Here is a 72,089-nt window from a genome sequence, read left to right on the forward strand (position 1 = left end):
TTAATAAGATATGAAAGAAATCCAAAAGGGGAATGGGGGAAGGAGGAACTCTAAAAGCCCATGTTCAGATAAATTTGCAAATGAAATCTATAAAACCTTTAAGGAACAATTAGTTCCAAAATTACCTAAATTATTCGCAAAAATGAGAAATGAAGAAATTTTGCCATACTCCTTTTATAAGACAAAGTTGATCAAATACAAAGGACAGAGAAATTAGAAAAAGAAAACCAAATCCAAAGGAGAGAGAAATTAGAAAAAGAAAACTATGGAACAATGTCTCTGATGATTGATGCAAATATATTAAAGTACTGATAAAAGACTACTATAACATATAAAAAGGTTATTTAGCATGATCAAATAAATCATATCAGAAATGCAGGTTTGATTTAGCAAAATTGTAAACATAATTCATATTAATGATAAAAATGATCAGATGATTATATCAAGAGGTACAAAAAAGTTTTTAACAAAATAAAGCTATCCATTATGTTAAAAACATTAAAACTCAAAGGAATAAATGAATAGTTTCTTAATGTGGTAAAGAGTATTTATACAAACCAAGAGCTACCACTTTATGTAATTGAGAAAAACTATAGAGGTTTTTCCAATAGGGTTACGTATAAAACAAAGATATTCATTATTACCATTATTAGTTAATACAGTATTATTCCAGAAATATTAGTTATGACAAGAAAAGAACAAACAAAAATGATGGTATAAAATAGGTAAAGAAGAAATAAAAGCATTCAGGGAGTTTTTAGAGAATTTTAAAGGTTCAAAATTAATTGAAAAAAATAATAATTAGTTGAAACAACAACAACATTGGAATAAAATAAATTCACAAAATACTTAGTTCCTTTAACAGGAAAACATAGAAAGATATTCATTAAATGGAATATATAAATGTCTGAATTTATGACATATCTGGAATTCCATCTACCAATAGACATAGATAAATTATATGAAAACAGGGATAAAATTTTGATAAAAAATAGACTGATCTATTTAATTGGCAGGATAATAAATCTTCATAGTTGAGTCATATCACCTTTATGACTAAAAAGTTAAAATGCTACCTAATTAGTTTACTGATTCAGTACTGTACAAATGAAATTTCAAGAGTTTACATTGCAGAACTACAGGAAATCAAAATATAATTCTTTTAGGGAAATAAAAGGTGAACAATTTCAAGGGAAATAATGAAAACAGTGAGAAGAAAAAAAAAGGGGGAGAAAGTAACAACAGAACAGAAATTATACTATAAAATGATAGCCATCCAAAGTCTTTTGTAGTAGTTGGAAATCAGAAATGATTAGTGAATTACATTAAGTATGCAAAATCCAAAAATAATCCAATAAAATATCTTAATGCTTGATATACCCAAGTGTTTGGACAGAGTGGTTTGACAAAAACTTTTGGGAAAGCCACAAAGGAATATGGCAAAAATTAATTTAGAATAACATTTGTACCATTTGACAACATTCACAAGTAATTTCCACTATGAAGTTAGGATTAGGATTAGCTATAAAACATAGGTTTAAAAAGTCATATTATACATAATTTATAGAACAGGGAATGAGATACCTTTCACCTTTATGACTAAAAATAGGTTAGAGTAAATCACAGGAAATAAAATAGGGAATTTTGGTAACATAAAATTGAAAAGATTTTACATAAACAAAATCAATGCTGTTAGAATTAGAAGCTGAACAGTTAACAGGAAAAAATATCTTTGCAGCAAATTTTTCTGATAAAGGTCTGATGGTAGGGTTTTACAAGCAATGAACACAAATAAGAAAAAGAACTTTTTCCTAATAGATCAAAGGATATGAAGTTAGTCTTCAAAAGAAAAAGGTTATAGATAGTCATATGAAAAAATACCTCAAATCACTAGAAACAAAATAAATGAAAATGAAAACAATTCTAAAGCTCTACCTCATATTCATCAGGTTAAAAAAGATGATAAATAAGGGAAACAACAGTTGTTGAAAAAGCTATGGAAGTCCTATGGGAGGACTGGCATACTAATATATTGCTGGTGAAGTTATGCATAATTGTCCAACTACTCTGGAAAATAATTTGGAATTGTATCTCAAAGTCACTAAACTCCATTTGCCTTTTGGTCAAGTTATACTCCTATTTGAAATATATCGCAAAGATAGCAACGAAACAGAGAAAGTTTCCATATGTGTAAAAATATTTATGATATATACTTTAACATATTTAACATGTATTGGTCAACCTGCCATCTGGGGGAAGGGGTGGAGGGAAGGAGGGGAAAATTGGAACAAAAGATTTTGCAGTTGTCAATGCTGAAAAATGCATATATCTTGTAAATAAAAAGCTATAAAAATAATAAAAAAAGAAAAGAACTAGCTTTGGAGAAGGAAGAGAATCATCTAGACCAGTACTGTTAAACTCAAGTAGAAAACTATTAATTTATTCATAAGGATTTACAAAAACCACATATTGACTTAGTTTGAAAATATAATGCTATCCATATTTTATTGTGTTTTTATTTTGTTCAATATTTCCCAATTACATTTTCATCTGGTTCTTAAAAAAAACTATTTATGATAACCTTTTTTATTGTTACAGCAAAAAACTGGACACAAAATCCATCCATTGGAGGAACAGTTGACTAATTTTTCATAGATAAATGTGATTGAATATTAGTATTTTTTAAGAAGTATGAAAAATTAGGCATGGTAATATATGATTACACTGCCAGCTAACAAGGAGGCTGTAACTGGTGGATATCTTAAGTTTGGGAGTTCTGAATCATAGGGGCTAAGCAGGTATCTGCCCTAAATCTGACATCAAATTTGTGATCCCCTGGAAATGGGAACCATTAAGTTGCTAGATGAGAGATGACCACATGTTGGTCAGAAATGGAGCATATCAAAGTATTTCTGATGATAAGTAATAGGATTGGGGCAGTGAATAGCACTAGCTCTTCAAATCTTGAAGACTCACTGTTTTAAAAAAAATGAAAGAAACTGGTTCAGAAAAACCTGAGAAGAATTGCATAAACTGATATAGAGTGAAGTGAGTAGGACTAATATAGCAATTTATACAATGATTTTAATACTGTAAAGAAAAAATAATTACAAAAGGCTTTCCCATGAGACTAAATGTAATGACAAATCATGACTGGTAATAAAACATGTTTTCCACCTTTTGGCTGAGAGGTTAATGAATAAGAATTGCATAAAGAGATTTATAATTTTGTACACAGCTAATGTGTGGATGTTTTGTGTGTGATTGGAATTTTTTTTTGTTACATGTGCTACCTTTTAATTGGGGAGTAGAATTGGGAGTTAATGATGCTAAAAAAAAAAAAAAGGAAAAAAAGGAAAAACGACATGGTCCCCCCCTTTTAAACTTCTTGCATGATGTTCAGTTTCCATCTCTTATGTCCATGCATTTGCATAGATTATTTCTTATATAAATCAGATAGTGTATATAACCACTTTGTAAGAATTAAAGTGCTGTGTAAATTTAGGTGATAATGATGTAGTTAACAATAATAACATCTGGAATGGATCCCTTCATCACTTCTGTCTCATAGAATCCCTAGATTTTTTAATGTACAGCTCAAGTGCCATCTGCTACATTAGACCTTTCCTCAGTCTCCAAGACTGTAGACACTCTATCCCTCTTGAAACTATTCATGTTTGTATTTACATATAGACAATGGTATGCTGGTAAATGTTTAACAATCAGCTCTCAAAAAGTTATAGCTGACACACTTAAAAATTTAATCTGCATTATCCCATCTTGTGGAATGTAAGGTCCTTGAGGGCAGGGACTATTTCCTTTTTATTTTTGATTATATTTTCAGCATGTAACATAATTCAAGATACCTAATACATATTTAATTGAATTTTTTGGTGAAAACATAGTTGTAATATGCATTTGAAGATACCTATTATCATTAAACAGCTCTTCTTTCAACTCTCCCTTCTGAAGTGACCCAATGTTGATCCCTTGCACTATAACTGAGTATAAAAAAATATCAGTAGGTAAAGTTTATTTTTAAAACACTGTGAAATTGAAGAGAGGCTAATATTTCAGAGCAGAGTTCTCCAATGTATCTGTTAGTTATTATTTTGGGAGGTTCCAAATTTATGTGGGAAGGAAAACAACAATTTTTTAAAAATGTTTGTAAGCTCCAAACAATACTTCCATCTTCACTGCCTGATGATTTCTTTTTCATGATTCATGGGTTTTGGAAGGTGGACATGGGCTATTACTCAAAAAAAGAAATGCTGGATTACTTTGGACATTCAAAAGGTTAGGGTTTGGTTTTTGTTTTGTTTTCATTTACAGAAGCTCAAGAAGGGGGGTGAACTAAATACTGTCCCTTCTGCAACCCTGCCTTTGTTTTTATGGTGAAGATTTATTACAAAGAAAAAAAATGTCAGCATTTCTTTCCCCTCTTCTCCCTGCATCATTTTAGAAACTGGTTAGACTGATGCTATTAGTGCAGTCTCTACAATATGAAAATGAATCCCATTGCTTAATGTGGTCTAAATACGTCACATTTCTGTCAGCAATTTTTAAAACGGTAGTTAAAAAATGAGGTGGCAAATCACTGCTGAACCCATCATTGAGTGCTGATCAGCAGATTCCTTAGCACTGTCCTTAAAAATGAAGCTGACTTTAGTGGAGCGAGGGACGGACTTAACAGTTACAAAGAGCTGAGTTCAATGATCATTTCTGATTCAATTATCTGTGTGATGGTGACCAATTACTTCATCTTCCTCAGCTTACTTTTCATATCTGTAAAGAAGGGAGCATAATAATAACCTGACTACTTCACAAGCTATTGGAAGGCTCAAATGAGATTATGTATGTGCAATAAAGCACTATGGATACTTTAAAGTACTATGTAAAAGCTAGTTATTTTTATTCAACTGAATTATAGGGCGCTGCACTGTTTCATGAATGCCTATAAATTTCTAGAGGGCAAGGGTGGGTGGTATGTCTCATTTTTCTATTGTCATTTGAGCATGTTTTCATTTATGTCTGAATGCGCCCTGACCCAAATTCTTGTCTGAGCTGAATTTTGTAGGAAAAAAAGGCTAGTAAGAAGGATTTGTGAGAAGGTCAAAAGGCTGAATATGATGTGTTTGTTACTCTGAACTGTTACTCTTATGTTGTCAACAAAAATGGTTTGATTTGCATACTAATCATTGTATTTTGCTTTTTAAAGCAAAAATGCTAACCAAAATGATAGGGAAGTATAATTATTAATATTTCTAAGTGACTATTTCTAGGTGATTTTTGGTGAATAATATGGTATGCCTGAAAGAATAACAGTAATTTCTGCAAGGATCTATAAGGTTGTCTTCAAAAGCAGAGAGTAGGTGTCATGACATTAGCTTTAAAGAATGAATGCTTGTAGTGAAAGCTCTGATCACCTTGTTCTGATGAAAGTGTTAAGGAGAAAGGGAGAGGATTTTTTTCTTCTAGTTGACTAGATTATTGTTAATTAATCAATCAATTAATTAATCATTATTATTATTATTATTATTTTTGGCTGAGGCAATTGGGGTTAAGTAACTTGTCCAGGATCACCCAGCTAGGAAGTAAGTGTCTGAGGTCACATTTGAACTCAGATCCTCTTGACTTCAGGGCTGGTGCTCTATCCACTGCACCACCTGGCTACCCCTATTATTAATAATTTAGAACATACAGAGTCACCTACTGCATTCTGGGCCATTGCCAGTCATCTTGACCTTTGTCTTGACATTAGACTCTGAAGGAATCTAGAGGAGAGAGTGAAGCTGATGACCTTGCATAGCCCTGAGTCATTTAAATACTATTTATTCACTTGCAAATAAAGACATCACCCTCATGATGTCATTGCTCTTCTTTGTGGATGAAGGCCACCTGTAATCTCGCTCTCCAGAATGTTGCCATGGAGACTTAATGGACCTTGGAAGGAGATTCTAGGAGAAACCATTCAACTAAGATGTAAAGAAGCCATGAAAGATGGAAAAAGATTGATTCCCCCATATTTCACCCGCTAAGGAGAAAGATAATGGAGGGGATGGAAGATTGGGTACTCTTCTTCTGACTGGAATCTAGAAAGACAAGGGGAATGGAAACCTCATGGCATGGCAGAATGCTAATAAAGTTGAAGTGTCAGTGGACTGGAGTATGATAAATATATGATAAATAACTTTACCAGAATTCAGTCCACAGGTCTTGTATTCCCCTTGCTTCCCTGGAGCAATGAAGTGGAAAAACCAGAGTTTTTCTTAAGGGTCCTACAATTTCACTCTCTGTTTTCCCTCTAATTGGTGGGAGAAGAGGTTGGATTGGGGTGGAGGAAGAGATTCAATACCTCTGATTGTAGTCATCATGGTCTCCAACAGGAAGCCTGTTGCTTTAAGTGTTTATATATGTTTCTAAGCTCTCTGAAATTGCTATTAAAGTATATGCCCATTTATAATGATTTTAGTTCAGGCCTGTAAGTAAATGGTTGGGAAAACGAGAGGGTAAATTAACTAAAAAGGGAAAGGAGATTTCCTACAATTCAGACAGAGGTGTGTGTGTGTATGGAAGAGAGGGAGGTGATGGAAATCTGATTAGAAAGAAAATTTCTATGATTTTAATAATATTCCACAGTATATATCCTTATCCTTTATAGTGTTTTGTGAACCTGCAGAGAGACTTAATGAGGAAACGAGTCATGGCTAGTGAGAAAAAAGAGAAATGAAGGGTCTGTTTAGGTAGTCACATAGTGGCTACTCAAAGTTCCACTGGATTATATGGTGATGTGGGTACTTCCTTTACCAGTGAAAATTCTTACCTTAGCTAAACATTAACCAGATGGCCTTTATGAGGTGCTATCACTGAAAAACATCATCCCCTGGTGGCCAACTTTCTGTTGATTAGTATATTCAGGCATAATGAGGCTGGCCCTCAAAGAACAGACAAAGTCTGCCAGACTAACAGACCTTGTATTCTCTAAAGATTCAGGGCCACCTCTCCCTTAAACGAGTCACTAGGGTCTGAGCTAAATTCCTATACTTGTTATTGGGTGGAGGTTTCTCTCTGTCCCTCCAGCTAATCATGTTTGTTAGAAGGTTCACCAGTTCCTTCAATGTTGCAATGTCTGTATGACATTATATTTCTCTAAGGTCAAGTACTTGAGTAGCCAGGGGGAAATGTAAGGAAGATCCAAGTTTAAATTCTGCCTAAGGTAATAACTATGTGATGTAGGTAACTCATTTAATCTCTATTAATCTCAGGTTCCTCATAAAACACTATATAAATGTTTACTATTATCACTCTTCTTCTTCCTCCTTCTGTTTCTCTTCCTCCTTCTCCAGCTAATAATGACTTCTACTAGTAATATATTACTGCTTAATATTAGTTACTACTGTCACTATTCCCATCACTAATAGCACTAATTATTACAATTTGCATTATTAATAGTGCTTATTAGCACTATTGCTGATGGTTCCAGCACTAGTAATATTATAACCAGTAATAGTAATAACTGTATTACTACTTAATATTACTACTGCTGTTACTAGTAATATATTACTATTTATTTAATATTATCATCACTGCCATAACAATTATGATTACTAGTAGTAATACTAATGCTGGCATAAATAATAATAATAGTACTAATTACTACTAATAATTACTAACAGTACTAATAGTAATAGTACTACTATTACAACTAGGAATCATAATAATCATGATAGTAATAAAATATTAAGTAGTATTAATATAAATCATTTAAATATTAATGATTGTTAATATAACTAAATAATAGTAATAGTAATAACAACCACTATTATTAACATTTATTATTTAGCATTAATAATTACATAGATTTTAATTTGATTCTTTTATATTTAGCATATTTTTAAGGGAATTGGTGTTTTGCTTCCATTTAGATTTGTATCTTATTTTGTCTTGAGGGACTTGCTATAAGTCAATGTGGAGAAATGGTAATGTTTCATATAATCAAATCTTAGGGGTATTTTTTAATCATAGTCCTATGAGGTATATAACATAAACATTACCTCTTGTAAAAAAAAAGAGGATAAGTAAAATGGAACTCAAAAGTTCCTAAATCTATGATTCTCTATTCTATATTTTATAGATGAGGAAATGGAGATGGGAGTTGCTAAATGACAGGCTATCAAACATGAGCAAGCACCTGATAGAGACAGAATTCAAATCTAGTCCTATTTGAACTCCAAGTCTGGTTTCTTTTTTTTTTTCCTCCCCCACTATATTGGGAGACTTCCTACTGCTTTGAAGATGAACTTACTGAAGAAGAATTTGATTTGGGTATAATTTCCTCATGAGTGACTGAGAGCTGGTTAATGAAAACAGTTTTCTCCCTCCCTTCCTTTCTTTTCCTCCTTCCCCTCCTTTTGCTCCCTCTCTCCATTCACTCCTTCCCTTTGTTCACTCCTTGTCTCCTTTCTTCTCTCCCTCCCTCTCTCTCCTTCCTTCCTTCCTTTCCTCTTCTCTTCCTTTCCTTCCTTCCTCCCTCTCTCTTTCTCTTTCTTTCTTCTTTCCTTCCTTCCTTCCTCCCTCTCTCTTTCTCTTTCTTTCTTCTTTCCTTCCTTCCTTCCTTCCTCCCTCTCTCTTTCTCTTTCTTTCTTTTTTCCTTCCTTCCTTCCCTCCCTCTTCTTCCTCCTTCTGTTTCTCTTCCTCCTTCTCCAGCTAATAATGACTTCTACTAGTAATATATTACTGCTTAATATTAGTTACTACTGTCACTATTCCCATCACTAATAGCACTAATTATTACAATTTGCATTATTAATAGTGCTTATTAGCACTATTGCTGATGGTTCCAGCACTAGTAATATTATAACCAGTAATAGTAATAACTGTATTACTACTTAATATTACTACTGCTGTTACTAGTAATATATTACTGCTTAATATTAGTTACTACTGTCACTATTCCCATCACTAATAGCACTAATTATTACAATTTGCATTATTAATAGTGCTTATTAGCACTATTGCTGATGGTTCCAGCACTAGTAATATTATAACCAGTAATAGTAATAACTGTATTACTACTTAATATTACTACTGCTGTTACTAGTAATATATTACTATTTATTTAATATTATCATCACTGCCATAACAATTATGATTACTAGTAGTAATAGTAATACTAATGCTGGCATAAATAATAATAATAGTACTAATTACTACTAATAATTACTAACAGCACTAATAGTAATAGTAATAACAACCACTATTATTAACATTTATTATTTAGCATTAATAATTACATAGATTTTAATTCGATTCTTTTATATTTAGCATATTTTTAAGGGAATTGGTGTTTTGCTTCCATTTAGATTTGTATCTTATTTTGTCTTGAGGGACTTGCTATAAGTCAATGTGGAGAAATGGTAATGTTTCACATAATCAAATCTTAGGGGTATTTTTTAATCATAGTCCTATGAGGTATATAACATAAACATTATCTCTTGTAAAAAAAAGAGGATAAGTAAAATGGAACTCAAAAGTTCCTAAATCTATGATTCTCTATTCTATATTTTATAGATGAGGAAATGGAGATGGGAGTTGCTAAATGACAGGCTATCAAACATGAGCAAGCACCTGATAGAGACAGAATTCAAATCTAGTCCTATTTGAACTCCAAGTCTGGTTTCTTTTTTTTTTCATCCCTTCCTTCAGCAAATTAGGTTAAGTTTCTTGCCATTCTTTCTCTAATGGCTTCCCTAGAAGGAACTGTGCTCATTTCACAAGATCTCTATATCTACTCCATCCTCTCCATGGAAGGGCACATATTCTCAACTTGAGTTGAATAACTTTTTGGTACTACTTAACTTAGAAGTGATATTATTCATGAGTAATGGGAATTTGGAGCTCTGCATTAAGTGCTTTGCTTTTTCCTGTATCAAACTTCATCTCAAGTACATGAATTTCCTCTCCTTATCCCTCAGTGTTGACAAGAGCATGGACATGAAGGAGAGCAGCTTTAAATCAGAAGACAATGAGGGCAGGTGATGAACCAAATCCATTGAAGACTAATAATGTGACAACATTAATTCATACAAGGAACCTAAAAGAATTGTTTCTCCTTTGAAAGATGCTAAATTGCTTGAGCCTATTAAAGAGGTATTTTGAGATGCAATTTTATGCAAAGATGAGAGCAAAGATTCAGAGCTAGAAAGACCTAGATTCAAGGCTTACCCATGACCCTCCTTAGGTGTATGAACCTGGGCAATCCAGTTAATCTCTCTAAGCCTCATTTTTTTTTTCACAAAATGGAGACAATAATAGCACCTCCTATTTTAGTATTCCAGTATTGTTGTATGGAGCACATAATAAAATGTGTTTCCAATGCTTTGCAAATCTTTAAGTACTATAGAAACACCAGCTATTATTATTGAAAGGTTTCTGAGATTGGCTCCACTTGTTCTTCTGAAAGGTTCATTCTTGCCTGTCATGCCTACATGCCAGCCTTAACCATCTGCTTTTCAGTGTAGACTTCCTTCCTGGTAACCCTGTCATCAAATGCACATTTTACCAAATTATTAGTTTTTCATGGCAGGTGGGGCTTCATACTGAGTCCTGGCAAAGTGCAGAGAGGCTTTTTTCTCTGCCCTGAGGATTTTTTCCTGCAGTGGCAAAGAAGAGTGATCCAATCTTGCTTCTCTCATGGCTTGTATTAAATCTTATTTTCCTCCTTCTCATTCAGTAAAGGGAGGCGAGGTAGGTAATTTTTGGCAAGACATGGAACAATGACCTAATAACCATCTCAATTCAATAAATGGCACCTGGAGACTCCCTGGGCAGAGGAAACTGATAAACTGCTCAGTATTAAAAAACTGTAAGCAGATATTATTTGTATGAGTCTTCTCAAAACTCTTAAAAAGTCAGGTTGGCTCCAAACTAGTTTGGAAGAAATAACGAAGTAATTGGGAGCAATAGAATTGGGGGCACCAGGATGGGATACAGGAGACTCCAGGGTCTAATGCTGGCTGCATTCTCCCTCATAGTGAGGGTTAGTACCAACACAAATGATCCAGTCTTGTTGAAGCTGATTGTCGGAAGCATGTGAAATGCCCTTCACTCCATCCCTTCCAGAATGTTCAATGTAAAACACTCCTCTTGTTCTTTCCTGCCTTCTTCACATGCTATTAGATTATTTATTCCCTTTCTGCTAACTGTTCCTACTTCATGCTTTCCACCAAGCTTTTGTTTTCCACTCCTCCCACCTAAGTGGTCTAGCCTTATGATTCCAATTCCCCAAATTCTGGGGGGAAAATCAATAGCTTTTTATATACTTCTTTGCTTGAGTGTTAACCACTGCTGTATTCCTTTACTGTCCCATCTTCTTTTTCTTTCCATTTGTGAATCTTTCTTTTGGATTACTTTCATACCTATAATGTTGATTTTCTCTTGAATGAAATTTTTTTTCAGTCTTTAAAACACAAATTCACTTCTTTTACCTATTCTGATCTTTTTTTTATAACTATATCTTTCACATCTAGATTTTTAAGTTCATTGGTGCTCTCTTTCTCTTTGTTTACTCACCATTACTGAAACTAGTGTAGTGTGTGTACGCATGTGTGCACATGTGCATGTGTGTGTGCACATGTGCATATGTTTAAAATAATTAAAGAACCAACAGGAGCAGCTAGATTGGTCAATGGTTCGAGTGCTGGGCTTGGCATCAAAAACACTTATTTTTTCTGAGTTCAGATCTAGCCTCAGATACTAGCTGTGTGACCCCAGGGAAGTCACTTAACCCCATTTGCCTCTTAATTCCTCCTGTATAAAATGAGCCAGAGAAGGAAATAATAAACCAGTCAAATATCTTTGTCAAGAAAACTCCAAATGGGTTTATGAAGAGTTGGATACAACTGAAATGAAGAACAAACCCCAAATCTCTGTTCTCATACGTTCATATCCTTGAGTAGCTTTAGTTACATAAAAATATAATTTTTTCCTCAGCTTTTCTTTACTGTATGAAACTAATTTTCTTTTGTTTGGTCATTTTATTAGTTAAATCTTCTTATTTCTGTTTTTTTTTTGCTGAGGCAATTGGGGTTAAGTGACTTGTCCAGAGTTACAAAGGTAGGAACTGTTAAGTGAGATTTGAACTCAGGTTCTCCTGATTTCAGGGCTGGCACTCTATTCATTGCACCACCTACTAGCTGCCCCTAAACATTGAATAATTCCTTTTGTTTGTAATTGATTTGCAATGGGAAAGGCTGTTTTCTTGCTACCAACAAAATTTGTCTAATGCAGATTTGGAGTCTGACTATTATGTTTTTGTGATTTAAACTAAAGGTTTATATCAGCTAGTAACCTGTGAATTCATTCTGCATGAGTGTGATGTTGGCCATTCATATAGGGCCTCTTTGCTTCAGGGATTTCTCTGAAGATCTTTCATGGACATGACCACTTTTAACTTCCCATCCTTGCTTATTGTGAGACAGGCCTCCTGGCCCTCAAGGACACAATATCAGTGGCTAATAGGTTAGACCTTGAGGGAATGAATGATCAAACCACTTGCCTTCCTCATTGGACCTCCCTCACCACTGATTCTTTGCCTAGACTCATTTTTTAACAGGGAATGTATTTCCAAACTCTACATACCACTAATTCTGAACCCCTGCCTACATAAATACAAACCTTGGTCTCTATTCCCAGCACCTGCTGCTTCTCTCCCAAACTTCTCAACTCTATCTTCTCCAGCAGATTGCTTTTTCTATCATCCATAATTTCTCCCTAATCTTCAGAGTCGTTACCTATTACTGGCTCCTTTTTTCCTATAAATATGTCATCCTCAACCTTAAAAAAGCAACTTTCATTTGATTCAACCATTTTTGCTATTGTCCTATATTTTGCTTCCCCCCCTCCCACCCCCCTTGGCTAAACTCCTTGAAAAATCTTTCTTTAATTGGTGCCTCCATTTACTCTTATTTTCATTCTAAATTTTCTACCACATGACTTATTACTCTTAATTTGACTAACACACAGTTCACTCCAAAGTTACCATAAATCTCTTAATCACAACAGCTAATGATCTTTTCTCAGTGTATCTAAATGCCTCTTTTTTACAGTCTTTGATACTGTTATTTATTTTCTACTTTTGATTATTCTTTGCTCACTAAATTTTGGTGACTTTTAAAAATCTCTTCCTACACATCTGACTCTGCTTTCTCATTTTCTGTTTCTGATTCTTTATCCATATGTCCTCTAACAATGAATATCCCCCAAATCTCTGTCATGGTCTCTATTCTCCTTACCTTCTATACTATTTCACTTTGTTGTCTCAGCAGCTTTCATGGGTTCAATTTTCATCTCTATGCAGATGATTCCCAGATCTATCTATCTAGTCTTAATATTTTTTGAGATCTGGTCTCTCATTATAGACTGCCTTTTGTATAACTTGAATTTCTTTCAAATGCATCTCAGACTCAACATGTCCAAAACCGAAATAATTCGTTCCCTCAAATCCTCCCCACTTCCACAGCCCTCTTAATTACAGAGACTCAATATACATGTCATACTCAACTCTTCTCTTGCACTAACTTTATATATCCAAACTATTGCCAAGGTGTTTCTGTTTTCACATTATTTCTTCTGTAGTTCCTTTATCTTTGCCCACACAGTAGCTAAACATGATGCTGGCCATATTACCTCAAGTTTGTACCATTGTAACAGTCTTCTGCTTGGTTCCACTGCCTCAGTTCTCTCCCCACTCTTGTCTATTTTCCACTCATCTGCCAAAGTGATTTTTTTAAATGCAGGTTTGACTCTGTCATCCCCATCTACTCAGTAAACTCACAAGAATTTCTATTACTCCAAGGATATAATATAAAATGCTCTTTTTGGATTTTAAAGTCTTTAATAGCTTGGCCCTTCTGATCTTTTCCATCTTCTCACACTTAATATGTGATGCTTTCCTTCCTCTTCACCTTCTGACATCTTAACTTTTCAGGAAGACTTTTTTGGTCCTCAATACTGCTAGTGCTTTCCCTCTGAGATTACCTCCTATTAGGATCCCATTAGGCCATATTGGACAGATGTCATTCTCCCTTTAGGGTTTTCCAGTAACCTTAATGGGACTGGGGTTATCTAGGCTCTTCACTAATGGTATTCCTGCAAGTGTAGGTGGCTTCCCTGTACCCCAGTTTCATTTAACCTCATAGTCACATTAGCTTTGACAAAGAAATATTGACTTTAGAAGGTATAATCACAAATATACCAACTCATTCTCTCTCCTCACATGGGGACACAATCTTCTTCACTATGTTTTATACTAATTCAGTTTCTGGGGGCACTTGGGATCCCCATAGAGGAAGAGAAAGGAATTAGATTCCTAGCTTATTTTAGTTACTCTGGAGCACAGTCCAAGTCCTCTCCAGGATGAGTCCCAGACACATTGACTTCTCTGGCTCCTGTGTTGGGTTGGTTGGTCCATTCCACCTGCAGTCTTAGTTCCAAGGTCACCATGGCTCTAACTCCCAAATGTAGTAAGGATCACCACTGGTATATGAAACTGAGTAGGGCAAACAGCACAACACAGAGACAAACATTCTCAGACCCACATCTCAGAGTTGACTCCTGATAAAGGGAGAAGGGAGAAGGAAGTCTTTCTCTTCTCACAGAGCACCCATGCTCTGAGTAACTCTAATATTCATCATTGGAATGAAGCAAAGAAGAGTGGATAAAAAAAGATAGCAGAAAGTGGTAATGTTAGCTCAGCTTTAAAAGCAAAAGCAGTCAATTAAAGATGGTAATCCCCATCCATATGGTAAGAAATGCAGATTTCATGTTAAGACAATATGCTCCAAAAGCCCCTTGAGGACATTTCTATGTTATGGGGACAGACCTGCTTCAGAAATCAAGATTATACTTGTATGTACATAATTGTTTATGTGTTGTCCCCTCCATATAATTGAAGCTCCTTGAGGGCAGGGCTTGGGGATTTTTCTTAACTTTTTTGGAGAATCTTTTCTTACGGTGTTTAATTTCTTGTTAGATTTGGTGCTTTGGTAGTAGCTTAATTTCTTGGTAGTCTAATTTCTGTTTTTTTCTTTGACATTTGCACTTGGGGTAAAGAGAGGAACTCATTTCCATTTCTTGTCCTCACCATGATTATCATCATCACTACAACAACCACAAGCACAGTACTTTAAAGTTTAGAAAGTGCTTTATAAGCATAATTTCATTATTTATGTGACATCATTGCAGGATGCAGACTCACAGATTTAGATCAGGAAAGTACCACAACAATTCTTTAGTTTAATCCTCATTTTACAGATGAGGAAAACAGAGATCCAGAGAAATTCAATGAATTGCCCAAAGTCACAAAAATAGTAAATCTTATATTTACCTCTTATAGGTAGTATTGGGACTCAAGTCTTCCTGACTCCAAGTTGAGTTTCATATTCAATGACTTCATTTTAGAACTACCATTCATTTTTGTTGTATATTGAATGAATAACTGACTTGCTGGAGTTTATCTGCAATCCTTTTTGCTCTATAAGAAAAAACATAGATAGAGATAAATTATCCCAGATAATCACAGAGGAAACAAGCTTCTTTGTTCCCTTTCAAGGTTAAATTTAGAGAAAGAAGTCATCTTGTCCTGAATGCAAGGATAGTTATAGAGAAATCTAAAATAACAAATTAATTATCTTAATCTCTAAAACATCTCTAAGATTACTGGTATGATAGAGATGAGGACTTACCTGAAATCATCTCCTCAAAACTGTGCCTTTGAATTTATTTCTTTCAGATTTGATTTAATAAATTATTTGCTTTTGGCTTTGCTTTTTACCATGATAGAATAGGAATATTGGATGAATTATCTTCTATAGTTTTTATCCCTAGGTGTATGATTGTATCTTTACGTTATGGAGAGAATTTGCTGACCTCAACAAAATTATATATGTCCTTCCTTGTGGATCTCTGACTTTTTTGGAGGGATAAAATAATAATTTTCTTTTCTTTTTAAAAAACATTTTATTTTTCCCTAATTAAATGTCAAGAAAATTTTAGCATTCACTTTTATAAACTTTTGAGTTTCAAATTTTTCTCCCTTCCTCCCTCTCCTCATCTCTTCAAAGAGTTTAGGCAGTTTGATATATGTAAAATATATTTCCATATTACAGTTATGAAAGAAGAAAAAGATCAAAAGAGAAAAAATGTGAGAAAAAGTAAAGTGAAAAAATATACTTCAGTCTGCATTTAGAATCTATCATTTCTTTATCTGGAAATGGATAGCATTTTCCTTTGTGAGTCCTTTGTACTTGTCTTGGATCATTGTGTTACTGAGAAGAGCTGAGATATTCATAGTTTATCATTATGCCCAGTTACTGAAACTATGTATAATATTTTTCTGCTTCTTCTCATTTCACTTTGTATCATTTCATGTAAGTCTTTCCATGTTTTCCCTGACATCTACCTGTTCATTTTTCATTGTACAATAGCTCTCGATTACATTCATATACTATAGTTTTTTCAGCCATTCCCCAATTGATGGGCATTCCTTTAAGTTCCAATATTTTGCCAGCACAAAAAGGCTGCTATTAGGATATTTGCATATGTGAGTTCTTTTCCCTTTTTTATCATTTCTTTGAGATACCAACCTAATTGTGGTATTGCTGGATCTAAAGGTACACACAATTTGGTTGTCCTTGTTATGTATTCCAAATTGCTTTTCAGAATGTTTGGATCTATTCACACAGTCCATCAATAAAGTATTAGTGTCCCAATTTTCCTACATCCTCTCCAACATTTATATTTTTGTATTATATTTTTTGTAATATCAGCCAATTTGATAAATGTGAGATAGTATTGCATTTCTCTTCTTCATGTGTCTATGGATAGCTTTGAATTTTTTCCATCTGAAAACTGCCTGTTCATATCTTTTGACCACTTATTAACTGGAGAATGGTTTATATTCTTATAAATTTGACTCGGTTCTCTATATATTTGAGAAATGAGATCTTTATCAGAAACATTTGTTGTAAAGCTTATTTTCCAATTTTCTGCTTTCCTTCTAATCTTGGTTGCATTGTTTTGTTTGTAGAAAAGCTTTTCAATTGAATACAATCAAAATTATTTATTTTGTATTTTGTAACACTTTCTATCTCTTGTTTGGTCATGAATTCTTCCTCTCTCCATAGATCTCACAGGCAAACTATTCTACACTCTCTAATTTGATTATTGTGTCACCTGTTGTATCTAAATCATGTATCTATTTTTGATCTGATCTTGGTACATAGTATGAGGTATCAGCCTACTTTGTAAACTATTGTTTTTCAATTTTTCAGCAGTTTTTGTCAAAGAGTAAGTTCATATCTCAAAAGCTGGGATCTTTTGGTTTATCAAACACTAGGTTACTCTGATCAATGACTACTGTGACTTATGTACCAATTCCATTCCACTGCTCTGCCACTCTATTTTTTAGTTAGTACCAGATAATTTTGATGGTTATTGCTTTATAATAGTTAGAGATATAGTATTGCTAGGTTATCTTCTTTTGTATTTTTCCCAATTAATTCCCTTGATATTCTTGACCTTTTTTCAACCAGATAAATTGTGTTGTTATTGTTTCTAGCTGTATAAAATAATTTTTGGTAGTTTGATATGACACTGAATAAGTTAGTTTATGAAAAGTTGTAATTTTTATTATATTGGTTTAGTCTACCCATGAGCAATTGAGATATTTCCATTTATTTAGACCTGGATTTAATTGTGTGAAAAGTTTTGTGCTCATATAGTTACTGGATTTGTTTTGGTGGGTAGATTCCTAAATATTTTATAGTGTTTAAATTTATTGTAAGTGGAATTTCTCTTCTGTGTCTTGCTACTGAACTTTGTTGGTCATCTTAAAAAATGCTGATGATTTTTATATTTATCTTATATCCTGCAAATTTGCTTAAGTTCTTAATTATTTCATACAATTTTTTTAGTTGATGCTCTAGTATTCTCTAAGCACACTATCATATGATCTGCAAAGAGTTTGTCTTAATTATTTCATACAATTTTTTTAGTTGATGCTCTAGTATTCTCTAAGCACACTATCATATGATCTGCAAAGAGTTGTAGTTTTGTTTCCTCATTGCCTGTTCTAATTTCTTTGATTTCCTTTACTTCTCTTATTGCTATAGCTAACATTTCTAGGACTATATTGAATAATAGTGGTGATAATGGATATCCTTCCTTTATCCCTGATCTTTTTGGGAAGACTTTTGGCTTATCACTATTACAGATAATGCTTGCTGATGGTTTTAGATAGATATTGCTTATCATTTAAAGTAATTCTCCATTTATTTCTATGCTCTGTAGTGTTTTTAATAAAAATGAATGCTGTATTTTGTCAAACAATTTCATCATCTATTGAGATAACCAGATGATATCTCTCAATTTTGTTATTGATATGGGGTGATTCCCAGAGCTGGAGTCCATCAACTCCCCTGTCTATGCTTAAGCAAATGGGAGGTCCTGGTACTGACATTCATCTACTCCATTACACTGGCTCTCAGAATCTTCTGCTGGTTTGCTGAGGATTTACTGGGAAGCTTTCTGTCCTAGACTGTGGGAGGGCCTATACCCTAATGAGACAGACTCCTCCTGCTGATTCTCTAAATTTCTGGGGCAAAAGGTTTCATTTTGTTTCCTTTCTGGTCCTATTACTCCAGGATTTGTCTTGGGATGCTATTTTATGGTTTCCTGGTTGTTAACATAAACATGTAAGGGATTCACTGCTTACTCTGCCATCTTGACTCTTGGAAGTAGTTTCCCTATGAATTTTTTGTTAAAGCTATTTGTTCCAAGTTTAGCAGAAGTTCACCTATGAGTATAGACATAATTATCTACTAGGAGATGCAACTATAGCCTTGAATGGTTCAAAGGAGTTCACGTTTTCCTTAATGAATGAATAACACTCAAGATTTCTAAATGTGTGTAAGAAAAATACCCTATAAATTGAAGGTGGAGGAAGAAATTGACTACTTTCCCAAATTTTACACAATTCCCCCATCCCAAACCACCCTAAAGAAAGCTGAATATGAAGAGGAAAAAACTTAAGGTGGGAAGCACTCTTTAATTGACCACAATTTATAAAAGGGGAAGAAAAAGCAAGGAAAAATAGCACCTAGATTTGATTTTGTAATCTTGCTTATTTTTTCATGTTATAAGAATATTTGAAAAGCTTTCCCTCTTCCCAGCCCTATCTCTGTCCCCCAGTATTTTAGGGCCTGGAGTTTGAAACAGGGAAAAAAGTCATGAGACTTTTCAGTAAGTGACTTTAAGTTTTCAAAATTGCCTGGTAATTTAGTCTGCTTTCTTTATTGCAGACTGATTACTTGAAGTAAAGAAAGAGAGATACCAAATTATACATTAAAAAACTCCCTTACTTCTGAGAGTTATTGCTTCAATATAAATAGAACCTTTCAACTAAAACGGAGTAAAAAACAGTGGTGTTTTGAATTTATAATAGAGTATTAAATTGGGAATTAAAGAAAATTGAAAATTTGAATTTAGGGACTCTTTTCTGACCGTCAGCTGTCACAAAAGTAGGAACTGAATAGAGGAGTTACTCAAGCCTTGTATTGATTCTATTTAGATCCTATGTAAAAGCTGTCTTTAACGTGTTTCTCTAGAATGGGAGAAAAATTTCTTATTGCTCATGGCAGAACTGTGGAGCCTACTAAATGATTTGTACATTTATCTTTAAGCTGAAATTTCCCTAATATGACCATAGTGTTTTTTAAAAAATGTTTGATTATATGTAATTTTGTTTGAAAGATATACTTACAAAGCTGTAATTATACAACTGATCAAAATCTCAAATGCTATAATTTGGAACGCTTAAGTTGTACATATTTAAATTGCATCCTGAAGTTTTCAGAATTAATCTAGTTTTTGGTGAAAAGACCTTGAGTAAACCAGAGTACCTAACTGTAGAACTGTAATTGTTATGCAAAGAAAAAAAGATCAGAAAGGAGACCATGATAATTAGAAATTGGGCTTGGATTTAAAGTTTCTGATTAATTGTAAATTTTCAGATTATTGTGATTACTGATTATAGAATCATTGGATAACAATGGCAATTATTGGATTTTTTGCTGCAATAAAGGTTTGGTAAAAATTATAAACTAATTGATAAATTCTTTTTGGATTTGTATATAGTAAATTTTCAGTTGCTGTAAGATGCTGATATTTTATATTAAAGGCTTTTCTTCTCAACATTTAGAATCTTTACCTTAAGTCCAATAAAAGGGAAAAAAAACAAAAATAAAACTTATTTACATGCCTACTAAAAGAAAACCTAATTAGGTACCCCCAAATAGCACAACTGTGAAGTGTCAGAAACTTTAACCTTGACTCTACCCATTTTAAAAGACTTGCTCATTCAGAGGTTGCTATTATGCAGATAATCCTACCTGAGAGTCATTAAGAGAATTATGTCAGTGCTTTCCTAAGCATGCTGCATTGCTCTTCTGTAAATATATATTAATTTAAAATCAAATCAACAAATATTTTCTTTTCTTCCTTTCTTCCTTCCTCCCCCTCCCTCCCTCCCTCTCTTTCCCCTTCTTTCCTCCCTCCCTTTCTCTTTTCCTCCTTTCTCCCTCCCTTCTCCTTCCCTTCATTCCTCCCTTCTTTCCTTGATTCCTCCCTCCTTTTCTATCTCCCTCTCTCCTTCTCTTCCTCTGTTCCTCTCTCCCTCCTTTTCTTCTTTTCTCCTTCCTTTCCTCCTTCCATCCTTCCTTTCTTTCCTTCCTCCCTTCTTCCCTCCCTCCATGGACAATTATGTAAAAGAAAGGTAGAGCAGAAACTTAGGACAATAAGAAACTAAAAGAGCAGGAGTTTTTATATCAACTTCATGAGCTAAAGTAGATAGAAACATTGGATTTTCATGGACTTATTTTCCATAAGAATCACCTATTCCTAACTGTTTTACATGCCAAAGATTAAGTGATCCATCATGATCAAAGATGCTGAGATGGGGCATGAAGTTTGTGTAGGCTGGCTCTAATTCAGGCTAGTTTGATGCCTCGAGTTTAGAACTAGAATAAATGAGATACTTGTAGACCATCTAATGGCTAACAAATGGAGATTTTTTTTTGCTACACCATGGGAAGCATACAGCCTTGATTCAATGAAGCACTGTTACCTTTCCTCTGTGTTATCCATTTTGGTAGAATGATCAGAAACCTGAGGAGGCTCTTGTCTCCTGGTGGGCAACTTTTGTAATTAGATCAGAAATTTCAATTTTCAATGGACTGAGACTTAGATCCCTGAACCTATTAAGTTTCATGAATGGTTTCAGGAAAGTGATTCTAGTCTACATGTTAGAAATTACTCCTACCATAAAGCTTATAAAAGGAAAACAGGAATTAACTTGACTTTGTGAACTTGAGTCTTTGAGTCCTATGGAGGAACCCAAGGCTCTATATTGATTCTCTGATCTTATTATCCTAGCCTTTTTTTTTAGAACCTTGAGAGGCCTTGGAATATCTCATAGCTGCAAGACAAGAGTATGAAAAATCCTAAAGAAGTAATCCTTAGTAAATATTATCACAATTCTGATTCTTTTCCTTTTTATGGTGCTTGATTCGCCAATAATTGATTCTATATATAGTCTATATCTAAAGGTTTCCAGGTCGTAAGAAAAATGATTAATCTTACACCTTGGGAAAGCATATTTCAAATGATGACAAATTAATGAAATGACAGAAACTAGTAAAACAATAACAAAAATACAGCTCTACTTGAAAATTATAGGGGATCAAAATTTCCCATGATATTAGAAATATCTTCCTAATAATTAGAGTTCTCTGAAAGTAGAATAAACTTCTCTACATGGTGCTAGGTTCTTTCTAAAAAATGGGAGGCTTTTGATTTCTGAACTATATAGAGAACTGAGTAAAATTTGTAAAAATAAGAGCTATTCCTCAATTGATAATCAAAGGATACATTTTCAAAGTAATGAAAACTATCTATAATTATATGAAAACAGCTCTAAATTATTGTTAATTAAAAAAATGCAAATTAAAGAAAAGCTGCCACACCACAGATATCACATTAGCTAATATGAAAAAAATTACAAATGTTGGCATAGATGTAGGAAAATTGAGACATTATTACACTATTGGTGAAGGTGTATGTTGACTCAACCATTTTGATTCAAAGGGCTATAAAACCATGCATATACTCTTTAAAATTTTATTTATTTATTTATTTTTTTATTATAGCTTTTTATTTACAAGATATATGCATGGATAATTTTTCAGCATTGACAATTGCAAATCCTTTTGTTCCAGTTTTCCTCTCCTTCTCTCCATCCCCTCCCCCAGATGGCAGGTAGACCAATACGTGTTAAATATGTTAAAGTATATTTATATGTATATATATGTATACATGTCCATACAGTTATTTTGCCATGCATATATTCTTTTTTTTTCTTTTACGTATTTCTTTTATTTATTTATTTTTAAATAACTTTTTATTAACAGAACCCATGCCAGGATAATTTTTTACAACATTATCCCTTGTACTCACTTCTGTTCTGATTTTTCCCCTCCCTCCTTCCACACCCTCCCCCAGATGGCAAGCAGTCCTATACATGTTAAATATGTCACAGTATAGATACAATACATGCATATACTCTTTAACCAAACAATACCACTGCTAGGTCTGTATCCCAAAAGATAAAAAAAAATCTAAAAGGAAAAGGATATATATGGACAAAAATACTTAGAACAGTTTTTTTAATGGTGACAAAAACTGGAAAGAGGGAATGTACATCAGTTAGGGAATGATTGAACAAGTTGTTGTATATGATTGTGATGAAATATTGTGCTGTAAGAAATCATGAGTGGGATACTCTCAGAAAAACCTGGGAAGACTTTCATAGCTAATGTAAAGTGAAATGAATAGACCAGAAGACCATTAGTCACAGTAACAGCAGTATTGTATAATTATCAATTGTAAATGACTTATCCATTCTCAGCAATAAAATGATCTAAGGCAATTCTGAAGGATTTATGATGAAAAATGCTATTCATCTCTTGAGAAAGAACTGATGGAATCTGAATACAGATTGAAACATACTTTTCCTTTATTTTCTTTTTCTTGGGGGGGGCTTTCTTTTCTTTCACATGTTTTTGCTTGACTGCATGTGTATGACATATCAAATTGCTTTCCTTCTAAAAAAGGGAAGAAGGGAAAGGAGGTAGAGCGATAATTAGAAACAAAATAAAAAAAAATAAAATTTGTTTTTATGTGTAATTGAGAAAAATAAAATATTAAATAAAGGAAGAATAAAAAAAATCTTCAAGACCTTCAAGCAAATTGAAGTGACTACTTCTCAGGGCTATCAATAGCCGTGATTATCATTCATGTCTGAGATGTACCAAAAACATCTCAGGTTCCTTTAAATGCTGAGATGCAGTGATTTCATAGGATAACCAGGAAAAGATAATGAGATGTCCCCATTGACATGGGGAAAAAAGATGATCTTCCTGTCTTGATACCATGAAGAATTTTGAAAATCTAGATCAGAAATTCTTAACTTTTTTTGTGTCATAAGTTCTCTTTGGCAATCTGGTGAATCCTATGGATTCTTTCATGGAATAACATTTTGAATAGTTGAAAGAAACACCAAATTTCAATTAGAGGCCAGTTAAAATAAAGATGTAATTTTTGTCCTACCTAAAGTCATAAATCCTCTGAAATCTATAGACCTCTGGGAGGTTCTCTCCCCTACCCCCTATCACCCCTCATTTCCTCCAGGTTAAGAACCCCTGACCTATAGGAAGGCAACTAGCCCACTATGTTGAATGTTTTTGGAGGATATGAGAGAAACCAAGAATCTGATAGACTGAGAAAGTAAATTTGCTTTAGTAGAAGAAGGTCTTACAGCAGTGAAATCATGGTTCTGCAAACATACTAATATCTCTTAGTTATGCCATGTTTTTGGACATTAGTAACAAACCAAGTCACTTAATTTACAGCATTGTCATATAAAGGAAAAAGTAATAGATTCAGAACTGGACTGTCTGGGTTTGGATCCTTTTTCCACTTCTGATCTTGAATAAATTTCCTCCTTCTCTCCAGCTTTATTTTCTTTGGATAGAATTTGGCAGTTGGACCATTGGATCTGCCAGGTACCTTCCAGGTATAATGACCTATAATTCTAAAACCAGTAACAAGTCTCTATTAAAGAGAAAACAGGCAGCAACAAACAGCAAGACAGAGGACTGGAGCCCACTCAATTTTTTGAGTCACCAACCATCCATTCTGTCAAAGGGCTCTGGAGACATATCCAGCTGCCAAGCTCAAAACTGAGTATGAGAGCAGCTGGCTGTAATTTTGAATTTGAGCCTCAAACTCAATTGAAGTGATGTGTTTATCACTTACATGTGCTCTACAGGTGTGTGACATCACTTCCGAGAACTGACACCAGAGCCTGCCTTTAACCCTTTCCAAGCCAATCATATTGTGGGCAGATGCTGCCCATGTCCTTGAATACATCTTTCCAAATAAGCTTTTGGGGGGAAGCCAGCTGTCTCTTGAGCCAGGCCTTTGTCCACAAGGAATAGCAACTGTGAGTCTTGTCAGGAAGTTGTATGAAGATGGAAATGTATGAAGAGGGTGAGCAAGTTGAAAACCGCCATGTGCCTTTTAGTGATCCAGATGGTAGAGGAACTAAGAACATGGGGAGTCTCTGCTTGTTCAGAATGCAGTCACACCTCATATGTTCAGAATTTGGAATAATTTGGCTGCTGGCTGTTCTGAAGTTTCTTTTTCTTATGTAGGGAGAAATCCTAAGCAGAATGAGGATTCACAAGGAAATCCAAAGTGAAGATAATATTGTAGGAGAAATATTTAAACTATCTTAGTGAACAAAATATTTTTGCATTTTATCTTGAAATTAGGTCTTCAGTATAAAATGGAAATGAACACATTTATGTGAATTAGATGTTTGTATCTATGTATATGTGAATTAATTTGTCAATAAATATTTAATAAGTACCCATTGTTTCCTAGGTACTAGGGATTATTACAAAGACAAAATAGAAGCAGTCATTTCTTTAAGATAGTTTCCATTCTACAGGGGGAAAACATATCTACATTTAAATTATCCATCCATTCATCTAATTACAAATCTAGACATCTATGCACACATATACAAATATGCACAACTAAAAAGTAAAAGAATATTTCAAGTATGGAATTCTGTAAGTAGTGGGGAGATGAGGAATAGCTTCATTTAGTTATAATGCTTGAATTGTTCTTTGAAGGAATGCTAGGGATTCTAAGAGATGGAAATATGGCAAAATTACTCCCAAGTACAAGGCCTAACCTATTCCAAGGCACAAGGACAGGAGAGGCAATATGTCATGTAAGTAATAGTTAGGGGGTTCATAGAGTTGGGTTGTAGATTGGCAGGAATAAAGACAATTCCCTGAGGGACACTCGAGGACATCATATGTGTGTGAAGAATCTGCAAAGGAGCTATCACCTAGAAGGGAGGAGAGCCAGGACACAGTTATGTCACATACCCAAAGAATAAAGAATATCCAAGAGTAGAAGGTGACCAACACTCAAAAACTGCAGAGAGGATTAGGACAGATGGCTAGTCTATGTCAATATAACAAAAACATCAATGATATCTAAATTCTATTCATTAGTAGTATACCAAGCAAATTATTAAAGAAATTGCAGTGAAACAAAATAAAGATATCATTCATCAAGGGGAAGTAAAGCTCTAGAATCTCAACTTCAGGGCAAGTAGGTGGTGGGTTGGATAGAATGCCAGGAAGACCCATCTTTGTAGGTTTAAGTCTGTTCTCAGATACTGAGTAGCTATATGATCCTGGGCAAATCATTTAACCCTGTTTGCCTCATTTTCTCATCTGTAAAATTATCCACAAAAAGAAATGGCAAAATACTTCAGTATCACTGCCAAGAAAACCCCAAATGGGGTCATGAAAAGTTGGACATGACTGAAAAACAACAGAATGGAACACAAAAAACAAAAACAAAAACACCTTCTAAATCTCATTTTATGTACCAAAGTTGTAATCATCAAAACTTCTTATTGTGATGAAAGAGAAAGAGAGAGAGAGAGAGAGAGAGAGAGAGAGAGAGAGAGAGAGAGAGAGAGAGAGAGAGAGAGAGAAGTAGATCAGTAGATTAGACTATTTAAAGAAAAAACACAGGATCCTAAAATTCTCTATATTTGATGTAATATCCCACATAATCCCTATTGAGAAGAATTGTAAAGGTCATTTAGTCTATCTCCATCATTTTACTGATGAGTTGGAAAATGAGGGACAGAGATCATATGACTTGCCCAAAACAGGCTGGTAAAAGTTGAAGGCAGGATTTGATTTTTTGGGGGGAAACATATACACACAACAAAAATACTATTTAACAAGAATTTCTGGGGAAAACTGCCAAGCATTTTGATACAAATTAGCTTTCAGTTAGATTCTTAGAACACAAAATCACAATAAACTAAAAATGAACACAATATACTGTCTTTTAAAAAATTTTAAGACCAGGTCTTCCTATCTCACCCAAATTGAAAATCAAGCAGTCATTCATGGACCCAGTCCTATTACTGATAAGCATGGCACTTTTGATTTCCTCTGTTTTAGGCTGGGCTGGTTAGGTTTTTCTTAGGGATCCTGATAGTCTTCCATTCTTGGTACTCATCATATTGCTATTATATTTGATGCATTTAGGCTTCCACAACTCAGAACTCCCTGAGCTCCTATGATCCCAGCTTTAGGTATTATAGTTAGGTATGACTACTTATTAGAGCAATAACGTGCTGAAGAGTCATAGATTCTTCAGTCACAGAGAAGGGGAAAGTTGAATCCTAGTTCTGGATCTATTGGACTTGGAACTCCTCAGTCACCTTCTTATTGGGGAAGTTGAAGACCTTCAGATGCAGATTGGATTAGAAGTGATCCTAAGATTTTCAAATGTCTAGCCTCATATTCTTTAGGGTGAAGCAAAGGGGAAATGGGTACAGTATCAGTAAACAGAAAGAAGTTGCTCATAGGTTTTTAGGATGCTAGAATTAGTGTTAAAGGGGACTTTAGAAGTCATGTACAAGTCACTTAATTTGACTTAGAAAAAAGCTGAGGCTTAAAGTCAAGTTGAGAAGTTCACAAAGTATGTGGCAGAGGCAAGATTTGATCTGATAATGTCTAACTACAAATCCAAACTCTCCATTGTTTCACAATGTCTTTATTATTATTGTAGCTTCTCCTAAAAAAAATCTTCCTTTCTTTTCCTATCCTTGAGAAAAGTGTAAAAGAAGTATTTGCCCCATATAAAATTTAGAAATTCTTGCTAGGATGAGTAAGTAGCTTGGTAGAGGACAGCTTCTTGGCTGAAGTCTCCTTTATGGCTCAGTTTAGACTTTTCTCAGAGACAATAGACAGACATTTGTGTTCACATATTTGGGGAATTACACAAACAACTATAATTTAGACAGGTCCTTGAAGCTGTAAAACATTGAACCACATTTTGTTAATGAGCTTCAAACTACTTTCAAATAAACCTTTATTTTTTTGTGTGTCACATTTTATGTCTTAAGGAATTGAAGTAGATCCATAAAACAGGACTATTAATACTAAAAAATTGTGAGGAGTCTGTCATAATGTCTCCCCCACTCCTTATGTTCTTTTATTTCATTTTTGTTAAAATTCTTCAAATTTAAGATATTTGTTGGGAGGAAAATTTTAGCCTAGCCTTTAGGGAACTCAAAGAGTTGACTATTTTTTAGGAGGGAATATGAAAATATTTCTGAAATTCCATTCATTAAATTTCCCAAATATTATTTACAAGTAAATTAGTTGGATCAGTTTTAATATTTGAAAACAATTGAGTTTATGCCTAGGTCTTGGTGACATAAATTAGAGAAAAAACAGGAGTCATACTGATAGACCATTAACCTTTAATTTTTATTATTATTAATTATATTTTTATTTTTATTAATTATTATAATACATAATATAATTATTAAATGTAATTATTAAATTAGCTATTAACAGACAAACTAACAATTTATTATGTGCTAGGCACCATGCTAAATGCTAAGACTATAAATATAAGCAAGCATGATAATCCCTGTCCTCAAGAAGCTTACATTATTTAAAAAAATATTTTCTCCAATCCATGTAAAAATAATTTTTAACATTTGTTTTAAAAAATTTTGAGTTCCAAAAAATTTTTCTTTGAGTTCCAAATTTTCTTCCTCCTTCTCCCCTCCCTGAGACGGCAAGCAACTTGATATAGGTTACACATGTGCAACTATGCAAAACATATTTCCATATTAGTCAAGTTGTGAAAGAAAACATAGAAAAAAATTAAAGAAAGTTAAAAGTAGTATGTTTTGATTTGTATTCAGATTCCATCAATTCTTTTAAGGAAGTTACATTCTAATGAAAGAAAACTATGTTGAAATGGGGTGCAGTATGAGTTGAATCTGGGATTAGGAAATATGGTGGGACCCTGATTCCAGGCAACATAGATAAAAATCTCAGTTTTCAAAGTCCAGAGCAATTCCAGGGGTGGAGTCCAAAGTTCTGATAAGGAGGAGGAGGAGGTAGAGATGATGCTAGAGTGCAAGCAGCAGGTTTGGAGCTGGTGACTGGGATGTGAGCTGGCAGTCTGATTTTTGAATATCATCTTACTCCCTAGGAATTTGATATAATAAAGTGAATTATCACAAAATTGTGGGATCTCAGTATGGCTGTACTGTTAAATGTTTAACAACTTGTTCACTAGGGGAAAAATGTATGCATTTAAGCTTAATGTGCATTATTAACATTTTCCCCATTGCTTTCTTAAATCTAGATAATCAACAAAACAAATCAAGTCCTGATTTTTAGTGTTGGCTGGTTTCTGAGGTATAAATGCTTACACTGAAAATTTGATAACTCTCATGAGCTTAACTCCAGCATATTTATGATCTTAGAATGGGAGCAAAACTGAGAACTTTAGAATTTCTGATTTCTGAACAGTAAGTGTCCTACAAAGAAATCATGTAAACTGCTTAAGTTATGAAAACTCACTGACATTCTAACTATTTCATTGCTTTTCAGGGTAGATGGGATCATGGGAGGTAGATAGGAACTGGAGTGACGTAACAGGGGCTTTGCTTAGGGATACTGAATTAAGAGGACTCAAATAGCATTTGAAGTCCTTCAGCAAAATAGAAACGATATACATTAAGAGTAATTAACTAATTAAATAAAAGCTGCTACACAGAGCTCCTTTAACTAAGAGCAAATTTCATGCCAATTGCTCTAGAAAAATTCCTAGTTATGACTGATCATACCAGATGATTGAAAGGAAGTATAAATATTCAGATCTTATGTTACATTTTCTCCCTATCAATGAGAACAATTTTTCCCAATGGGAAAGTTAAAGATTAAAGACAACCTGTCTGGTTTTTGAACAGATTGAGTTTTTAAAAAGTTTTCTCTTGCATAAAATTTAAATCTACTCCACTGTAACACCTAGATATAGTTTTCCTCCATTTCAATATGATGGCCTTTTAGACACTTGAAGATTGCTATGGTGGGGGACTTCTTTGTCTTCTAGTTGTCTTCTCTGATTCAGGTCAAACACCCTGATTCCTTCAAAGGATCTTCATACCTTATTATATGTATGATCTTGGATAAGTCATTCTGTTTCTTTGTCTGAAATATAAAGGCCTTAAACTAAATGACTCTGAGTTTCCTTTTCATTACACACCTCTTAGCTTCTGGTCATCAGATTTTATTATTTTGCTAAAGCAAAAACATTATGTTGTTGTTCAGTCTTTACAGATGAAGGACAGTCTAAGCCAGTGGTCCTCAAAGTGTAGTCCAAAGAATTGTTGGGATCTCTGAAACCTTTTCAGAGGGTCTACAAACTCAAAATTATTTTTTTATTTCTAATATAGTAGTTATAAATATAACCCATGTGAACAAAAACTCTTTGAATAGATCCTTGATATTTTTTTTTAAACATCATGAAGATACTGAGAACAAAAGTTTGAGAACCAAGCCTAAGAACAGATTCAGATTTGGGATTAAAATGCAATGAGACACATCATTCATAAAAATAACTTTATTAATCATAAAGTAAGAAAAAAGGGTATAATTTTTTTTCCTGAGGCAATTGGGGTTAAGTGACTTGTCCAGGATCACAGTGCTAGGAAGTATTAAGTGTTTGAGGTCGGATTTGAACTCAAGTCCTAATTTCAGGGCTGGTGCTCTAAGGATATAATTTTTTAATTTCAAAGAACAGTAATTCTGATAAAAAGGCTATTCTCCCAAGCCTCTATATTCAACATAGCAATAAGCCACACTAGGTCAGAAAGTCATCTGTGCAGAACAATGATAATTTTGCTAAATCCTTTGGCACCAATTCCCCATGAATAGGGCTTTACTTCAGGAAGTAAGATTGCCAAAAATAATGTTGTTTCCCCCTAAATGTTTCTCTGTCCTCTTATGGGTAAAACAGACCAGCCAACATTCTACTCCATCCCATCCTCTTGATAACAATTTCTTGGTGTTCTTTCTGTCCTACAGATATATTCCAACACTAAATAACCTTAAAACAATACAAACATTAGGATAAGGACAAATATAACAACAACAACAACAATAGCAAGGATAATAGCTAGAATTTATAGAGAACTTTAAGGCTTGCAAAACACTTTGCAAATATCACCTCATTTTTCTCCTTACAAGAGCTCTTGCAAGGTAGGTTCTGTTATCTCCATTTTCAAAAGAAGAAACTGAGGCTGATAATGCTTAAATGATTTGTCCAGGATCATCCTGATAGTAAATATTGAGGCTGGATTTGAACTCAGTTCTTTCTGACTCCAGGTCCTGACCTCTCTTCTCTTTGCAAATAATCTTAGATTTCTTGATGTCAACACAACCATGATGTCCAGTAGTAGCACAAGGAACATCAAAACACAGATGAAGATAGTTTGAGTATCATCCTCAGTACCCAGAACAGTTCTGGGTCATCACTAGCAATGTAGCTAAGATAATATAAGTATTTTTGACCCAACCTCTCCTGGGATGTGAGTTGATATAGGGACTCATCCTATATTCCTATCTACTTAGTGTTCCTTTGTACCAAGAATGTCCCCTTTCATGGAGCTCCATTAGGGAATATTAACATTTTGGTTGCTTTAGAGATCTCTATCAGAAGTCTACCATCTTCTGTGGGAATCAGATGAGAATTTTCTCTCACCTTCAACTAGGCTTTCAAGATTATCCCATCCTATAAAGGATTCCCTTTCTTTTAGGCGAATTTCTTTTCACCATAAATATAAAAAGACAATTTTATTACCATCATATCATTAAAAAATACCATATTGTGATATACCAAATTTCTATGAGGAAAGAGTCGTCTGAACTGTTCTGGGGGTTTTCTGCCTATTAGGGGTGACTTGGGTAGCATAGACCCTTCTGAAGAAGAAGGCCCAAAAGACAAAATACATTCTGAGATCAGAACAAGGAAGATTTGGAGATGTTTAACAAATTAACTGGTTTGGTTCATCTCATTGCTGACCATAACTTTGGACTATGGGAGATGTCCATCTTTAGCAAACAAGTTTTTCTGAAGGTAAGATCCAAGAAGCTGCTGGGCCAGAAAGCCAAGCCATTTTTTTGGGCAGTACCTAATTATCAAAGACACAGGCTTTGGGAGGTAAAACTCTAAATCCAGTAAGTAAAATGATGAATCTAGGGTTTTAAAAGTCCATTCTAATGTTAAGTAATACTAGCTGACTCAGGATGAAAAAATGCAGTGAAATCATGGCAATGGGTACAAACTTGATCCTTCTTCAAGGTAAAATGGGTGCTCTAATTTTCTAATTGAAAGCAGTTGTATGGGGAGGGGAGATATAAGTAAGAAAAATGTTTTGTTTTATGGATTTGATGGTGACAGCTAGGTGGTGCAGTGAATATAGTGCCAGATCTGGAGTCAGATAAAGACTCATCTTCTTGAGTTCAAATCCAGCCTCAGACATTTACTTCCTATGTGACCTTGGATATATCACTTAACTCTATTTGCCTCAGTTTCCTCTTCAGTAAAATGAGTTGGAAGTGAAAATGGCAAATCACCAGTATTTCTACCAAGAAAATTCCAAATGGGATCATGAAAAATTGGGCACAACTGCAAAACAAGTCAACCACAAGCCTTGCAATGCATAAATTGAATAAATTTATAAGGGTAAACTTCTTGACTGGAGATGGGGAAGAAGGTCAACAAAATCAGTTTGCTAGAGGTAAATCAAGAAACCTAAAGAGTCATATAGACTTTGTATAAAATATAGGGATGACATACTTGTGGTTAGGGATGGAATATAATAAACAAGATTATCTCATACAACTAATCCAAAAAGCTTTAAAGGAAAAAGAATGAAAAAGAAAAACTGCCTATGTATATTCTTAAACTAGATACCATAAAGAGAGTTATTGATACATCTCGAAGTTCATAGCACACAAAATCCAAGGAAGAAACCAAAGGGAAAATCCATGGCTTCCTATGTATTTTTTTCTCTTTTGTTTTGGATCTATATAGTGGGGCCATCCCTCCATGGATAATTGTTTTGTTGATGTTTGAAAACTGCTTCAATCCAAGTGGTTGATGCAGTGCCTAAAGGATTTTGTATTTTTCTATGACATGATAATCTCGTAGTATTCCCTTAGTTTTTTTCTCAACAGCATCAGTGGGTTGAGGGTTGCATTAGTTAAAAACAGTTTCCAGGTGAGTCTCTTAGCTGTGACTTTACCAGGTGGCAAATATTTCACTTTTCACATTGACATCCCTGTAGGTTGGAGATGGATGGTGCTCATTGTCATCTCTAATGGTCTCACCTGGAGCATGGACTTAACTAGGAGAATTTGCCTCTGGGCCCCTGACTACCTTTTCTGCTTCATTTCCTTATGCTAAGTAGATAATCATGTATGAGACTCCAAGTGGATATATACAGGTGAGGAGATGAATTTCTGAGATTACTGGAGATGTCTTGGATCTCTGGGACCAGACTTGCTGCTGTCAGAAACAGTTTCTCCATCAGAGATAATGGCTACCAACAAAAGAACTGGCTCAAGTCTTGCTATTTATCAGCACACATATATTTGGAGTTTAGACAATATAAAATCAATGTGATATACAAAATGCTAATTACCATTCTTACAAATTTGTTTGCATCCTAATGAAATTTAAATACCAGTCTCTTAGCTGATTACAACAGTAGTTATAAGTTAAGCTAATGAATTCTGTTTTACTTTTTTTAAATATACATTTATGAACGCCCTGTGTTTTATAACTCTTTTGTATATAGGAATAAGTTACCCATTTTTAGTTGACTTATATTGTATATTGAATCCATTTTTTTTCACTTCTCCATTTTTTTTTGGTAGGCGCTAGAGAAGAGCCATGATCTAATTTATAGTACTTACAATGATTCCCAGAATGAGTCTTAATTAGCTGAAGTGTCTGAAAGTAAGGATCCTAAATTCCCCTGGGTAAAGGCAGACTTACCAGAAAGAATCTATTCAACAGATTGGGGAGTGGTATTAACTCACTGTCTTTCTGGGACCAGTCAGGATTCCTTAAGTTTAAATCTTGAAGTTTTCAATTTTGACTATGATATTTTTAAGTGTCTTCAACTTAGGCTTTCTTACATGAAATAATTGGCAGATTCTATTTTAATTTTGCCCTCTGGTTCTAATATATATGGAAAGTTTTATGATATCTTGAAATACAGTTTTGAACTTTTATGTTTGATCATGATTTTCAAAGATTCTGATTGTTACATTTCGTTTTTTGAGCTTTTTTTCCCCCACATCTATTTTTCTGTACAGCAGTTATATGTTCTTTAAATTCTTTAGTCTTTTGACTTTGTTCTAATATTGCTTGTTGTCATTTTGAATCATTGAGTTTTGTTTACTTCATTTTTTTCCCTCAGGGATTACACTGTTTGGGTCATGTTTTCTTTTCTTTTCTTTTTAAAAAATTTTTAATAGCTTTTTATTTACAAATCATATGCATGGGCAATTTTACAGCATTGACAATTGCCAAACCTTCTGTTCCAACCTTTCCCCTCCTTCCCCCTATCCTCTACCCTAGATGGCAGGATGACCAATCCATGTTAAATATTTTAAAGTATAAATTAAATATAAAATAAGTATACATGTCCAAACCATTACTTTGCTGTACAAAAAGAATCGGACTCTGGAATACTGTACAATTAGCCTGTGAAGGAAATAAAAAATGCAGGCGGGCAAAAATATAGGGATTGAGAATTTAATGTAATGATTCATCTCCCAGAGTTCTTTCACTACAGCTGGTTCAGTTCATTACTGCTCTGTTGGAACTGATTTGGTTCATCTCATTGCTGAGGATGGCCAGGTCCATCAGAATTGATCATCATATGGTATTGTTGTTGAAGTATATAACAATCTCCTGGTCCTGCTTGTTTCACTCAGCATCAGTTCGTGCAGGTTTCTCCAGGCCTTTCTGAAATCATCCTGTTGGTCATTTCTTACTGAACAACAATATTCCAAAATATTCATATTGGGTCATGTTTTCCACATTCTATTGTAAACTATTTATAATCCTTCCAACTTTTTTTCTCCAATAGCTCTAATTTCATTAAAACAAAACAAAACAAAACAAAAAACCTCTTGCTTTATTTCTTCCATCCATTTTTGCAGTCTTTCTGGCCAAGTCATTTTCCCCTCTCAATTAATTTTCCTTCTACTTGTACTTATGGTGGAGTTACTCTCTTTTTCTGGGTTGAAGTCTTGGTTTTCTTTTTACTCACATTTTTTCTTATTATATTTGGAGTTTTATTCTATTTATCCATATTAGCCTCAATTTCTGGTTAAGACATCATACCATGATCAGGATCTTTCTCCTGTTGCTTTCTTAGATGCTTTCCCTTATGAACTTGTCCGCTTTGCAGGCTGGATGCCACTGCTGCTATCCTGCTGCAGTTTTGGATGGAGCAAGTGCAAAGAAGCTCCACTTTTTGCCATGATCCTTATTCCCCATTCCCTAGTGACTCAACAAGAGTGCTATCTATGACAACATGTCTGCTTCCTCCTCTTTCAGCATTAACTCGTTGCGATTTAGCTGGTTTTTGTACTCTTCTTTGGCTTGGAAAAGTCTTGTATAATCATAGTGATAATAATGATAATGATAATAATTGTAAGCTTGTTGAGGGTAGTAGAAAGAAGTTATCTATATAAATCACTTTTCAAATATCTCAATTTATTCTCCCAATAACCCTGGGATACAGGTGCTATTAATAATTCCATTTACAAGTAAGAAAACTGAGACAGAGGTTAAGTGACTTGCCCACAGTCATACAGTCAAATGTGTGATGCCAGATTTTGAATTCCCGTTCCTGATTCCAATGTATCACTAGCTACCTCTGGAGATCTTAGCTTCAGGCTCGCTAGAGATCCCTTTCATCTCATGTAGTCTGTCTAGAAACTTGCCTCTTCTCTTTCCTGTGAATCACTCTAAGCAGAATTAGCTTTTGTCTCCTTCACTGTCTTTGAAAGGATGTTGGTTTCAGTTGGTTTCAGGTCTCTTGGAATGTTTTATAGTGTGAAAACATGGTCTGGAGCAAAGCTGTCTCTGTCTCTTTGCGCAGTGTCATGAGCTGCTTTTTAGCCTTGTTGAGCGAGATCAAAATCCTGCTGGGATTGGACCCTGTTTACTTAATATTGGTTTGTCTTCAGGCTTTTTGTGTGTACCCCTTCTCACCATACTGGCAGGCTTTGGGTCATCTTCTTGTGTTTTTGATATTTCCTTTTGATTTTTCTGTTCATTTCTTTATCTGGGACCATTTAGCTTTTTTCTGTGCTGTTTAATAAGATAATTAAACTTGGCTAACTTCTAAAAAACTCTTGATACTAAATGGGTCACTCCTCAGTCTTGTCTATAAACTGAATAAAGTTTAGGAAACAAGATGGTTTCAATCATGAGATGATGGAGCAGGACTTATTTGAGAATTGAAAACAAAAGGAAAAGGATAGCTTGGAATCATTCAGACTTCTTTCCATTATCCATTATCACAGCACCATTCTTTCTAACCAACTTTCCTTGCCCTTCTTTGATTTTCTTTCTCCTCCCAGCTTAGCTAAAATATCCCTGTTGCTGTCCTAGGTATTCATGGTCACTCTCTACTCATGTGGAGCTTTGCCAGTTATGACACTATTTTTGCAGAATTGTGTTTATTTTTTTTTCACCCTCAGTATGGAGAGTCCTTATTAAATAGGTGACTATAAGAGCTGTTTCAGTTCCCCTGAATCCATATGGTTCTGTTTTACATAGTATTGTTTTCTGTTTCTCATGAGGGTTTTCTAGGTTTGTGTTATCAGAATTTCCTTCTAGAATACTTTTCATCCCTTTGGAGATAAATTTCCCAGCAGAATTCTAGGCCCTGGGGGTCTTATCTGTTGTCTAACTTTCTACTTTATCAAAGTCTTCATTATTGGTGAGAATTATGTCCAGTTTCTCTTTCTTCTACCTTTTGAAAAAGAAAATTATAATTACATTCTTAGATCTGTTAGAAAATTATCATGCTCCAAGGTCAATAATATTAAGGGAATTAATGAAAAAAAATACAAAGGATGGTGACTTAGCAGTACCAAACCTAAAACTATATTATAAAGCAGCAGTCATCAAAATCACTTGGTACTGGCTAAGAAATAGAGTGGTGAATCAGTGGAATAGATTAGATGCATACAACATAATAATATCTACCACAGTCTGGTATTTGACAACCCCCCCAAACTCCAGCTTCTGGAGTAAGAACTCACTATTTGACAAAAATTGCTGGGAAAATTGGAAAATAATATATCAGAAACTCAGCATACACCCACATCTCATACCCCATACCAAAATAAGATCAAAATGGGTACATGATTTGTTTGTTTTTGCTGAGGCAGTTGGGGTTAAGTGACTTGCCCAGGGTCATATACAGAAAGCATTAAGTGTCCGAGACCAGAATTGAACTCAGGTCCTCCTAACTTCAAGGCTGGTGCTCTATCCACTTTACCACCTAGCTGCCCCATGGGTATGTGATTTGGGCATAAAGGATGATATCATACACAAATTAGGAGAACAAGTTATAATTCACCAGTCAGATCTTTGCAGAAAGGAAGAATTTATGACCAAAGAACCTACAGAACTTTATGAAAGGCAAAAGGGACAACCTTGATTACATTAAATTGAAAAGGTTTTGCACAATTTTTAGATGATGAAATTAAAGTCATCTGTAATTATATGAAAAAATGCTCTAGATCACTGTTGATTAGAGAAATGCAAGTTAAAACAATTATGATGTATCTATCACACTTCTCTCAGATTGGCCAAGATGCCAGAAAAGATAATGTTGGAGGGGATGTGGGAAAACTGGGACACTGATGTACTGTGGGTAGAGTTGTGATATGATCCAACCATTCTGGAGAGCAATTTGGGACTATACTCAAAGGGCTATAAAACTGCAAATATCCTTTGACCCAGCAGTGTTATTACTGGATGTGTATCTCAAGAAAATCATAAAGGAGGCAAAAACATCCACATGTGTAAAGATGTTTGTAGCAGCTCTTTCTGTGGTAGCAGAAAAGAAAAGAAGTGGGTGCTCATCAACTGGGGAATGGTTGAATAGGTTGTAATATATGAAGGTAATGGAATATAATTATTCTATAAAAATGATGGGCAAGCTGGTTTTAGGAAGGTCTGGAAAGATTCACATGAACTGATGCTGAAACAAACAGAACCAGGAATACATTGTACACAATAACAGCAAGAATGTGTGATGATTAACTGTGAAAGGCTTGTTTCTTCTTAGTGGTTCAGTGATCCAAGCCACTTCCAATAGACTTCAGATAAAAAATGTCATCTGTATCCAAAAAAAAAATTAAGGAAACTGAATATAAATCAACATATGCTACGATCACTTCTTTTTTTTTTCCTGTTTTTTTTTTCTCCTTCCAATGGTTTTTCCTTTTTGCTGTGATTTTTATCTCCCAACATTATTCTTAAAGCAATGTATATTAAAAATAAATAAATTTACTGAGAAAAAAGAAAGTTATCATGTTCCAGTTGGTCTTCCATCAGGCGAATAAGTTTCCAAACTTGCCAGCAATATTCTATCTTTATTCCAATCATTTTTACTAGAGAGCTAGGACCCTGGAGTTAAGAAGATTTGAATTCAAATTCAGGCTGAGACAATTGCTAGCTATATGATACTGGACAAGTCATTTAACTATTTCCTTTCTTTTTGAGTTTGAGATTATTTTTGTATATCTTACTGGCAATTTTAATGCTAGATTAGGACTGATACTAACAATGCTTTTATTTCTCTACCACCTGACCAAAAAAAAAAAAAAGTTTTATGGATTCTTCCCACTCTTTAAAAAAATCTTTTTAAATGATGCATTTAAATGACACAACAGATAAGCCAACATAAAGTATGTTCTCAAACCAGCCTTAAACACCCGACATCTCCAAGAACTTAGAGGACAAAAGTGAGACATTACAGGAAAATTCTTTTCGGACTGGTTCCTGATTTTTATGAGGCACCCCCCACTGGCTGACTCTGGTTAAGCCCACCCTGCTAAGTCTCAGACATGTGGGTCAGGGATTATTTTCATGGCTGGCCCTCTGGCTTTGTGCTTTTGCTCTCTCCTTTCCCTTCCCCCCTTCCCCAACTCCCAACTCTGTTTCAGCTACATTAAACAGGGAGCAACCTTCTGGCCCATCTCCCTCCAGGGTTCTCTTCTGTTCTGCTCTGCCCTTCCAGCTGCTGCTCCAAGCAAGAATTTCAACCACAGTTGGAGGAGCAGATTTCCAGATGTTGATATGTCAAGCAATGTCTCATCTGATGGATGGGACCCCTGGAGGAAAGAATCGAAAAATGGAAGAGGTCTGGGAGGGACGGCCCCTTTGCTTTGCTCCGGGAGGAGAGAGGCATATTAAGACCTAGCCGGATTTCACTTTCAGAGAGGATACAGTAGCTCCTGTTAATAGTGGGCATTATGACCAGCTCTGGTACAGAAGCCAGACCACAAAAAGGGTAAAAAATGTGGAACCGAGCATAAGCAAAGATAGTCTTGCTCTACCCTATCCTATTTCTATTACTTTCTCCTATCCAGATGTTCAGTGTCAGATCTGAATTCTCCTTCTATTAGGCTGTACATGAGTCTAATGAGACTGAATGGCTCTATTATTATGTGTTATTTTCACAACATGTGTGAGCCATGATGCCTTAAAATTCAAGTTTAAAGCTGCCCCCTCCCCCACCCCTCACCCTATTATTAAAGTGCTCTTCCTTCACAGCTCCTTCCTAACCCAATAACCCGGCCTCTTGGAGCCCAAGGTTGATTTCTTTGTTAGCCTGCCTTCTGGGAACTGAGATGGGAAGCCGAGCCGTCAGCTGGAGTGACGACGAGCTCTTCGAGTGTCCATTCCAGAGCAATTGTCTGTAAACACTAGATGGCACAGAAGGTGTAGGAATGGACTCCAGCAGCCCAGTCTTCAAACCCCATTCACCTCTGCAGGAATTCTTCCGACCAAGGCTTAACAGGAGACACATTTTGGGGCTGATTTTAAACATTCCTTCATATTTTCTCACTTCGTTGGGATCCTGATTTATATCTTGGAATACAGAGAGCACTAGGTTGTAGGAACTACCTTTCCTTTTCCTAATTTAAAAGTTCATTGGTATTTTTGGTGCTTTTGTGTCTGTTCTCTCTTCTTCTCATGTTCTTCTCTGCCCTCTTTCCCCATTCTTCTTCCCTGATGGCCGAACCTCTCAAATATGTTCAAATACGCCCATTTCAGCGTGGTTTTGGTCATTTTTGATCAGGCAAAGCAATAGAAACACACAGAAAAGGGCTCAATCCCAGAGAAAGCATGTTTTAGTCACCATGAGCCCATGAGTGAAGTCTCCTTTTTCAAAGGTTCACTGTAACTTTCTTTCTTTCTTTAATTTCCTTCTTTTCTTCCTTCCTTCCTTCCTTCCTTCCTTCCTTCCTTCCTTCCTTCCTTCCTTCCTTCCTTCCTTCCTTCCTTCCTTCCTTCCTTCCTTCCGTAATTGAGGTTAAGTATTTTGCCCAGGGTCACACAGCTAGGAAGTGTGAAGTGTCTGAGGTCAAATTTGAACTCAGGTCCTCCTGACTTCAGGACTCTATCCACTACACTTAGCTGCCCCCACTGTAACTTTCCAATCAGTGCTCTATAGAAGAGATGGCTTTATCATTCTCACACCTCTCGAAAGTGTTGAGTCACTGGAAGTAACTAGGGGATTTCTTCTTCATCCTCAAAGCATCCAAATGCTGAGCTAACATGAGGAAGGGCATCTTTATATACAACCTCTTCAAATCCTATTATATTTATCAAAATGGATGACAGCTCAGTACTTCTGGTGATTGATAGGAGTGCCCAACAATTAGTTCTCTTTTTATGCTCATACTTGGTCCATGTGGTCCTCCCCTCTGCAGTTTTATGGTGCTTATATCAGATGAAAGTTAGTAGTACAATCACAATATGACAAAGCTTCCAGTTAGGAAAATTCTTGACTTTCAGACAGAGGTTTGGCTTTCTGCCCTAATATAAATTTACATTTACCTCTCCATAATCCTTGTTCTTTTTATGTTTGAGGGAAAAAATCAGGATATGAGGAATGTTTAGTGAATAGAAGAATGCAGAGTGTATTATATTACTGACTATAGAGCAGGTGGGAAGATTTTGGGGAAAGAGTAGGCCTTTTTGAGAAAAACTTTCTCAAGTTTCTAGAGAGTTGGGGATGATTGGTAACTTCACAATGAGTTTTCAATTCCTAAATATTATTTTGTTTAGTTTTAAAAAGTAAACCTTTGCTACTTTGATTGGTGTGGCCGTAAAACTGAAGGTTAATTGCACAACATTTCTTATTTTATCAGTACAGGCTATTCTTAAGCTACTATTTCTACAGTTACTTGTCTTCTTCTTCTATAAAGTTTTTGTAGTTGCAGTCATATAATTCCTGTATATGTCTTGGTAGGGAGATTTCCAGATTTTTGATGTGTTTTGTAGGCATTTTGAATGGAATTTCTTTTTCTTTTTGATAGGTTTTCCTTGCCATGCCTTACTGTGCAGGTAAATTGGATTTAAATGAGGGAGGGTTGTGCAAGGTTACCTGCCTCTCTTTTCCCTCCAGAACCATTTGGGTCCAGTGGCCAGATATAGATTAGGACAACTGGAGATGGATGTGGAGGTAATGGGAGACCTTGACCTTTTTAAGCTAAGATCTTCAGTAGGTCTTAGTTTGACTGAGGCTGTGCCCATTTAGTGATTAAGGATAAATAGCAATTGAGACAAAGAATCTCCTCTTTTACTCTGTCAAAAAAAAAATCTAAATACATAAGTCTGAATGGGGAAGACCCAAAGCAGTAATGACTATTTATATTTAAAGTGAGTCAGTCAGGACCCAAACAATTACTAAATGAGGCTTGGCCTGGGACTTAATAGTTACCAGTCAATGAGAATCTCAGTGGTCTTGATTTAAGACATGGTCCTTAAGAAAGAAATCTAGTCAGTAAACCCCAAGATATGTTGGGAGGATTTATACACACACACACACACACACACACACACACACACACAAAGGTCAAATAATTAAATAATTTTATTGGTTTATTTTATATCTTGTTATCTTAGGAAAATTTATTTTAATTAATTTTTTTTATAATTCTCATGTCATCTGCAAATAAAAGTGATTTTCTTTCTTCATTTTCTATTCTCTCTTTGCCTGCTCTTGAAAGGTTATATGATTGCAAAAGATAGCATTTTTAGAACTATGCTAAATGATAATAAGGACTTTGAGCATCCTTGCTTTACCCCTGATCTTACTGGAAAGGCCATTATATTTTAATATATAGTCTGCCCCAAAAGCCTTAGTGAAGTTTTAAGCTACTAAATCTTAAAAATTCATTAAGCAGTAATGTGATGGATGCTGTGGTCTGATCTATATTTTTTCTCTAGTTGTAGACTTGGAGTGGCAATCTCTGTATTAGAGATAGATTTTAATTCTGCTAAAGTCTAGATACTGCAGTATGTCTGTTAAACTAGACAAAGTAGGTTGATCTTAGCCTTCTTTCCTACTATAATGCATTGCTGAGAAGTCACTTAGAGTCAGGGACTACTTCAAAGTCCTAAATTGGGATTGAAAGCTACATCTAGAAATGGGATCAGGTCTTCTTATAGGGAACAGCCTGACCTGAAGGTAGTTTTGGTGAGGTATGTGGGAGGACTAGCTCCTCAGTTATGGGGGCTTACCAAGGGCTTTTCATCCACCTTTGGTGTTTACCTGTTGCCCAAATCTCACTTGTGGCTCCAAGAAACTATGTGGCTACACTCCAGTAAAACCATCTCAGTGGATAGCTAAACTGAACTGAGGGTAACTGACAGGTCTCAAACCTGTTGATGAGGTAGGGGGATGTCTTCCCTGAGCACTGAAAAACTTCCCCTGGTGGAATGGCAGGGGAGAATAATTTGTTCCAAATGGCCATGAATATGACTGAAGTAGGTGTTGTGGAACTCTTAGAACTTAGTCAAGCAATGAAGAACCAAAGTCATCTATTGCATCACCATTTGTCTTGTTTTTTGTCTTGTCACCGGACTTTAGCAACTCTGGAAGAGAATGGTTGATTACGTTGTGTAATTCTGTTTCACTTAAATCCCATTCAGGAGCAAGTCTGACGCCATTGATACTCTTGAAAAATGAAGGGCCATAATGGTGTCAGGCTATCTCCTGGAGTGTCATGATGTGGTTAACCTGTATTTCTTTAAGCAGTCATCTATTGTAAAGTCTGAAGATTTGGGCATCATGAACTAATATATAAAAACTGTCCTTGACCAGAGAATGCATTGACTTTAGGCTCCATCTTCTAATATACAGTTTTAGGATAGGAGTGCCTGTAGGCTTTGTCTTGTTCTGTCCAAATCTGAATGGAGGAGCTCATTGATATTCCTATTTAGTTTTGTTAAATCTTTATTTCATCTAATTTTTCCTGAGGTATTTCTCAGGGATCTGGACTAGATTAAAAATTTTTACATTGCCATCTTTTGAGGAAAAATCTATTTATATTGACTCACCCAAGTTTCTTTCAAGTTTCCCCCTGTCCTCCATTTTATCTTTCTGTTTCATGGATTACTGCTCATCATTTTCCTTCGACCTTCTTTGCAAGATTTTTATAAACAGCTGTGATCTGTATTCTAAATAAGTATTGCCTTCATCTCTCTCCATTTAGCAAGTAGGTTAAGTGTTTATTAATTAAGTCACTTTTGGAGTTCTTTTAGTTTTCTTGTTATGTCAATTGATTTACTTCTGTTAAGCTTCTGAGTAAAATGATCATCATTAGCATTGATGTCACTTCTGTCTGTTACTCATTTTTCTTAATCAGCAACTTGTCTAAGATAGGTCAAAGTTGAGTTCTTTTAATTTCATGCCATCTGTATTTTTCATTATTTTTCTGATAGTTAAAAATAAACAAACTGATTCTGATCTTTGCTTTCACAAATTTGTGGTCTGATTGTACACAGTTAATTAATTTAGGTATGAGTCCTGCATCAATAATGACTCTTTCCTTGCATGTTAAAATATATATTTCTTTGGATAATTGTAATATTGGCTGCTGGTTAATCTGTCTGCCTCAAATTTCTCTCCACTCCAGTCTATCTCCTACTTAGCCATTAAAGTGATTTCCTAAAGTGCAGGTTCAACCATGTCACTTTCCTTTTCAATACATTTTAGTAGCTCATGATGACCTCTAGAATTGAATATAAAATCTATTATTTGATGATTCAAAGCCTTACCATAAAACTCCTTACCTTCCAGAGTTCTTACACTCATCCTCCATAATATGCTCTTTGATACTGTCTTCTTTACTATTCTTTAAATAAAGTACTTCATCTTAAGACTCCAGCTATTTTTTCCCCTGGCTATTTCTCATGCATGAAATGTTCTCCCTTCTCATGCCTCCTAGCTTTACTGAATTCCTTCAAACCCCAGCTAATATGCTTTTTTCTATGGGAAATCTTTCCCAATCTTAATTTTAGTAAATTGTCTCTGTTGATTATTTCTTTTTGTTCCTGTATAAAGTTTGTATATTTTTGTTTGCATGTTGTCCCCTCCATTAGATTATGAATCCCTTGGGAGTTGGGACTATCTTTTGCTTCTTTTTGTATCCCCAGTACTAAGCCAAGTGCCCAACAACATCGTAATAAATGTTTATTGACTTACTGGTATGTTCAATCCAATGTTTTCCATGTCCAACATTCTTTTCACTAAAAAAGTATTCATGATGTAGAGGTATGTGGTTTTAGCATGATCTTCATTTTTTTTTTGGCCTCTCATTCATAAATCCTGAAACTTGCTTCCTAATATATTTATTACCTTCATTATTATTATTTTCATATCAAATTCACCAGTATCAATGTACATATTGATTTAATTTATAGGGTCTTGACCAAATTTTTCTTTGAATTTCTCTACCTCCTAATTCTATGCAATTGATGTTAGTGTGTAAGTTCTTATTATTTTCATGTTGGCCTTTTTGTGTGTGCACAAACACACATATGTATTCATACACACATATATATTTATACCATGAATATTGCAAGATGAGGTAACCACATACTCCATGACATGTGGTTTCTTGTTTCCTTGGTTGTGTGACAAAATCAACTTCACCATCTCCTTCCTTTGCCACCCTTTCATTAATCTGCCATTTCTTCCTTTCTTCTGGCTTATTTTACAATGAAAGATGTTTGGATTTCATGGTCATTATGGTTCCTTCCTGTTCTAGCATTTGAAATGGGCAAGTGAGTATGTTATAAATATGGAGAAGTTTAATTACTTAATTATTAAAGTTGAAAACTACACAGACTTATGGAAAAGCTTGTATATTAAAATACATGTACATATAAACATATAAAATGTTGAGAAACTTAATTATTAAAGCTTAGATACAGACCAAAACTTTTGGAACAAACTCTATGTTAAAATATATGTACATGTTACAGATATTGAGAAGCAATGACTGTAGAGAAAAGAATAGATTTAGAATAGGACCCATATTCAAATCCTGCCTCTGACACTAATTAGGCTTGTAATTGGGCAGGTCACTTAGGCCCTGAGTCCTCTAAGCAGCTCTCTAAAACCATAAATTGCAAAGAAAGTGCTGAACTGCACTGGTAGAGCGAATTTTCTCAACTGGGAGTTCCATGTGCTATTAAAATCATAGGTCTGGTCCCTATCACTATAACTAAAGAAAATAAGAAAGATAAACACATAGTTCTCATAAGCATAAAGGTAGAAGGAATAATGATGCTGAAAGTAATAATTATATATAATCATTGTAATTATTATGATTGTAAATAAAATAATACACATAAAGTACTTTGTTAACCTTAATGTGCTATATAAACGGCAATCAGCTTTTACACAGTATTTTTAAAGGTTACAAAGTGCTTTGTTTCCAGAGAGAAAGAACTTTACTTGGCATAAGGAAAAACATCCTGACCAAATAGAGATGTCCAAAAAGTGGTACAAATAGCATCAGGGGGTAATAGGTTCTGTCTTACTGGAAATCTATAAATGGAGACTGGATGAACATTTGTCACAGATGGAATTATGAGTTGGATTAGACGACTCCAAAAATCCTTCCTTTGAGAGGCATGCTGGAGCTAGTCCTGAGGAAAGCCAATTGCTAATTTTTTAGTGTGAGAATTTATATCTCACAAATCAGTTAAGTATCACAAATTAGGATTTGATTTATTGTTTTGTTGGATTTCTAGAATTAAAAAAGTGATAGAAAATGTTGATAATGCAGCTTAAATTTAAAAAATGTTTATACTGAGTACATTTTTAAGAGAGATGGTTGTTAAACACTTTCTAGCACCTGATTGCCTCCATCCCTGGGGTTATATAAATTTACCACAATGCCAAGGATTGTTTTGGATAATGCTTAATACATCCTGGATGAAGTGACTTTTAAAAAATGACACCATATCCAGTTGCTTTGTCTCTATAGCTTTATATCTTCACCTTGTTTGGGCATATTTCATCTCCCCAGCACTTCAGAGAGCCAGGATTTATTCAATTTAAAAAACAAAGAGGCCATATGGCATAGTGAATAGAAAGTGGTCCTAGAGAAAAAAAAACCTGGATTCAAATTTTTTCTCCAATACATATTAACTAGATGACTTTGGGCAACCTCTCAGTGCTTTAGCCAACTCCATAAAACTATACAAATTGCAAAGAAGATGCTGAACTCCATGGATAAAGGAAATCTCTTACTTAAGAGTTCCCTCTTCTACTGAAATCACTAGCCCAGTTCCCATTCGTTAATTTAACAAACATTAATTAAATATCCACCATAAATAAAACATTAATCTTGGGATTAAAAAAAATAAAACCTATACCCTGTTCTCAGGAACCTCATAATTTAGAAGTGTTTTAGTTGTAAAAGGATTCATTTTTAGAAACATGAGTTGAACTACATGGCCAATGAGGTTCTTGGGAATTCTGAAATTCTGTGATTCTGATTTTAAATGCACTGGGAAAAAACCTGGAATGGAGAAGAATTGTGGCTTATTAGGATACAGAGGGATACAGAGAGAGATACAGAGAGATGCCCTCTCCTGGCACCCCATGACAAATACCCAAGTACAGCTCTAAAAATAAATCAAAAGGAATGATGGAAAAGAAAACCAAAGAGAAATAGTTATAAGCTACTCTATCAAGTCCAAGACTTCAGAAAAACTGCCAGAATCCTATAGAAATTCTAAGCAGAGACATTCCAGAGTAACTGGAAAGAAAACACAAGGATCACTTAAAAGAAGACTGGACTAGAGCAAAACACAGGAAGTTCAACCCCAGGCAGTCCTACATAAGGCATACCAGGACTCAGTGCCAAGAACTCGGGCCCAGAAAGCCCAGCACCCAGGCAGCCCACACCTGAACTTGGGTTATTCTAGTAATACAATCAACAACATCTGGTGGGGACCTGTCAGACTCACAACAAGGGACAGCGCCAACACCGGCTTCAGAATTGTGCAAGGGAGAAAGGGAAGCCAAGGTCATAACCCACGGTGAGCCACCAGATGATTGAGCCAAAACCCAGGAATTTTTATGGAAGGTGGTCACCTACTTTTAGTCCCCTCCAACTATGCAGGATCTGCCTCATCATAAAAGAATATGGATGAACAGGATCTAATCTAAGCACAGAGTCCCAACCCAGAAACTGAGTTTGGGGATATAAATAAACAGAAGAAATATTATGAACTGAGAGAAGTCTAAGTGGTAAACCCAGAAGAGGGTAACTCCATAACAATTCCAAACAGAGTTTCAGAGAAAAGAATGTCCTGGCCACAAGGATTACAAGAGCACCTAGAGGAAATGAAATGAGAGGTACAAAATGTAATATTAAAGGAAGGATAGCTGGGGTGAAATGATGGCAAGGAGAATTAATAGCTTATAAAAGATGAGGATAAACTACATCCAAGAATTGAGCTCCTAGAAAATTGGAACTAGCTGAAAAGAAACATCTCCATGAGATAAAATGAATTATGGAAACCAATTTTTAAAAAAAGTCAATATAAGAAAATGTAAACAATAGGCTATCAAAGATAATTGACGTGGAAATAGTGACATAATCAAAGAATCATTTGACTGCCTGAAAATCATGACCAAAAACCCCGCAAAAAAAACAAAAAAATGCTACCGAGATTTCAAGTTTGAAGAAATCACAACCCAAAACTGCTCAGATGTATTAAAATGAAAAAAGAAAGAATCTAATCATCATCCTTTAAAAGAGTGGGTGGGTGGGTGAATTGGCATCTCATGAATTTTACTTTCATTTAACAAAAGAAGATTAAACACAGTCATGAAAATTTAATGACATATATTCAAAAAATATGGTCTAGAAATATAGTAAACTCCACAGGAAAATCAGTGGAGATGGGGAAAAGTGAGGGGAAAATTAAAGAGGGAGGGAGTTCTGATTGATAAAGCATTTACCCAAAAAACTTCCAAAATAACAAAACTCCAAATAAATCTTCCAACATAGAATGTGATGAAAAGCAAAGAAAGAAAGTAAAAATGTGTAATTGAGATGAAACAAGTATTAGAGAAAATATAGTGATGGAAAAGAGACAGATTACTTCAATTATAGAACATCGCTGTTAAACAAAGTTCTCTTTCACTATCTTCTCCTTTATAGGGAAGGTAGAGAAGGAGAGGAAAAAGAATAAAAGAACAGGATAGAGGAACATACAGAATTACTAATTAAAATTGTGAATATGAATGGAATTAATTCACCCACAAAATGCTACAAAAGTAGCAAAAAAAGAATTGAAAGCAAAATCTTGTATATTATTTAGAAGAAACACACTTAAAATATAAACATTCACATAGAGTTAAAATAAGGACCTGAAGCAAAATATATAAATTGAATTAAAAAATCAGAGAGAGCAACTATTTTTTTTTGGTGTGTGTATGTGTAAATATATATATATATATATATATACATTTTATATATATATATATGTCTATGTATTTATATATATATTTAATGTGAAAATGATTTTTTTCTTTTATTTCATTTTTTTGAATTTATCTTATTTGAAGAAACAGAATAAGCAAAAAAGGAAAACAAAAAAGCAATACAAAACAAAATGAAGCAAAACAGATCATTAACATGTGCCCAGCAATATATCAGGGAGAATTCAAAATATATAACAATAAATATCAATTTAAGAAAATATATATATATTAGAAATATATATATATATATTTATTTATTGGTAGAAGAAATTATATTCATGAATGTCCATCTTTTCTTTACTTCCTTGTAAAGTGTTCTTTTGGTCTTTGCTGCACACCTTATTTACTTTATTTTTTCCTCCCTTTCATTTCTCCCCGCACCCCCAAGTAGGCTATAGCCTGTTAAGAAAATATATATTTATAATATATATTTATAGTTAAGAAAGTATATATTTATATATACATACACATACATACACATAGACACACATATTTCCCTTTCATTCCTTCTACCTCCAAGCAAGCTAAAATTAAGAAGATATATTTATATATACATTTATAGATATATACATACATACAGACTTTTACATGCACATACCCTTTATGCATTCATGTCTTTCCTATCCCTGCTGACTTTTTCATTAAATTCTGCTTTATAACTTGCCTTATTATTACTTGACCTCCCTCCATCCAAGGATCCCTCCCTTGTCTTCTTCCTTTGCCCTTTGCTTCTCTATCCACACATCCCTTCCCCCTTATTTCTTTATAGATTTTGGAAAGTACTCTGCCCTTCATGGTATATATGTGGTATTGCCTATTCCAATCCATTCATGATGTGAGTAGGTTTTCAGAACTACTAGCCTTCCTCCTTCCTCTAATGCCTCTGTGTCTATTCTTCCTCTGCACCTCATTTGTATAATATGAATACTATTTTTACCCCTACTCTGCCAATCTTTCTTTTGAACTTACCTTATTGTTGATGTAAATCTTAAATATAAAGTGTACATTTCCCATGTAAAAAAGCACAAATAATTTGTCTATATTTAAAGTTAGTCCATGTTGAATTCCTTCAAAATTGTTCTTTGATATTGGCTCTTATATGTTAATTTTTCTGTTAAGTTTGGATTTGGTTGATAGAAAGTCCTGAAATCTGCAATTCATTGAATATCCACTTTTTTTTTCATTGAAAATATAGTTAATTTTGCTGAATGTGATATTTTTGGCTGTGGCTGTTTTTTTTTTTTTTTTTTTTTTGCTTGTCCATAGATATTATTCCAAGACCTGTGGTTTTTAAATTGTAGCTACTGATAAGTCTTGTACAATTCTAATTGTAGCTCCATTGTACTTAATTGCTTTTTTTTTCCTTGCAAAATTTTGTCTTTGATTTGGGGTTTTTGAAATTTGGCAATAATATTCCTATGTGTTTTTCACAAAGGATTTTTTTGAGGTGGTGATCAGTGGATTTTTTTCTATTTCTACTTTTCCCTCATGTTCATTCACTTCCGTACAATTTTCTAGGATTATATCCTGCATTATTGTCTCAAGGTTATCTTTTTGGTTACAACTTTCTGGCAGTCCAATTATTCTTATATTTTCTTTTCTTGATCTGTTCTCCAGATCTGTTGTTTTTCTTATGAGATGTTTCACATTCTGTTCTATTTTCTCATTCTTTATAATCTGTTTTGTTATATCTTGGTCGCTTATAGAGTCATTGGCTTCCCCTTGCTCGATTTTAATTTTCAAAGCATTATTTTCGTCTTTGAGACTTTGTACCTCCTTTTATAATTGGTTAACTTTTTTCCCCCATTATCTTTTTGTTTTTCTAGGAAGGTTTTAATTTTTTCTTTAGTTTTTCCTCAACGTCTCTCATTTGATTTTGGAAATTTTTTTTGAGTTCTTCTATAAATTCTCTCTGGGGAGGGAGCCATTTCACATTACTCTTTGAGATAGAAGCTTTTTTTTTTTTAATTAAAGAATCTTCTTCTGAAGATGACCCTGGTCTTCCCTGTTCCCATCATATTTCAATGGTGGGGTTCTTTCTTCTTTGCCAGTTCATTTTTTTTAAATAAGAGGTATTAATGTAAACACCTCTAAACATAGAGTGGGGGTATGATGCATCAAGCATCCCTTTAGCTCTCTACTCTGACTGGGAATCCCAAATCAAAAGTTACATTCTCCTGTAAGTGCCCACAGCCAGCAGTGCCCTTGTTCCTCCATTCTGTACTCACCAGGTGCTATTTCTTTCTTACCACGGCTGCAGCTCAGCAGCACAGCTGGGCTGGCATTCCTACATCAGTCAAGGTTCACTCTGTCTTTAAGGACTCAAACTCTGAAGAGACAAAAAGTCCAAGAGGTGAAAGTGTCTGTGGTTCCAGCTGAAGCTCCAGCCACACCCAGTTAGCCCAAAGGATCCCCACTTAAAGTTTCTAGGGAACTAACCCTGAGATGTTTGCACTTCAGACAGGTTAATCCTGGCCCAGGGTCTTTCTTCAAATCTTGCATTTGTGTCAGGAGTACCTCTGTTTTGCCCCAAGTCTCCTTGGTTTTTCACCAGTCTGTATTTATTCTGAGGTGCAAATTAAGAAAAGGAGAGGGAGAATACAAATTATATCAGTGATAAAAAGGATTATTCACCTGTGAAAAGAGGAAATAAAGGAAATTATGAGAAATTATTTTATTAAATTACATGCCAATCTGATAGCTTAGATAAAATAGATCAATTTTTTAAAAGTTCAGATGAAGTGAATAAAAATAGATAATTTATATGTTCCATATCAGAAAAAAATGGAAAAGCCAGAACTTACAAAATGACAATAACAACAACAACAACAACAACAAGACATACACACACACCCACAACTCAAGAAAAAATGGATTTATAAGTGAATGCTAAGAAACATTCAAAGAATAACTATTTTCCATATAATAAAGTATTTTCAATCAGAAAATAAAAAATCCTTCCAAAATCTTTCCATTATATGAATAAGTTCTTTATACATTAATTAGTAAGAAAAGCAAAATGTCATACTAATATATCTAATAGAAATTGATGCAAAAACATTACATAAAATATTGACAAAAGGGCCAAAGCAACATATTAAGAGTATGTACCATGTTGGATTTATGCTAGAAATATAGGGTTAGTTCCATATATGGAAAGTTAAAATTTATTATTGTTATTACTCTTAAAACCTATTTTTTCTGAGGTAATTGGGGTTAAGTGAGTTGGCCAGGGTCACACAGTTAGGAAGTGTTAGGTGTCTGAGGTCAAATTTGAACTCAGATCCTCCTGACTTCAGGGCTAGGTACTCTATCCATTGTATCACATAGCAGCTCAAAACCTACTGTTTAAAAACACAGTGAACATTTTTAAGAACAAAAGCCATAAAATCCACATGATTATATCATTTTCCCCCCACAAAAATCCAAGATCCATTTTTTTGGTTAAAAAATAGAAAGCTAGGAATTAATGAACATTCCTTAATGCACTAAATAATATTTATCTAATAGACCCAACATGATATTAAATGAAGAAATGCTAGAATCTTTTCCAATAGAACCAGAATATAATAGTGTTTAAAACGATTAGAAATGGTATGTAGCTAAGAAATAAAAAAAAATTAAAAAGAAATAAAAGAATAAATACAGGGCAAAGAAGAAATAGAATATTTTGCTCATTTTTGCAGATGATATGATATTCTATCTTAAGAATCCAGATGAATCAATTGAAATTAATTGACACAATGAATAACAAGCAAATTTGCAGGATATAAAATGAATTTATATAAATCATTAGAATTTTTGGTTATTATCAACAAAATACAGTAGGGAAAGAGAGAAAATATTTCATTTGCTATAACCACAGAACATATAAAATACTTGGGGGGTATACTTACCAAGACACATAAAGGAATTATATAAATACAACTGTAGGACATTTTATAGAATAAAGATATGTCTAAGTAATTATAGAACTATTAAATGTTCATGGATAGACAATGAGTTAATATAATACAAATAACAATGCTCCTCAAGTTCACTTATACTTTTGTTGACATTTAAATAACATTAACAAAGGATTAATTTTTGGAACTAGAATAAAATAATAACCAAATTCATCTGGATAAGTAAAAAGTCAATAATATTAGAGCCATATATCAACTTATACTACAATTGTGGTATAGCAATAATCACCCAAACCATTTGCAACTTATTAAAGTATAAAAAGATTGATCTGTAAAATATATTAGCAACGGTATATGAAAATACAAAGAAATATTATAGTGTAGAGTTTGATACCCTACGACTTTGATTACAGCTGTTAAGAACTCTTTATGTGGCAAAATCTTCTGTGAAAACTGGAAAGTAGTCTGATAGAAATTAGTTTGAGATTAATATCTCACATTATATACTAAATAAAGCAATAAAAAAGTTACATGATTTACAAATAAAAGGTTGCATCATAAATTAATGAGAGGAACAAGAAAGAAAACATCTTTCCCAATTAGGAATAGGGAAAGAGTTCATGACCAAACGAGTTAGAAAGGGACAATTTTGATTACACATATGTAATATAGGCACCTTTAAGTATGTTTTGTGTGTTTACATGTTGTTGTTGTTGTTGCTGCTGCTGCTACTAGTTGACATAACACATTTTTCCTGAAAAACTTTGACACTTTCCCACTAGAATATAGAGAGTCCAGGAGGAAATAGAGTAAGGTTAGAAAGCATAGTTTCTAGAAATCCTTTTGCTGGAGTCCTCAAAATGTCCCCTAGAATATAGTGAAATATTTTTTTCCTTGGGATCTTTGTAAAAGCCATTAATTTTTCTTTCTTCATTGCATTCAATCTATTCTTGGCTTCTAATTTAGATGCCAGAAGTCATTGCTGGCAATATTGTGAGGACTCTGGAATATCGTCTTATCACTATCACTAAATGATGTCTTATCACTTACTATCTTAGCCTGAGCCATAGTGTTAGAAAAATATCACATAATCTCTTGGGGATACTTCTAGGTGAGATGTAACAGCTATCTTCTGGGGAGCCAGGATTCTAGCTTGAGTGAGTATTGAGAGAATCACTTTAGAGCTTGTGCTGCGAATGAAGTGCTCATCCACAACTCCAGTGGATTGATGATGAAACATTCTACCCACCCTCCTAAAGGAGAAAGAATGGACTCAAAGTGTAATAGAAGACAAACATTTTCAGATATAGGCAATGTGAAAATTTGCATTTGTTCACCTTTTCTTCTTCCCATTTTTTAAGGATATGGGAAGTAGAAAAGCATGGGGCTAAAATAACCACAAAAGACATAAAAAGAAAAGAAAGGAGGATTTAAAATGCGTAGAACAGAAAAAAGTCCAAAAGTAACTACAGGCAAGTGAGATAGCTTTGAAAACTATGAGTTGCCTTACTTAAACAAGAAATGCAATCCATCCTTAATAGAAACATTAATTTAATTTAATTTTTTAAGTTCAGAATTGAAAATCAAGAAAAAAAGAAAATTAACTAGGAAATAGGATTCTTATTTGAGATCCTTTCAGAGTCCTTTGTTTGGAATGAGAGGTGAATGAACAAAAGCCACTTTAAGTGCTGAAGATATCCATTTACTTTTTCAGTGATCACCTGTAATATATCAGGAGAGTAGGTCTATCAAACCTGGGATGCTTTCCCAAACAAGAGTTGGCTCAAAAATTATCAGATCATTCAAGATCTTGGGGTATTACCTGGATTTTCCATATTTTAGGGCTGTCATTTTTGGAATAGGCAGTTTTTTCCAGTCTTGGCTCTAAATCAGAGTGAAAAGGTCAAAACGAGGGGAAAGTTAGAAGGGGTCAGTGGGTACCCTGTACTGAAGGTGGCTCAATTTGTTCTTGGGTTTACTTGAAATGGGAACAAAATGACTATTTAGTTAAAATAGTTTACATGATGTTAATGGGTACAAATCATATTAGATGTAGGAGATAAAGGCCTTGTAAAAGCAGCAATGTGCAACCTGAATATTAAGGACCCCATACCCTAGAAAAATGCCAGGAATTGGTACAGTTCAGGAAGGAGCAGGGCATAAAGTCATTGCTATTATCAAGCCTATTAAGCCAATCCAGTATTGGACATGGGAATATAAAGAGAATGAGGTTGTCATTGTTATTATTAGCCCAAATTATCCTTTAGCTGGCTCAAAATAAGAGGACTTTTTTTTTTCCTGTGTGAAATATCTCTTACCTATGATGGAAGCTTTAATGTAATCAAATAGCATTCACTTTCTGGATGAAGAAATCTCCTTAAACTTTGGAGGCCACAAGTTGGATAGGGATGGAAGGTGATGGGGGAAGAGGAGATATGGCTCTGGTCACAGATGCTGCTGACAGGAGAAAGATTTTCATCTTCTTTCCTTTTTTCTTCCATCTTCTAGATGCATTAGAAACTTTTCTATTTCACAGAAAACAATTGCTCTTTGTACTGCTGGCCAAATAAGACTTTTGATTTCCCTGTGCAGTTCTGCTGGCAGGTTTGGTGTAATCAAGGGTGGGTGTCATCAAAAAGAGATGAGAGGATATAGCATACAACCCCTTATTGTTTTTGGAGACAAAATACTCTGTTTTCTGCAGAACTGCAGCCAAGCATACATACAAATCTTTCAATATAGAGGCTAATACTCAGCCCAATCCAAAGCAATTGTTTGAATTATATTTCTGACTAGTTCTCTAAGACCTAAGGCCTTCCTCCCAAGCACCTCCCTTCTTTTCTTTTTCTTTATCTATCTCTCCCTACTTTTCTTCCCTCCCTCCTTTCCTCTCTCTTTTTTCTTTTCCCTCCCTCTCTTTAGCTGTCTTTCTCTTTTCTATCTTCCCTAACTCTCACCTTTTCTCTCTCACCCTTTGTCTTTCCCTTCCTCTCCTCTTTTCCTCTCCTCTTCTCTCTGTCTTCTTTATATATATGTTTCTACTCCCTCCCTACTCTTTCTTTTCTCTCTTCTTTTGCCTCTTCTCTTTTCTTTCTCCTCTTTTCTTTTTTACACACTGCACAGTTGTTACAAACACCCCCTTAGAGAAATTATGTGTATGTCAGAAACTCTAGATTAGATACCTTTAAGTTTATACATTTCTTATAGGACTCTCTAAACTTTATTGCACCTAGAAGATGTGATGCTATGAATTAAGATTATCTGTTGGGTAATACAAAGGAAGAGAGGTCAAGTGGTATCAATGGGTAACTTGCTAGATATTGAATCAGGACGATTTGGTTCAAATACTACCTCAAATACTTATTAATAGCAGTGTGATACAAGGTAAACTGCTTAACCTCACTTTATTTGTAAAATGAGGATAATAAAAACATCTACCTTACAAGGTTGTCATCAGGATCAAATGAGATAATTTGTGACATGTTTTGCAGAGTCTTAAAATATTACATGAATATGAATTTGGGGGCAAATTATTGGAGTCATAAAGAGAACCTCCACATATTTATTTGCTTAGAAGTTAGATATATCTTAAAACAAAATTTTAGTATTCCTTGCTATCCCTTCTCCTGTTCCCATCAGATTGACAACTATCTGAATAGCTAAATATGAAAAGTATTCATTAAGGATTTCCTGACGGTGTCGAAGTTTTATAACAGGTTACTTTAGAGCTCAGTTTGCATTCTTTTATTTGGATAAAGACATAATTCAAATTATTATCATTTTTAGATTTTACAACCCTGAAAGAGAATGTTAACACTGGATGATAAGTTCAGAAATATCTCAACAGGCTAGAATAATAGGTCAAATATAAGAAAAGAAAATTCATTAAGCATGAAGGTAAAGTTTTAGATTCAGGTTCAAAGCATCAGATTATATGTATAAGATGTGTAAGTATCTTCCATGTTTAAGATGGGGGAAGGTATGATGCCACATTGAGAAAGGTCTAAAGACTGTCTGCAACCATCAATACAAGTCAACAGTATAAAACAGCAACTTTTTTTCCCCACAGAATCATTGATTTAGAGTAGGAAGTGATTTTAATAAGAAGAGCAAAGTATTTAGAAATAAGAAAGAATATCTTTTTTTCCTTCCTCAAGTAGACCATATCTGGAATATTGTATGCAGTTCTGGGAGTCCTGTTTTATTTTATTAAAAAATAATTTTATTATTTTTTTTGTTTTTACATTAACAACATTACTCAGAGCATCTCTATCCCTTCCTAGAGAGTTCCTTACAATAAGATAAAATAGGAGGTAAAAAGAAATTAACTGAAACTAATCATATATTTTAAAAAATCTGACAATGTATTCAGAGCTCTATACCTATAGTATTCCACTTCTGCAAAACAGTGGAAGTAGGGTAGAGAAGAGGTGTCTCTTTGGGATTAAGTTTAGTCATTATAATTTTGCAGTGTTTATCAATTAGCAAATAAACTAGTTGCCTAATTAAATGAATTGGTTACTAATAAAATTAATAAAAATAATTAATCAGTATTAATGGAAAGCAATAAATACTTATTGCCTTGGCTTATTTACTTTTAATTATTTTATTGTTGTCATTCTTTCCATTTATAATTATATCATTGTATATTATCTTTCTGATTCTATTGACTTTACTCTGCATCAGTTATTTTCACCCTTGTAGCAAATCATATTCCGTTATATTCATGTACCACAATTTCAATTAATAAGCATGTACTTTGCTCCAGTTTTTGTTATTAAAAATAATGCTGTAAATAGTTTGGCATATAAGGGGGACTTTAACTTTTGTCTTGATGGCAAATTTTAGGACAGATGTTGATAAAAGGAGAGAATCTACAGAGGAAAATACAAATGGTTTAACATCCTGATTCTCATTTACAGGAAGAGCTATTCTGAGTAGTGGGACTGTTTAGCCTTTAGAGTGAGAGAAACTTGGCAAAGATATGATGGTTCCCTTCAGTTATTTGAAGGACCATCACACTGAAGAAGATCAAGACTTGCTCTGCTGGGCTTCTGAGCATAGACTATTAGAAATAGAAAGTTTCAACAAAACAAATTAAGATTTGATGTCAGGAAAAATTCCTTACAATTAGAGCTTTGTAGGAATAGATGGGAAGTCATGTGACTTAGTGGATAGAGTACCAAGTCTGTAGTCAAAAAGACGAGAGTTCAAATCTAGCTTCAGATACTTAATAGCTGTGTAACCCTGATCAAATCATTTGATTCTATTTGCCTCAGCTTACTCATCTGTAAAATAGGCTGAGAAGGGCATCTAGATGGCACAGTGGCTGTAGCACTGGTCCTAAAGTTAGGAGCACCTGAGTTCAAATCTGAACTCAAGACACTATTTCCTAGCTGTGTGACCCTGGGCAAGTCACTTAACCCCCATTGCCTCAGGGGAAAAAGGGCTGATAAGGAAATGGCAAACCATTCCTTTATCTCTGCCAAGAAAATTCAAAATGAGGTCATTAAAGAGCTAAACATGACTGAAATATGACTGAACAGCAACAAAGAATGGATAAATTTTCAGTGGAAAAAAATGAGCAATCAGAAGCTGAAATCTTAGTCTTCAGGCATATCCATAATTCAGGGATGGGAAGCAGAGCTAGTGAATGAGTGTTCTAAGAAAGAGAAAAAAAACTAGAGAACATGTATCAAGGCAGCTAAGGGGGGAGAAAATTTAATGAAGCTGACCAAGTACATTGGCTGATCACCAGGAATGATACTGTCCTACCACAAAATGTGCCCTAAAGCCAGTGGCAGAAGAAGTGGGCAAGTGCTTAATTTTAATATAGATTTGTTGAGGTGTAAGGGAAGTGTGTGAGGAAAGAAAGCTTGATGAGAACCCATGAGCCTTCCACCTAAGGCTTCATTTAGGGAAGACTTCACAGCATACTATGAGACACTGAAGACCACAGTCTTCATGGGCAGGAAGACTCAGAGACACTATATATTGCTGTTGGGGAGTTTTCCAGGCTAGGGTTACCGTTGAGCTAAACTGGAAAAGAGCCATGAGTATGCTCAGAAATGTTTAACAACTAGCTTGGGCTGTTGGAGGGAGGATGGATGCATGATATACTTTTTTGTTGTTGTTGTTGTTGTTGTTGTTGTTGTTTTCTGTTCAATAAGTTTTTATTGATAGAACCCATGTCAGGGTAATTTTTTACAGCATTATTCCTTGCACTCACTTCTGTTCCGATTTTTCCCTCCCCTCCCTCCCCCAGATGGCAAGCAGTCTTTTACATGTTGAATAGGTTACAGTATACATGATATACTTTTAAATATAATCTACATTAAAATTTTTTTCTCCATCACTTTCTTAATTCTAGACAATCAACAAAGCAATAAATCAGGCTCTGATTTATAGTCTGTACTGATTTCCAAGGAATGTATGAGCTTGCATGAAAAATTTACCACCAACCTTAGAGAACCAGTTGGGCTTAGTTCCAGTATCCCTATGGGGATAGGATAGGAGTGTGAAAGCTCCCACTGCTATAGACGAAGTGAAGGGAGGGGCGGGAAATAACAGATCATTTGATACAGTGGTTTCCTATTTTAAGTAGTCATTCTGAATAATAATAATAATAACATTAAGGAGCACTTTAAGATTTGCAAAGCACTTTATATATAACTACTCATATATTAACTTTATACATATTAATTATATAAGCTAGTAAGTATCTAAGGAATATTTAAATTGAAGACTCCCTGATTCCATGTCCTTCTTGTCAGCCAGCTAACAGAGTGTTTTACTTGTTTGTACCTCAGAAAAAATAGAAGTACTGTCAGTCCTCTCTAAATATCAATGCCATGGGATATAAAGTCCTAGTTACCTTGTCTTAATTACAACTTTGCCTGAGCAATAATGCCAAATACAGCCAAAAGGACTCAAGCTACAAGGGGGTAGCTAGTGATCTGAGAGAGAATTCAGAGGAGGGATGAAAGACTATTTTTAGGGTATGGTTTTACATTAAACATTTTTATACTATACATCTAACAAGCTGAATCTTCTTTAAAGTATCATGCCATTAAATCTTTTCAAGTGAAGGATTTGACTTTTAATGAGGAATCTGCATTTTCTTCTAAAGAAAGTACATAGCATCCCTGGCTTACTTATTCTCTACAGAAATAGGCTCTTTTGGTGTCCCATCTGTTTAGCATATAGTAAACACACATGTTTCAGCAAATTTATTTCAGGCATGATAGACAAGAGGCATATATACATATTAATAGATACTATACATTGTCCTTTGATTTCTACCCACCTTAGTCCATATTTATATGGACAGAGCAAAACACAACTAGACCAAGATCCTTAGCCCAGATTTTCTGCTAGAAATACTTGCTCTTGTAATATTAGTGATTTTAATAGTGATGCTAATAAAATAAATGCATTTTCAATGTTAAAAGAATTCAGTTTCCAGAACAGTGTCTTAAACACAGACATATTCAAAACTTGATATGCTAGAATTAACATTAGATTTGTAATCAGGGGATATGAGTTTGAATCTTGGTCTTGCTAGTTGCAATTTGTACAATTTTGGGTGAATAATTCACTTAATCCCTTTGTTTGATGCCTCATCTGTGAAATGAGATGGCTGTACTAGATGTTTTTTGGATCTCCCTAACTCATATAATTAATAGGTTTTTTTGTTGGTTTGTTTCAGACCTGTGATTTTATGGATATAAGGAATTCTTGGGTAGAGCGTTCCTCTTGTGAAATATTTGCTTGAAACTATAAAGTCTTATAAAGTTACCTGAGCACACTGAGTCAAAGTAATTTAGCTCTAGTCACATTGCTACTATGTATTAGAGACGGGAATTGAATCAGAGTCTTTCTGGTATCAAAGCTGACCCTCTATCCATTAACCTACCCTTCCTCTATCATGTTGAATTAATGTTAATTATGTAGCTAACAGATCTAGAAGAAAAGCATATCTATACATTAATACTTAACTTGTTGGGTATTTCCTGTTTTTTATTTTCTCTTCCTTCAGGAATAGGGCAGGATCTGGTTTCTGATAACACACTCTATCCTCACATGGTCATGATTTGATCCCTTCTTTGGTTTTTGACTCTATTCCTTGCACCTTTCTACTTCATGCAGGAAGCTGGAGATTCCCCTAAGATACCCATGTTGTTCAAATCATTTTGGCTTTGTATTCTACAGAACTTGTGGTTTTAGACCATGGGTGAATTGCTCTAGATCCATGTGGATTTTTTTTAGCTACTTTAAGGAGATTATAAATAAAAATAAAAAATAATAAAAAGCTCCATATAATACTCTCACACTCATAGTTTGTCAAGTCCTCAATTAGGGAAATACTTAACATTTCATCAAAAATGTCTATTTCTTTGTTTTTCTACCTGTGTCTTATTAAAATTCTATGGACCACTACACCTCCCATTACCACTTTATATATATGCAACCAAATTTCAAATGTGCAATGCAGAACATTTATAATCAATCATTGATTTTTATCAGCCACAAACCAGAAAAAAGAAATAGCCCCAAATAAAAAGCATTGTTAACTTATGATATGAGGAAAGAAAGTTGAGTGGTATAAACTTTTTTATACAATCACACCTGAAAAGATTCATTCTGAGTTCTTTACTTCATGAAGTAGAGCTTGACTATGTAGTCAACTTTCTACCCATAATCTGGGGGATATATACTGCAAGGAATATTCAGGAGCCCAGTTACCATAGCTCTGTTCCTGCAGTTGTCTTCACAAGCTGTTCCATTGGCAGCAAACTTCATTACCTTCAAGAATCATGTGAAAGAATTATCAGAATTAAAGAGCAGAACTAGGATTAATGGATAGAAGGGATAGAGGAAGAAAAGCAAAGTTTTTTTTAAAAATAGTATTTTATTTTCCCTCATTACATATCAAGATAATTTTTAGCATTCTTTTTTTTTAAACAAGGTTTTGAATTCCAAAATTTGTCCCCTCCCTTCCGCTCCTCCCTTCTTCTTAAAATAGTAAGCAATTAGGTTGTGTATGTGCTATCATGTAAAACATATTTCCACATTAGTCACAGTTATGCAAGAAGAAACAGATCAAAAGAAAAAACCCACTAAAAAGAATGAAGTAAGTGATAAAAGTATGCTTCATCGGCATTCAGAGTCCATCAATTCTTTATTTGCATGTGGATAGCATTTTCTTTAGCGAGCCCTTTGTACTTGTCTTGGATCATTGTGTTGTCTTGGATCATTGTGTTGCTGAGTCATTTATAGTCAATTATCACACAATATTGCTGATAATGGGTATAATGTTTTCCTGGTTCTACTCATTTCATCTTGCATCAGTTCATACAAGTCTCCATGTTATTCTGAAATCTGCCTGTTCATTTTTGACAATATTTTATTACAGTCACATACCACAGTTTTTCAGTCATTCCCCAATTTATGAGTATCCTCTCAGTTTCCAATATTTTATCACCATGAAAAGGACTGCTATTAATATTTTTTTTTGCCCATGTAGGTTCTTTCCCCTTTTTAATGATCTCTTTAGAATATAGACCTGAATTAAAGGTCATGTAGAGTTTGGTTGTCCTTTGTGCATAGTTCCAAATTGCTCTTCAGAATAGTTGGATCAGTTCATGACTCCACCAACAATGTATTAGAATTCAGATTTTCCCACAAAGGAAGATAAATATAAAAGAAAGAACATTGAATTTGTAATTAGAACCCTGGATTCAAATCCTTCCTTTGTCATTTTGTGTGTCATTCTCTTTCTTGGACTCAATTTCATCTATAAATTGAAGGGATTGGAATAGAATGCCTCTAAGATCCCTTCCAGCTCTGATTCAATTATCCTGTAAGTGACAAAAAGGTAAATTTGAGTTTAATATAAATAAAGGAAGGAAACAAGTATTTATCAAGTACCTGCAATATGACAGATACTACATAGAGAACTTTACAACTATTATGTGACTTGATCCTCACATCAATCCTGGGATGTAGGGACTATTTATTCTAGTTCTTGTTCAATCCTTTCAATTGTGCTCAACTCTTCATGACTGCATTTGAGTCAAGACGCTCCATCCAATGTGCCACCTACCTGTTTTTTAATCCTCATTGGTAGGTTCAGCATCATGCATCTAGTAAACTCCTGAGGCTGGATTTGAATTCATATCTTCCTAACTCTAGGCTTAACATTCAATCTGCTATAACATCTGGTTAACTTTTGTATGGCACAGCTAAGAGACACATAGAGTGCCGGACCTAGAGTCAGGAAAAATCAATTTTGTTCAAATCTGACCTCAGACCCTAACTTTGTGACCCTTGGCAAATCTTTAATTTTGATTGCCTCCATTTCCTCACATGTAAAATGAGATGGAGAAAAAAAGGGCAAGTCACTTTAGTATCTTTGCTAAGAAAATCTCCAATGGGGTCACAGAGTCAGATGTGACTGAACAACAACAACAATTGGGAAGTTAAAAAGTGAAATGGGCTATTTAGATAGGTAGATCAATTCCTTCTGGAGCATTATTTGTGAAATGGGATAAAGAGGCAATTATTGCTCAGGTGTTGGTTGGGTTAGATGGCCTCTGGGTCCCTTCCAATGCAGACTCTGTGTGCATGTGTGGGCATTGGGGAGCCTTCTTGATTGTTCTGGGTTTCTAGGTTAATTATTGAGGCTGATGAAGTTTTTACTCCATGTGGATGTCTGGAATGATTGATTAGTATTCCCCTTATCATCCACACCTCACTTAGCTTGGGGAGAGGAGCAGAGAAGGCACAAAAGTTTTGTTTTGTAACTGGAATTACCTTATAATTTGAACCCCTAATTGCTCATATTTTCCCTCTAAGGTGATCTTCAATTTATTCTAAATATATCTTGATTATATATAGGTGTTTCCATGTCATCCCACCCTTTAGATTGTGAGCTCCTTGAGGATAGAGACTGTGAATTGCTTTTCCTTGTGCTTAACATAAAGCACAATCGTTGTTTAATAAATACTTGTTGACTGGACTTCGTATTTTAAAATTCTTTATGATGATATCTTACATCTGCATTAGTCTTTGAACTCCATGATATCAAGCTTAATGTACCAGGTATTCTCTCCATGTCCAGTTCAATTTTCTGCAAACAATAGTACTTTAATAAATGTTAACTGAATAAAGGAATGTTTTGTGATGATTACAGGCCAAAGATCCAAAGGACCCTCAAGACATGGAAATATACATAGAATCTTAGTGTTCAAAAATAGCATGGTGTAGGGGGAATAATACTGGACTGTGGAATCAAAAAAGTAGGTTACTCAGGTAGTAGGCAGAAAAACCAGGATCTGAACCTGGGCCTTCTCCAGAGCTAGAATTCTTTTCAACCAAACCTTAGTTTTCCTATATGTACAGTTGAAGAAATAAAATTTCTACTGCTTTGTTAAGGAAGACTTTATCAAGAAAAAGAATTTAAAAAGTGGAGTTTAGAGGCCCCCTAGAGGCAGAAATTTAAAGTCTTAAAGTTCTTTTAAGAAGGAGTCTGGGTTGACATCTGTGCCAAATTCAAACTGACTGTTGATTGCTAACACCTTAGCAGGTTAGCAGACGTGAACAGAGACATCAAACTTACCTGTCAGTGGTTTCTGGGATGCACCTTTGTCTCAGTGAGAAAACTGGGACAATTGCCCATCGCTAGTCTACTGGCTTCTCTCCCATTCATCATGATTTCTGAAGGATTACTGACAACAGTTCCATGATCCCATCTGCAAGTTCCTTCAATATGTTAGATTGTTATTTATCTGGGCCAGGTGACTCTTTTCTATTATGTGCAGTACTTTAACAAAAATAATCATTTTTAGGGTAATGGTCTCCAAAGTGAATGCCATGTTTTGACCAAAGGAAGAATGTAAGCTGATCTGATCCCAATCCACCTATCAGAGTGAGGAGATGGGTCATACTTACCCTCCATACAATAATCAGTCATGAAACTTATCCTTCACTTAGTTATCCTTCAATTCCAGTATAATTCTATTCTGTATTTTTCATCCCTCCCCCATTCTGAACCATGTTTTGTCCTCTCAAAGCAATTGCAACCTAACCTCAATTCCAATACCTATACCAGCAACTGCTCTGCTGCCATTAGGAAAATTGGCCCCTGTCTCAGAATATCCACCACCTTATGTCCTCAAAATCACCTTATTATTGGGGCAGCTAGGTGATGCAGTGGATACAGCACTAGCCCTGAAGTCAGGAGGAACTGAGTTCAAATCTGATCTCAGACACTTAACACTTTTTAGCTGTGTGACCTTAGGCAAGTCACTTAACCCCAATTGCCTCAGCCAAAAAAAAAAAATCACCTCATTATTGCAGCAAGTACTCCTAGATGAGTGGGTTCTCCCCAGTTCATTTTAGGTAAGATAGAGTGAATTGGACAGGATGGGTAGGTATGAATAGGTTGTTTTATTTACTGCATATTTCATTACATTATTTTTCTTCTCAAATCCCAGTCTATCATCCTTATAGTTACCTATATTTAAGAACTTTGTGTTATCCTTGATTCTTCACTTTTTCTTACCTATTAAATCCAACCAATTGGCAAAGCTTCCAATTTCTACTTTCACAACATTTTTACATCTGTCCTCTTCCCTTTACTTATAGACCTTATTTAGTTTAGACCTCATTATCTAGTAGTTTCCTATTTGGGGTCATTACTTTAAGCCTTTCCCTTCTCCAATTTATTCTCCACAAAGCTGCCACAGAGATGTTCCTAAAGTGCATGTTTCCCCTATTACAGTGGCTCCTTTTAGATTTTAAAATAAAAAAAATGATTTCATGTTTATTTTATCCTTTATCCTTTTTTTGTGTGTGACTTTTATAGAGGAGAGGATCAAACCTATGATTTCACTGATGTAGGATACTCTCAGATGAGGAAATTCTGTAAATACATGTAGGTTGATGTTTTCTCTGTAACTTATGGTTGTAGTGAGTTTACCAGGAAACTGGAAGATTAAATTACTTGCCCCAGTTATTACAGGTAGGATTTGTACTCATCTTCTTGGGTCTGAAGTGAGCTCTTGATCTTCTCTTCATATTGCCTCTCTAACTTTTAGTACTTTATCACATATATTTGAACATATAATTTATAATAAGAAAACCTACATGTATTAGTGGTATGGGCAGCTAGATGGCTCAGTGGATAGAATGCTGGAATTGGAGTTGGGAAGATTCCTCTTTGTAGGTTCAAATCTGGCCTTAAATACTGTATGATGCTAGGCAAGTCACTTAACCTATTTGCTTCAGTAAAATAACTTGGAGAAGGAAATGGCAAACTACTCCAGAATCTTTGCCAAGAAAACCCCAAATGGAGTCACAGAGAGCCAGGTATAATTGAAAAAGGACTGACTGAACAGCAAATTGGTGTATACATTCAAAAATTATTTACTGACAGGACTGTGACCAAAAAGTGTTTAAATACCATTAGCATAGGGCATAGAAAGTTTAAGGTTAAATTCAGAAATATGGACATCTTTAATATATTTTTGTAAACTACAACATATGAAAATAATAATAAATGAAATAAAAGATACAGACATAGAGATAAAATGCATTAAATAATGTCACTCAAAGACCAAATGATACACATGATGACATTTAATAAAATAATGATTACAGTGACATTTTGGAGCTTTGATTTCATTGATGGGAGTATGATCTACAGTGGGATAAGCCATTACCCAGTCTTACCTTTTCATCCTTGGCAACCCTTGGTCATGACTGCTTATAATTCTTCTATAAGGGACCACCTAATATTTGGGGAAATGCTTTGGACCTCTAGATAATGTAAGAGCTAATGATCTGTTGATCTACTATATCTCATTCTATGGGGTTTGACAGGATTTTTCTTATGTTGTAGTGCTATTGCCAATCTATGAGATGTAATTAAGATGTCATCTTCTCTTGGTCACCATTCTCTCCACTTGCTTCCCTCTTCTTTGCAGACTTAATCAGCCACACTTTGTTACAATAATTACAAATATTTTTAGCTTAAGGATAGCTCAGGTCCACAAAATACTTTCTCTGGTTATTTTATAAAGCTTACAACCACAGAATCCCCAGTTAGCAAAATTTCTATTATTTATATATTTAGCTCTGTGCTTTAATTTATTTATTTTGTATTTCCAATTTACCCTTAGTTTAGTTCATTGTGTTTTTCTCAAGATGAACTAAGTATAAAAATATGAGCCCTTCTGATCCTATATTTTAAAAAATAAATATCTTAAATTTCACGATAAAGGAAATGCATAGATAACAGAAACACAATATGATAGGTCCTGTTACTGCAAAGGCAATGGAAAGAATGATGGAGAAATAGATTTTAAAGAAGTGATTTCAACTAGCAACTTTATTCTGAATTAAATTTTCCAAGGTGTCTGCCCAGACCTAATGGCCCACCATGATTTCTTCCTTATCGTTCACAGCTCAGTTCTGTCTGTCTCTGTCCCTGTGTTTCTGTTTTTGTGTCTCTATCTCTCTTTCTGTCTCTCTCTCTTTCCTCCCTTCCCTCCTTGACCTTCTTTGTCCTTTATCCTTGATAATTTTATCGAGGGACCTGTTTGTTAGGGGAAATTGTGCTTTGTGAGTGAATGTGTGTGTGTGTATTGTGGTTGTAGGGCAGAATTGTGTTTGTAATTATTCTTCTTCTTACACCTTCTTAATAAATATCATTTTCTAAAAGCAGATAGTTGATTGATGATGAAGAGCACACTAGATGGGCTTTGTAATAACCTCCAATAACTTACATTTATCTCATGAACTCTCATGGGTGATACCAAGAAGCATTAGAATAGGAATTCAGTGGTACTATAGAAAGTATCCTCAATTTGGGGTCAGCTAGTCTGGGTTTCAATCCTGGGCTTGTTATTTATTTCCTATAAGATGGTAAGTAAGGTTATTTCTCTGGCCTTTCCTTCTCTTTAAAGTGGGAGATTGGGTTAAACCAGGGATTCTTGATCTTTTTTTGCATGTGTGTCATGGACCCTTTGGCAGACTGGAGAACCTTATTCCATGCATGATGCTTTTATATGCTTAAAATGAAAAAAAAATATTGTTTTTGTTTCATCAATTTGTTTTGTCTGACTCTTTGACCCCATTTGGGGTTTTCCTGGCAAAAATACTGAAGTGGTTTGCCATTTCTTTCTCCAGCTCATTTTACAGATGAGGATACTGAGGCAAACGGATGAAGTGACTTGCCCAGATCACATAGCTATTAAATGTCTGAGACCAAACTTGAACTCATAAAGATGAATCTTTCTGACTTCAAGCTGGATACTCCACCTACTGTTCCACATAGCTGCCCCAAAATAAGATAAATAGAATGATAAATCAAATTGCATTGAAATATTGTTATAACAATTAAAAAATATCAAAGTTTACAGATTCCCAACTTAAAAATCCTTGAAATAGATGATTTTTGAAGTCATTTACAATACTTTATCTTGATCCTCTAATCTAAAATATTTATTATTAAAATGAATGGAGAAAATTTACACCTTGAGCCATTCAGTCAGCATCAGGCACCTAGTCTGCAAACTAGGGATATAACAAAAGGTAGAAGAAGATTCCTATTTTCAAGGAGTTCATGGTTTAATGGGAGAGATGATAACATGCAAGCAACTACAAACAAATATGCTGTAGCTTGTTTGATAAATTAGAGAGAATCAATTGACACAATGCTAGGATTAGAGTCAAGAAGACCTTCCTGAGTTGGTCAGACACTTATTGCTATGTGACCTTGAACAAGTCACCTAACCAGTTTGCCTTAGTTTTCTCACCTGTAAAATGAGCTGGAGAAAAAAAAATAGCAAATCATTCTTGTATTTTTGTCAAGAAAACCCCGAAGGGGCATGAAGTGTTGAACAAGACTCGACGACAACAAATAAAAATTATTCGCATCTAGAGAAATAGGGAAGGGAAGGGATACAAAGGATGGAATGTTAGCTGAGAATTAAAGGAAATCAGGGAAGCCAAGAGGCAGAGATGAGAAGAAAGAGCATTCTAGTCATGGGGGGATAGTTAGAAGACACTTAAAGTTGGGAGATGGGGTGTCATCTGTGAGGACCAGCAAGAAGGTCAATCACTTCATAGAGCACGTAGAGAGGGGCGTAAGGTGTAAGAAGAGTTGGAAAGTAAGAATCACATTACAGAGGGATTTAAATTCAAATATTTTTGTTCCTTAACGTGATTGGGAACCAATGGACTTATTTGAAGAGGGGCTTAATATATCAAGATTTAACAAGAGGAACGAGCCTTGGATATGGTTCACACGTGACATAAATTCTGTACTTTCTCAAGGAACTTTAAATAATATAAGTGAGTTATAATTTGGGGATTCATCCCCAAATGTGAACTAATTTCAAAATTTCAGTTACATGACTGAAAAGACTCAGATCTCTGATACTATATAAATTCTGGGTTAGGATCACACATGATTTTCATTGGCAGGTTAAGGTCCTGAAGTAGAAAATTATTGTGCAACTTTGCAAAAGATTGGACCTTTTTTGTTTTTATTGTTTTTCTGTAGGACTCATGAATAACAATTTGGCCTGACCATCTTTCTGAGTGGCAGCATGCTCTCACCATAGGGTACAATGTTATTAGTGCCATGAGGCTCTGACCATATGGTATAGATCTGTTTTCTTCTGCTGAAATGTATTCTCTGGCATTTCATAGTTATCCCTAGATTCCCTCTCCAGAAATCATTTCTCATTTGGAAACCTTTGTGGATGGAATCCATGTACTGTCTCAGAACTGGGCAGGGAGGGGCAGATTTTCTCTGGACACTAGATAATAGTTGATTTCGTAGGCATGACAGCAGTGTAGCCAGATTGTCTGTGACGAAAAAAATTGCTTTCATGCTGTTATTTGAGAGAAGAATAACAGCCTTTGTTATTGAGGGAATTGGCTCTTTTCATCACAGATTCTGAGGCATCTAATTGGCTCTTCTGCTCCTCCCTTTTGATCCATGCTGTGATTCTGCCTCGTGCACAGATGTGGAAACCACAGAGGGACATTGCACGGGTCTTGACACTTTTTAAAGGGAGTCTATCTCCAGGGTCAAAATCTAGTGTCTTATGATTATGGTTAAAGACAGCCATTTTTGTAGAAATGGTATACACCAAAGAGCCCTTTCCGGAAGAGAAAATGGTATCTTGGATTTGGTGGAAATATATCGTTGTTGTTATATCTTTTTGAACACTGGATAAATCCATCTTAGGTGATTCACAACATATGTTTTGAGAAATGACTTTACCCTTCACAGGGTCTAGGAAATTCAGGTCTGGAAAGCATGGACTGCTTTGCCACATGTTACACATTAATGAGAATTAATGTGATTGGAGAAAATTTCTGGTAACATGCTGTTACTCTTCCAGCTGGTGGGTCCAGGAATACAGTGTTATTGAGTATAGTTTGTGTGCATTCATGTATGTGTGTGTGAGTGTGTGTGTGTGTATGTGAAGAATTGGAAGGAGATCTCTTCTAGGTTTTTGTCACAAATGCATAAATTAAGGGCAACTAGATGGTATATTGGAAAGATTTCTGGAACTTAAATCAGGATGAACCACACTCAGACATCAGCCCAGGAATGGAGGAGGAAGCAGTTTTAGCCTTTGCAAAAGCAACAAAAATGTAGATGGGATGTTGTGTGAAAAGAACAGTGAAAAAAGGCCTGTTTACTTGGAACAGGGTGGGTGAAAGGAAAAACTATTAAATATCCCAAAGCTAGAAGAGTTTTAAATGTCAAGCTGGAGGTAGTAGGGAGCCATTAGACATTTTTTGAGCAGGGCAGTGATGGAGAAAGACCATGGGCAAGTCATTTAACAATCTAGATAGCTCATTAAGAATTTAAGTCAATTTGTATCCTCCCCCTTTATTTTCTTCATATAGTAGAGGAGGAAATCTTTACATCAGCAAAATCACAAGTCTAGGAGGAAGGTGAATCTCATTCTTTGGAATTAATTTGGAATATGACTGTCCGAGAGTTTCCTTTGTACTTTCAGTGGCAGAGGATTGATTAAGCAAATAAATAGTATTAATTACAACATGGCTGTTGTTGTTCAGCCATTTTTCACCTTTGTCTGATTTTACATAACCCCATTTGGAGTTTTCTTGGTAAAGATAACGAAATGGTTTGACATTTTCTTCTCCAGTTCATTTTACAGGAGATGAAATGGAGACAAAGAAGGTTAAATAATTTACTCAGGCTCATACATCTTCTAAGTATCTGGGGCCAAATTTGAATTCAGGCCTTCTTGACTTTAGGCCTGGAGCTCTATCTACCTCACCACCAATCTCCCTTCCTGGATACTGAGCCTTTCTGCCACATTGATGTTAAACCTGTACCAATTTTCCCAGTTCCAAATTTCTTTGAATGAATTGCTCCACTACTCATCATCTTTACTAAGAATAGTATGATGCACTTCATCAAAAGGTTTGCCAAAAACATTAATGTACAGTATTCCATTCATCTGCTTATTCAAAAGCTTTTTTCAAAACAAAGTCAATAAGGTGAGTCTTCTTTATTTTAGATAGATTCTATCTACTATGTTAAGGAAAGGTCCTTATTACTAGGCTATAAAAACATTTTTGATTTAAAAATGTTGTATTTTATGAAGAGTTTCTTCTTTACCTGTTGATATAATCAGAAGATTTTTGTTTCATAATATGGCATATTATGTTTGTAATTTTCCTAATATCCTACATTTCTAATATAAATGCAAGCTGGTCATATTATATCATCTTTTAAAACTTTTTGCTATAGCATTACTGACATTTTGTCGAGTATTATTTTATTAATTTTCATTAGGGATGTTGTTTTATAGTTTTATTTATTGTTGTTTTCTCTCCCACATTTAGGCATCCATACCATATATATTTCATAGAAGGAACATGACCAGATTCCTTACTTTTGCAAATGACTAATGTCCTTCTTTGAATTTTTATAGAATATATTCATAAATCTATCTGGCCCTGGATTGAATTTTAATGGAGTTCATTTATACTTTCTCCAGTTTTTTTATCTGACACTGAGTTATTTAAATTCTCTATTAGTATAGTAATCTGGGTATTTAAAAGTTTTTCAAATATTTACCAGTTTCATTTAAGTTATCAGATATTTGTCAAATAACTTGGCAAAACTTTTTAAAATGTTCTTTATTTCCTCTTAATTGATTGATATTTCTCTTTTCTAATTTTTGGCATTAGCAATTTGATTTTCCCCTCTTTTTGCATCAGATTAACTAATATTTTATCTATTACAATGTTTTTAAAGCTCTTAGCTTTATTGATCAATTTAATTTTGGGGAGACAAAACTAAACCACTTATGAGAAAATTCTGACATTATGTGTGTTGTGCTATGCTAATGTCTCCCCATCACCCACTTCTTCAAAGAAGTGAAAATAGTTTTCTTTTCATAATTCTTCTTTGGGACCAAGCTTGATTTTTTTCAGCATCCACTTCTATTGTTTTGTGACTGTTATTT

Source organism: Antechinus flavipes, chromosome 6, assembly GCF_016432865.1.
Source record: "Antechinus flavipes isolate AdamAnt ecotype Samford, QLD, Australia chromosome 6, AdamAnt_v2, whole genome shotgun sequence".
NCBI classification, from domain to species: Eukaryota; Metazoa; Chordata; class Mammalia; order Dasyuromorphia; family Dasyuridae; genus Antechinus; species Antechinus flavipes.